Raw genomic sequence first — 72,089 nt, forward strand, 5'->3', positions numbered from 1 at the left:
TGGTTCTTAATTGTGATCACATTACAAGAACAAGGCGACATTGTCCCGCTATCAAATCTGCCAAACGTGGACAAAACAGAAAAGTGTTAGCACTCGGTAGATGCTTATGTTTATGACTGATGTGAAGTACAGGCAGGCCTACATTTTAATCTCCAGTGGAAATGTTGAAAGAAACGAGTACGACAAATAAAATGTGAACATCGTCATCAGCTATATGAATAAGAGGTCTAGAAGTAGCGACTTAAGGAAAAAAGGAATTTAAAACAACGTTTAAATATACCCAAATATTCCAAGCGGAATTTTCTGTATTCATATGGTAATTTTCTTAGAAACTGTGTCTCTTGAGTTACACAGGGTACGCAAAAAATTCCTTGATATTTTGTGTATGTAGCCTTTTCAAGAGGGCGTACAACATCAACTTTACTGAATGTGTGGCTTTCAGAGCAATGGTTAGATATGTTTCAGGTGTAAGTGTAAAACAGCAAGACTTATGGAGATGGATAATTGTCCTAAAAAGAAATACCGACTTAATCGATCGCTCTCAAGTAGAAATTTTCTTAATTTTCATTTATTTCTATAAACGCTGAATGCTGACGGCTCTTAGAGAGAAGGCCTTACCTAATGACATAAACAGTCCAACAAACAAAATGTGTACAGCGTCATACATAATCCTGATAATCTGACATAGCAAAATGACAGTCACAGTAGATCAAGAGGAGGTTTTCTGTATTCTGTATGCATTATGACCCTTTTCTTAAATGATGTATACACTTTTCTGAGAGAATTAGTGCTTATCTTTAGGTCTGTATAGGGGGAAAGCATGGAAATAAGTTTTATTCTATATCTACTCTATGTCTATGTGAGTACATACTACTACTACTACTACTACTACTACTACTACCACTATTACTAATAATAATAAACAGTTGAAACAAGCTCGACTGATACATCTCTTTCATGTTGGATGGTGAAAAATCTGGTTGGTGTCTGCTAAAGTCATGAACTCTCTCTTCAAAGACCAGCATACAAAGCAGATACATCATATATTGTAATTTTCTACATATATATATTTTTTTCAGTATAGATAACCAATAGTATATTGATAGTATATGATATTTATCATGCTGATAAAGGTCGGTTCAGAAAAGGCTGATAAAATAAACTAAGCACAAGTTTCCTTTTAAAATGATAAACTAAGATTTGAACAGGTACTGTTGAATAAAAATCATAATTTAGGTTAAATTTGCAAACAGATAAGTAAAATATTTTATTTAAAACCTTTAAGATTTTGTCTAAACAATCTTTTAATTTTGAAAGATCTTATTTACACTCTTAAGATTATACTTTAATAATAATAATAATACATTTTTAAGATGAAGACGCACGCTCTGGAAAAGGGGTAGCAGAATAACTGCACATGAGCTGTTATGGACCGCAGAGACTCCTCCCCGTCTCTGAGTGGGCCTTGAAGCATTCAATCCGTTTCACTATGATGTTCAGCCCTGGGAGGATCTCTGAGTTTTGTTTGTATTTAATAAGGTTTATAACTCAAACTTGTTTGTTGTATTTTATTGGAAACATTTCATTCACGGAATGGACATCATTGCGTAAAAATCTAGCCTACCTCTTAGCACTCTGAAAAATGTAAGGTGTTTTTATATTGTCATCTAAAACTATAGTAAATGTTTATTTTATACAGTGTGTTATATATAATCACAGTTTATTTATTAACATCTCTAAAATAAGCGAATGGTGTGTTTTATAAGGTCAATAAACTTAAATAAATGCATGTTTAAAATGTATGATGAATGATTTGCTTTTGTAACATGCTGTCATATATAATTATATATTTTATTACCATAGTCTTTAAAATAGAGATAATCTCGCTTTAGCTTGAAATGTTTATCTATGCACGTGCTTGTTTATATGACTTATCATGATACAAAATTAATGACATAGGTATTACACTGATATAAGAACATAAATGCGATTTATGAAGATATTTCTTGAGTTATCATAATTAAGATCACTTGCAAACAATATTTATTAATTTATAATCACACATAATTTTTGTGTGATGGGTAGGTATACGATTTGTACAGTACAACATCATTACGACTATGGAACATCCCCAGAAAACATAAAAACCAACATGTGCATGTGTGTGTGTGTGTGTGTGTGCGTGTGCGTGTGTGTGTTTATCAGCACGGAATTTTTGGCGATTCTGTGATGCCACCACAGATTCGGAGGTTAATTAAGTCTGTGAACATTACACAGAATTCTGTGAGATCAGGTTGTTAATATATTTTAAAATGTAATGTTATATGATGGCAAAGCTGAACATTCAGCAGTCATTCAGTCCTTCAAAAAATATTATTATTATTATTATTATTATTGAAAACAGTTGTGCCATTTAATATGTGAGTGTGTGTGTGTTTGACCTCTCTGATAGGCAGATGGGGGAAGCAGTGAGGAAGCAGCTCGCAGATGGCCTGGCCAGGATCAATCAGAGCCAGCTCCCCGATAAGTATAAAGTGTGGAGTTACCAGTTCATACTGTATCCAAGGGTGATGTGGCCTCTGAAGATGAGCGGAGTCTCCTCCTCGGTGGCAGACAAGATGGATGGGCTGGCAAACTCATTCATCAGGAAGTGGCTGGGTCTGCCGAGATGCCTATCAGATGTAGGCCTCTTCGGCAGGAAAATGCTGCAGCTGCCGCTGCGATCCATTGGCCTATACAAGCAGGAGAAGGCTCGGATGGTGCTGGAGCTGAGGGAATCCACTGGCCAACTGGTGAGAGCAGCTGGCCCCAACATAAAATCAGGGAGGAAGTGGAAAGCCCAGGAAGAGGTCGACATGGCAATTAGCAGGCTGAAGCATCGTGAAATAGTTGGCAGAGTCCAGGAGGGTCGAGCAGGCCTTGGGAGGAGCGAGACCCCCCTCTTCTGGTCAAAGGCCTCCAAGGAAGAGCGGAGAGCCATGGTGGTGGCAGAAGAGACAAGGACCGAGCAGGAGGGCCTTAACATCAAGGCGGTGTCTCAGAGCCAGCAGGGAGGTCGGATGTCATAGGAAAGTGTCCCAGACAGGCATTTGTCATGGTCTAATCTGTGGAAGATCCCCCAAGCCAGGCTCAGCTTCCTGATCAGATCCACCTATGACACCTTACCTTGTCCCAGAAACCTCCACCAGTGGTTCGGCACTGAAGAACTCTGCCCCCTTTGCAGTACCAGCAATGCAAGCCTCCAGCATATCCTGTCGGGCTTCAAAACAGCATTGTCCTAAGGCCGCTATAGGTGGCAACACGATCTGGTGTTGAGGAAGCTAGCAGAGGTGGCAGAGTCATGTAGACAGGAGGCTAATAGTAGACCTTCCGTGCCAACGAGACATCCCATCCTGTTTGCAAGGGCTGGAGAAAACATCAACCACCCTCACCAGAGAACAACAGCTAGAGTCCTCTCATCTGGCAGCGAGTGGAGCATGAGGGTTGCCCTGGGGAGGCAGCTCCTATTCCCCAGGGAGATCATAGAAACTTCGCTCCGGCCAGACCTGATCATGTGGTCATGCAAGACCATCTTGTTGGTGGAGCTCACTGTCCCATGGGAGGCTGCCAACGAGCAGAAATGTGCCAAGTATGCAGACCTGGCAGAAGACTGCAGGGAGGCTGGCTCGAAAGCCATCACATGTCCCTTCGAAGTGGGATGTAGGGGCTTCGTTGGGTCCTCAACGGTTCGCCTGCTCCGCGATATGGGATGTACAGGAGCAGGGTGTCGAAAAACCATTAAAGAACTGGCAGAGGAGGCAGAGAAGGGCAGCTTTTGGCTGTGGCTAAGGAGGAAGCATAGGGGGTGGGGGCCAAATAACACGGAGAGTGATCCCTGCCATCGCTCCCCCACCAGGAGATGTACTGGGGTTAAAGGTTAAAACATCCATGACTGGTGGTTCCCAGCTGATGATCCGTTTATGCCCGGAGAGGTGTTCAGAGGAGCACACCTGCATAAAAGGCACCGATGGAGGTTCGTCAGGCAGCAATGCCCAGCAGGTTGACCATCAGCCTGTATTTCTATAAGTATATACATAATATACAGTAGTTGACAGTATATATAGTAACTGACGTATCAATGTGTCCTATGGTGTGATGGAAAAATGTAAAAAAATAAATAAATAAATAACCCCTAACATTGAATATAAACCTCTCTCATGCTGTTTGTAACTCTAAGAATGAAGATACATTTTTCTTATATATATTTTCTTAATACACCCTCTATGGCAAGCCGTTTTAACTTTTATTCATTCTCAGGATATGACTTCTTGATATCAACAATTCAATTTTCACTAGTTAAAATGTTAATTCTTGATATCAGGAATTAGATTTCCACTAGTAACAATGGTTATTTTTGATATCAGCAATTACATTTCCACTAGTAACAATGTTAATTCTTGATATCAACAATTACATTTTCACTAGTTAAAATGCTAATTGTTGATATCAAGAATTAAATTGTTGATATCAAGAATTAAATTGTTGATATCTGTAATTGTATTTTCACTAGTTAAATGTCACCATAGGCTGCCATTCAAAATCAATTGTTGATATCAAGAATTAATTTCTTACTAGTAACAATTTCATTCTTGATATCAGAAATACAATTCTTACTAGTAAAAATGTCTATTCTTGATATCAAGAATTTAATTGTTGATATCAAGAATTTAATTATTGATATCAAGAATTTAATTATTGATATCAAGAATTTAATTGTTGATATCAAGAATTTAATTTCTGATATCAACAATTTAATTCTTGATATCAATAATTAAATTGTTGATATCAAGAATTAAATTCTTGATATCAAAATTACCCTCCCAATTCTTGATATCAACAATTAAATTGTTGATATCAAGAATTAAATTGTTGATATCAAGAATTATATTGTTGATATCAAGAATTTAATTCTTGATATCAACAATTTAATTGTTGATATCAAGAATAGACATTTTTACTAGTAAGAATTGTATTTCTGATATCAAGAATTAAATTGTTACTAGTAAGAAATTAATTCTTGATATCAACAATTGATTTTGAATGGCAGCCTATGGTGACATTTAACTAGTGAAAATACAATTACAGATATCAACAATTTAATTCTTGATATCAAGAATTAACATTGTTACTATTGGAAATGTAATTGCTGATATCAAGAATTAACATTGTTACTAGTGGAAATGTAATTGCTGATATCAAAAATAACCATTGTTACTAGTGGAAATCTAATTCCTGATATCAAGAATGAACATTTTAACTAGTGAAAATTGAATTGTTGATATCAAGAAGTCATATCCTGAGAATGAATAAAAGTTAAAACGGCTTGCCATACACCCTCAGGTATTTGTATTTGTATTTATTAAGCATCGGTAAACACAACAAAAAGTTTAAAAAGCCAAGGTAAGAAAATAAGATTTCACTTTAGTTTTAAACTCATAGACATTTATATATATGTGTGTGTGTGTGTGTGTGTGATATACAATGCAAAAATGTGATTATTGTTCGTATATATATATATATATATATATATATATATATATATATATATATATACACACACACTCACATTGTATGTTAAGGTTTTTATTTTTTTTATTTTTGCTATGTCACACCATAGGACACAGTCCAATTTTCATTTCTCAACTACCCATATACCCCCCCCCACACACACACACACATTTCTTGCACTTCATGATCTTATAGTGCATAGTTCTGTTGAAAATTTTCCATTAAAAGCTTGTCTTCATAATCTTCATTATCTTAATCTTTATTATCATTACTTTTCAGATGATGTCACAGATTGTTCACTCTTTTCAAAAATCTGACTCCATTCTATACCACTATACATTTATACCACTCAGTTTTGAGTTCTGATTAATAAAATCCAAAAAGCTCACAAAGTCTATATGACTTCAGCACTGCTGAATATTCCAAGTTTTCTGAAGCCATTACCAAATTTGTGTAAAGAGACTGGCACCAAGTGTGAATATGCAGAGAGAGTGAATGAGATTCCAAGAACATTCAGCCTTTATAAATAAGACAGCAACACAAATCTTTTCTCCAAACCAAATTCTGCCAGATTGTGTTATCTGCTCATGTCTATGTTTGTCTATTCTAAGCCTATTGGATAAAGAAACACCTCAGCAAGCTTAACAGATACAGTCAGCTCACAGGCGCCACTGCACACAGGTCATTTCATCAGTATTGCAGAGCTGACCTGTGGCACTTCTCTCGGAGGAAGCAGTCCCTGACCTTTATTACTGCTGAGTTACACACCTTATTGCCAGGAAAACTGTAAATTTTTATCACGGGGACATTGCACACAGCAGGCAAAGGTCAGGCAATATACTGCTCCTTAGTCCGGTGTCCTCCTTTTCTCTCAAACTACATGCAAAGTGTCCTTCAAATGCACCTCAATCAAATCTTTCCCCCTGCACCGTTATGAGCACCTCTGTCCTGTCTGATTATCTCTTTTATGGCATAGATTTATGGGTTCTGGGGTTGGAGAGCACCTCCAGAGATGCACGTCAGCTGCCGGTGTGTGGGAATGTCATTGATCTCTTTTGCCCCAAAATGTATTTTTCTGTTTTCATGCAACTCGTCATCAACAATATGTTTAGACATCATATTTTTCTCCCTCTGACAGTAAACATTTACTGTGAAAAATTCAAACAAATATGAAATTCTTGAAAATTGTAAGTAAATCATTAGTCAAATAATCTTACCACAGCTACATAAAATATTCAAAAAGATTATACCATCGTTACATAAGCTTTGGGAAAGAAGAAAGACTTCTTAAAGAGACATTTTGCTCATGTATTGTTAATTATTGTTATAATTTTGTTAATTATTTTCTTTTCCAAATATTGTTTTGAGGAGGCACTGACTGCCTGCTACAGGCTCCGAATTTTATATATTTATTATGGCATTATTTTATATATATTTATTATTTTTTTTATCTTTAAAAACAAAGTTTTATGAAAATTACCAACCACTGAGTTGTTGATGTTAAAACATCAATAAACAAGGTGACATTTTATGTTGGGTCTGTATCACTTTTGATATAATATGCAAATTTGTGCATGTTTTGTAAGATGATGCCTGATTTGCATATTAAAAGATTTAAAAATATTTAAAAGTCAATATACAAAACACTTTTTTGTATTTAATTTGGCAGTGTTTCATTTTGATTAAAGCAAAGAAAACTCAGCCTACTCTAGAACCTTCAGTTAAAAAAAAAAAAAAAAAATGAAGTAGACTGTGCATCAGAAAGACAATGAGAGAGAAAGAGTGAGATGAAAACGTAAGGTCATATTTGAATAATGTAGCAGAGTTTCTCACAAGTGTGTGCGCAGAAGAGCTTTACTAGACTTTGACCTGATTATTTCAAGTGCCAATGAAATTCACAAAATTTCTAATTCACCCTCTTCCCTCCTGCTACATGTTTCTTTTGATGACCTTTAGAAGTGAGAGACTGTAGATATTCACTTCCAGAGACTGACGAATGGTGACCTGGGATAGATCAGACAGATCTGGTCTTGAGTCGTCCACAGACGGTTGGTGTTAGAAGTTTCTATCTCAAAAATGTATCTTAACTTCACAGGATTTTAGATTTTTTTTAGTTTCATTGGTGTTAATGAGAAAAAAATAAAAAAATTAAAAATCTGAATCTTATCACATTATGTTTCCAGTGTTGCTTTCATGTATAAAAATTCAAATTTATCAGAAAATGTAATTATCATTTTGATTATATTTATTTGTTGTTTTCAATGAATAATTTTTTTTTATTTACGTTATATGAAAAAGTATGAAAGCCCACTTCCACTGTATAAAAAAAATATATATAATAATTTCTAACTTTTTAATCTCACAATTATGAATTTTTCTTGCAATTGCGTGTTTACATATCTCCATTCTGAGTTTTTTCTTAGAATTGCATGACACATACTCACAATAACTTTTTTTTTTTTTACATCACAATTCTGACTTTTTTCCCCCTTGCAATTCTGAAAAAAAAAAAAAAAAAACTATTTATTTCTCATAATTGCAAGATCACAGTTATGAGACGTAAACTCAAAATTCTGAGAAAATAAAATAGATAAATTCAGAATTGTGAGATACAAAAAGACAGCAAGTTTATATCTCACTATTCTGATTTTATTTTCTCAGAATTGTGAGATATAAACTCAAATTCACAATTGCCTTTTTTACCCTGTAGCAGAAACAAGCTTCCATAAAAATGTGCTCTATTAATTAATACTATTAATATTCATAATTATTTAAACTATCATCCTTAGAGTTAATTCCAAATAGTAATCTTTTCGAGATGTGTTGATATATTGGAAAATATATCTGGCAAATCAGAATTAGTTCATTCCATTTTAAGAGAGTGATGCATTGAAACCAATCAATAGTGAATCCAGTTGGCTACTTTAGCAAAGCTGCCACATCCTCACTTTCCAAAGTCTTTCCATTAATATAAGTGTGTGGTATTTGAGACGCTGACCACATATCTGTCCTTCATTAAGCTAAAAACTATGAAAACCTTTGGCCTAAAAATGATAAATAACTCCTGTCTCGGGATCCCGTTGGTGGGATTGTGTGTGCATGTTTGTGCCTCATTAGTCTTTGATCCGTTGGAACAGATAACCACTCAAATATTACTGCTGCATGGACCACTGGGCACCAGAATGATGCAGAATCTGTCACCCTTTTTTCACTGTCTCTCGCCCCAAACTTCTCCATCTCCCCTCTTTTCTATCTCATTAAGTCCAAGTGCTAAAGATCCGCCACACTTCCACACATCTGAGGCCTCACGGCGCCCGTACAGTCGGGTCTCCAGTGCTTCAGCCGCTATGAGTGATACATCTTATCTGCGTGACTTTGATACTGTAATAATTCATCTCAGCCCAGCCGGCTATTGCTGTGTAACAAACACAGGGAATAATGATAATTCATGAGTAAAATTCACTGCTCAGATCGGTAGCTCTTTTTAGCACCGACTTTGTCAACAAGACTATAAAATCTCCGTATTATAAATGGAAAAGCTCTTTTCTGGGCTTTACTCGTGACAAATGTATGGTTTAATAAATTCGGCAGGGCGTTCATGAAATATGGAAAGGGGAAATCATATTTTATGCAGTTAATAATAAGCAACATGGGAAATAATGTGTTGCTCTTTGCTGCAATGTTTTTTCCATGTCATTAATTTTGGAATTCAGAATCACTACGCTTGGCATCTCATGACAAACCATGAACGAAGACACCTAATAATGTATATAACATCAAATACCATCCAACCTTAGTTTAAATATCATATGAAGTGTTTAATTTTATAATGGCTGTAACGACACATGTGCCATCAGACATTGCTGCAGGCCGCCATTCTCTCCTCTCGTTTCCAAAGTGAGTTTCTCTGAGGGCAAATGTTGGAAATGGGTCAGCTTTACAAAAACAGCCATTTTGTGTTGATACACCATGAATATTTGATGATGGCTAACTTCTCTGTGGGGAAAGGCAGATATCAATAAAAAAGGCCATCCAGACAGCGATAAAGCCCCCATGAAGGCAGTCTGTCCAAGCAGAGACTGGGTTTAAATAATAATTGCTTGTAGAAGCTCTAACTAGATGGTAAACTAGATTTGCATTTCCCAAAGGAAATACCAGTGCTTACAAGAATATTGTAAAAGTTTTAGGCAAGCAGTTTGGCTTTAGTTCTATGTAAATGAAATGCCGCATCTGGGTATTCAGTAGTCTTAAGTGAGACTCCAAAGTGTAGGGGATGAATATGGTTCATTCATTTCGAAGGGCACTGCTCAGGTAACAAGTGTACATCGATATTTAACTTCATAGGAACTAAACAAAGTTTAGCTAAAATGAAACAGGTGTATGAGTATATAGCAAATAAGCTACCTGGTCTCATGGCATAAACTTTTTAGTGAGACGCGAAATACGTGCCAATAAGTACATATCACTGCAGTTTCCAAAAGAAATGAACACTAGAGGCAGTAAAACTCCGACACCTTTTATTCAAATTTACAGAGTTTCAATTAATAAAGCATACTTTTCACACAATTACTTGAAGAATATCATGTTATGACTTTAAAACAATATTAATATGCTGGGAAATTTGAAAACTGATGCTTTTGAACGTTAGCATCACACATATCCAGCTTCATATTAATGGGTTTTCAAAGAAGGTAGGTTTGTTCGGTAGCTCACAGAGTACGGAGAAGTACTTGAGAGATGAGGAGCTCCGGTTTGAATCTCGTGTAACTACGGATCGATAAAACAGTTCAAATCTGCACAGTTGCATCAACAAATACATTTTATATCAGTTTTGCATTTGTCAACACTATCGGGTAAGTTTAGGGTTGGGTTTGGTGTAGGGCATATTTCCAACATGATAGAGCATTAATATTTCCTTTATCGACAAAAGCAACTTGTCAGAGACAGAGGATAAGGAATATTAACATTGTTGCTGTTTAATTACATGACGAATCCATCATGGCGGAGAAAATTAATCGTAGATGGAGGTTTTAATTGCAGGTTGGAATTCTAATCCCCGATTTGTTAATCTAAATTTAAAATTAAGTGGTGCAACACAACTCGATTTAAAATAAAACCCAGATCAACAAATCCTTGATTAGCTCTAAACTTTACTTAATTTAATCCTTGTTGGTGCAACCCACCCTAAATGTTTAATACAATAAATCTCAAAATCTATGTCTAATTACATGACATTACATAAATGTGTCATTACTTAAAAACATTTGTTAATGTTATTTGCTAATATATATGTTTTTGTAGTTGCAAATTTAAATAGCTATTTTATACAACCTGTCACGGATCGGCCAGGCCCGACCTTCCACCAATCACAACGCTCCACCTCACCTGAGTACTGATCACGTCCACCTGCACCTCATCAACTCATCACCAGCACTCAAGATATAAACACCATCTCCACACACACACTCACCGTCCGATCTCGTCGACACGACCTGGACTCCTCTTCAGCTACCTGTTGAGACAAAGAACAATATCCTTTAAATTCTACCTACCTCGAAAGTCTTACCTTCTGTGTCTGCTCCTTGTGTTCCTCTCATCCTCCTAGATCGTTCTCCCCTGGATCCGTCTGTCTGTCAAGCCCCGGTCTCCGCTCCTGGAACAAGATATAGTGTGTGTGGATTCAAGATCATCTCTACCTCCTTGCCTTTTCCTCTAAAACTCATTGTGTCTAATAAATCTATATTTTATATACTCATCCGTGTCCGACCCATACTGTGACAGAAGATCGGACCAACACAGCTTCACAGACAAGATGAGTGCACGGATCCCTTCCAGGAGCTGGTGGATTCCCTCAAGAGAGTCTTGCTGCAATCACCCAAACCACCAGTGCCATCAGCTCCACCATCATCACCCACTCGCACCACCTCTGACACTTCTTCTCCGATTGTCTTCGCCAGTCCCATGGCCAGGCCAGCGCCCTTCTCTGGTGCGGCGGAGGAATGCAATGGCTTTCTCTTACAATGTAACCTCACCATGGACTTGATCAGTCCAAGATAGCCTTCATAGTCACCTCCCTAACTGGACCGGCACTTCGTTGGGCTGAGACCATTTTGCACCAGGCGGGACCCGCTACGCAAACGTTCCAGAACTTCCTGCACCACTTCAGAGAGGTGTTCAGCAGCTCCCCTGGAGACTCGACTGTGGGTGAGCAATTATATCGATTACGTCAGAGTACAACACCCATTCATGCATATGCTCTCCAATTTCGCACACTCGCAGCAGCCAGCGGATGGAACGAGCCTCTCTCTAACCGCTTTTCGACAAGGGCTTAATCCCTCTCTGCGCTTGCACCTCTCGGCATATGACGACACCTATGGCCTGGAAAAATTTATCCAACTGGCTATTCGATGCTCTAATCGCATTCAATCCTGCAGTAATGAGACCGCCTATGCCATTGCATCTCCTCCTCCGCAACCGCCAGAAACCAGTGACCCTCCAGAACCGATGCAAACTGACTCAACTCGTCTATCGATGAGAGAGACAGAGGAGAATCACTCAAGGGTTATGCCTGTATTGTGGCGAGAGCGGGCACAGGATCCTGGAGTGCCCACTTCGACCCCCACGAGCCGTGGTGAGTACCATCCGTCCTCACATACCTAAACTGAATCCTCTATCCACAATCGTACAACTTACTGCCGGCTCCTGTATAATTTCAGTATCCGCCTCCTCGACTCCGGCTCAGCGGGAATTTCATCTCCGGATCCCTCGTCCATCAGCTCGGGCTCTCGACCTCGACTACGGAGAACGCCTATGAGGTCCAATCAATAACTGGACAACCGCTAACAAGGCGTTGCGTCCGTCAGAGTGTTGGCCCAATTGGTCTACAAATTGGTCAGTTGCATCATGAAGAAATACATCTGTTGGTTCTGGAGGGCTCCACTGCGGACGTCATCCTTGGGCGCCCGTGGCTGGTGCAGCACAACCCTCATCTATCTTGGAGGACAGGAGAAGTCTTAAAGTGGGGTGAGAGTTGCTTCCCTCACTGTTTCCCCAGACGTCCATCACCAGTTTCCGACGACCCAATTCACATTCCAGTTCACTCAACATCCATCGAGAGCCCGATAGAGAAGCAATCCGTGGACATCCCGCTTGCTACTCCCACTTTAATGACGTCTTCTGTCCGAAAGCTGCCCAGCTACCACCACACCGGCCATGGGACTGCGCCATCGACCTCCTACCGGGTGAACCAGTACCACGGGAGAATCTATCCACTTTCACCTCCCGAGCACAAGGCCATGGAGGAGTACATTGAGGAGGCGTTGAAACAAGGTTACATAGTCCCATCAACCTCCCTGCTGCTTCCAGTTTCTTCTTCGTGGCCAAAAAAGATGGCGGCCTCCGGCCATGCATCGACTACCGGAAACTAAATGAGATCACAGTTAAATTCCGATATCCTCTTCCCCTTGTCCCCACAGCGTTGGAACAACTCCGCGGTGCCACCATCTTCACTAAATTGGACCTCCATGGCGCCTACAACCTCATTCGCATCAGAAAAGGAGATGAATGGAAGACCGCATTTGTCACTCCTACTGGACATTATGAATATAGGGTCATGCCGTATGGGCTGGTCAATGCTCCTTCAGTCTTCCAAGGCTTCATGCATGAGGTGCTCCGGGAGTTCCTTCATCGTTTTGTGGTTGTGTATATTGACGACATCCTCATTTACTCCCGGAGCCTGGCCGAACATCGCCAACACGTTGCGGAGGTCCTACAGCGCCTCCGCCAGTACCATCTCTTCCTCAAAGCTGAGAAATGCACTTTCCATCAGTCTACCGTCCATTTCCTCGGATACATCATCAGCAGTGGTGGCACTCGCATGGACAAGGGAAGGTGGAAGCCATCACCTCTTGGCCCCGACCCAACACCATTAAAGAACTCCAAAGGTTCCTAGGATTCTCCAACTTTTATCGCCGGTTTATCTCAAACTACAGTACCATCACCAGTCCCTCACCGATCTCCTAAAGGTAACCCCAGAACACTATCATGGAACTCTAATGCCCAGAAAGCCTTGACACCTTGAAAATAGCATTCACCAACGCACCACTCCTGGTCCACCCTAATCCCAACATACCCTTCACAGTCGAAGTCGATGCATCCACCACCGGGTCGGGGCCATCCTATCACAGCAGCAGGGGCGCCTCCCAAACTCCATCCATGCGCCTACTTTTCCCGGAAACTCAGCCCGGCGGAAAGAAATTATGATATCGGCAACAGGGAACTTCTAGCCATCAAACTTGCCCTAGAAGAGTGGAGGCACTGGTTGGAGGGGGCTGCTCATCCATTCCTGGTATTAACTGACCACAAAAACCTCCAGTATCTTCGTGACGCCAAAAGGTTGAACCCCAGGCAAGCCCGTTGGGCTTTATTCTTCACTAGATTCAATTTCAAGATCTCCTACCGTCCAGGACCCAAGAATGTAAAAGCAGGCGCCCTATCCGCCTACACAACCCGAAGAAGACCCAGAATCACCAGAAACCATTCTACCCACAGAAATAATCAGCAGCCCCATCCAATGGACCTCTCCTCCAGTCGCCTCCACCAATCCTCCTCCCAATCCGCCGGGCTGCCCACCTGACCACCAATACGTTCCACGACTCCAACGAATCCCTCTCATTCACACTACTCACACCTCCCTAGGTACTGGTCACCCAGGGGCCAACGCCACCCTCTCGCTGCTACAAGACCGCTTCTGGTGGCCCAACATGGCCAGGGACGTGAGAAGGTTCGTACGGGGCTGCCCGGATTGCGCCATCTCAAAAAGCACCCGTCATCTTCCAACCGGCAAACTCCTCCCACTACCTATACCACACCGTCCTTGGTCACACCTAGGAGTAGACTTCATTACAGATCTCCCCATCTCCGACGGTAACACCTGCATCTTCGTCATTGTCGACCGATTCTCAAAGTTCTGTCACCTCATACCTCTCCCAGGCCTTCCCACTGCGTTACAGACAGCAGAGATGTTATTTAATCAGATCTTCCGGTATTACGGCATTCCAGAAGATATAGTATCCGACAGAGGACCACAGTTCATCTCCCGAGTATGGAAGGCATTCTTCTCTCTCCTAGGTGTGACCGTCAGCCTCTCATCTGGGTACCATCCGCAATCCAACGGGCAAACCGAACGTAAGATACAGGAAATAGGCGTTTTCTCGAACCTTCTGCCATGGCCGCCAGAACTCTTGGAACCAGTTCCTGGGCTGGGCCGAGTACGCCCAAAATTCCTTGCGTCAAGGCTCCACTGGACTCACGCCCTTCCAGTGCGTACTCGGTTTCCAGCCTCCCTGTTTCCCTGGTCAGGAGAACCATCTGAGGTACCCACCATCGACTACTGGTTCCGAGAGAGCGAGAGGGTCTGGGACGCAGCACACCACCAACTCCAGCAGGCAGTGCGCAGACAACGAATGGCTGCGGACGTCCAAGAACCGCCAATCCCTCTTACCAACCGGGACAAAAGGTCTGGCTCTCCACCAGGGACATCAGACTGCGCCTGCCTAGCCGGAAACTCAGTCCCAGATTCGTTGGCCCCTTCACCATCTTGGAGCAAATCAACCCAGTCACCTACAAATTACAACTGCCACCACAATACAAAATTCACCCAACCTTCCACGTATCACTCCTAAAACCCTTCTCTCCTCCTCTCTCCCCAGGGCCTGGCCAAGCGGAGGAACCCCCTCTCCCTCTCATCGTGGAAGACGGAACCATCTACAAGGTGAAGGAAATCCTGAATTCTCGGCGCCGTGGTGGTAAGCTAGAATATCTTGTGGACTGGGAGGGCTACGGTCCGGAAGAACGCTCATGGGTGCCAAGAGAAGACATTCTCGATCCCACACTCCTGGAGGAATTCCACCTAGCACACCCGGATCAGCCAGCACCCGGGCCGGGCAGACCACCACGACGCCGAGGCGGCCCTCAGGAGCGGGCCGTGGAGGGGGTACTGTCACGGATCGGCCAGGCCCGACCTTCCACCAATCACAACGCTCCACCTCACCTGAGTACTGATCACGTCCACCTGCACCTCATCAACTCATCACCAGCACTCAAGATATAAACACCATCTCCACACACACACTCACCGTCCGATCTCGTCGACACGACCTGGACTCCTCTTCAGCTACCTGTTGAGACAAAGAACAATATCCTTTAAATTCTACCTACCTCGAAAGTCTTACCTTCTGTGTCTGCTCCTTGTGTTCCTCTCATCCTCCTAGATCGTTCTCCCTGGATCCGTCTGTCTGTCAAGCCCGGTCTCCGCTCCTGGAACAAGATATAGTGTGTGTGGATTCAAGATCATCTCTACCTCCTTGCCTTTTCCTCTAAAACTCATTGTCTAATAAATCTATATTTTTATATACTCATCCCGTGTCCGACCCATACTGTGACACAACCTATACTCCAAATAATAATAATTGATGTGAACTACTGATTTTGAGTAAAGACTACTAATGTAAACCTGATTTGTCTACTGCATCAACTTAAGGTTCCATGTTAATACAACTTAACCGGTTTAGTTTCACCCTGTGTAAAAACTAAAATGGTTTAGTGCAACAGGTTTCCACGCGATTTTCTAGTAAAGTCAACTAATTTGGGTTAAGAGTGTATATTGTCATTTTCATATACAGACACAATTCTCTATTTAGTTGCAAATTAGTAGATTATTGAGGCAAAAGTCAAAGTTAATGGTTTGTTAATACAGAGAATTGTACTTTAAAATAAAGTGTGACCCTCATTTTTAATATATTTCAAAATATTCAAAAAAATGTCCAAAATATTTTAACAACATACATTAATATATATCTATATGCTGGACAGCAACCAATCTGGCTTCAGAAGTGGACATTCGACCGAAACTGCCTTGCTCTCAGTTGTTGAAGCCCTAAGACTTGCAAGAGCGGCTTCCAAGTCTTCATTACTTATCTTGCTGGATTTGTCTGCTGTTTTTGATACGGTCAACCACCAGATCCTCCTGTCAACCCTATTGAGAAAGGTCATCTCAGGAACCACACTCCAGTGGTTTGAGTCTTACCTCTCAGATAGGTCCTTCAAGGTATCTTGGAGAGGTGAGGTATCCAAGTTGCAACATCTAGCTACTGGGGTGCCTCAGGGCTCAGTTCTTGGACCACTTCTCTTCTCTGTCTACATGGCATCACTACATTTACATTACATTTACATTTAATCATTTAGCAGACACTTTTATCCAAAGCGACATACAAATGAGAACAATAGAAGCAATCAGACCACCGAGAGTGCAGCAGTATACAAGTGCCATGACAAGTCTCAGTTAGGCCAGCACAGTACACGTAGCTAGTTTTTTTTTTTTTTTTTTTTTTAAATAGATAGAATAGGTAGGTGTTAGTATTAGTTGGTCAGGTGCTGGCGAAAAAGATGTGTCTTTAGATGATTTTTGAAAGTGGCTAAAGACTCAGCTGTTCGAATTGAGATCGGGAGATCATTCCACCAGCTGGGCACAGTCCAGGAAAAGGTCCGTGAGAGAGATTTGGTACCTCTTTGATGGCACCACAAGGCATCGTTCACTTGCAGAATGCAAGCTTCTGGAGGATGCATAGGTTTGAACTAGTGAGTTTAGATATATTGGTGCAGCGTTAGTTGTTGTCTTGTAGGCAAACATCAGTACCTTGAATTTGATACGAGCGGCTATTGGTAGCCAGTGTAACCTGATGAAGAGAGGGGTAACGTGAGCTTTCTTTGGTTCATTAAAGACCACTCTGGCTGCTGCATTCTGGATCAGTTGCAGAGGCTTGATAGTACTTGTGGGAAGGCCTGCCAAGAGCACATTACAATAGTCCAGTCAGGAGAGAACAAGAGCTTGGACAAGGAGTTGTGCGGCTTGCTCTGACAGGAAGGGTCTAATCTTCCTAATGTTGTATAAGGCAAATCTGCAGGACCGGGCAGTTGTAGCAATATGGTCTGTGAAGGTGAACTGATCATCGATCACAACTCCAAGGTTCCTGGCTGTCCTGGAAGGAGTTATGGTTGACGAACCCAGCTTTATAAGTTGTGGTGAAATTATTGATTGGCTGAGGCCACGAGCAGTTCTGTCTTGGCAATGCTGAGCTGAAGGTGATGGTCTTTCATCCAGCTAGAAATGTCACTCAGACAGGCTGCAATGCGAGCAGCTACCGTTGGATCATCTGGTTGGAATGAGAAGTAGAGTTGAGTATCATCAGCATAGCAGTGATAAGAAAAGCCATGCTTCTGAATGACCGATCCTAATGACGACATGTAGATGGAGAAGAGAAGTGGTCCAAGCACCGAGCCTTGAGGAACCCCAGTAGCAAGAAGTTGTGACTTTGAAACCTCACTCCTCCAAGACACCCTGAAGGACCTATCGGAGTGCGCGGTTCCTGAGATGCCCATCTTTCTGAGAGTGTACAGGAGGATCTGATGGTTAACTGTATCAAAAGCAGCAGACAGTTCCAGTAAGATGAGTACAGAGAATTTGGAAGCCGCTCTTGCCAGTCTCAGGGCCTCTGTAACCGACAGTAGGGCAGTCTCAGTAAAGTGGCCGCTTCTGAAGCCAGATTGGTTGTTGTCCAGAAGATTGTTCTGTGCAAGAAACAAAGAGAGTTGGTTGAACACAACTCGCTTAAGTGTCTTTGCAATGAATGGAAGTAGGGATACTGGTCTGTAGTGTTCTAAAAGTGCTGGATTTAGAGAGGGTTTTTTAAGCAGTGGGGTTACCCGGGCCTGCTTAAATGCTGTGAGAAATGTACCAGTGCGAAGACAGGTGTTGATAATGTGAGTAAGTGCAGGTATGACTGAAGAAGAAATGGCCTGAAGGAGGTGAGTGGGAATAGGATCTAGTGGACAAGTAGTGGGATGATCGGAAAGGATGAGTTTGGAAACTTCCGTCTCCGAGAGAGAAGAGAAGGAGGTGAGAGAGTGTGTATTTGTCGGTATAAAGTTATCAGTTTGTGGTGTGAGGAATTGGTCACTGATGGTTCTTGTTTTATTTGTGAGGAAAATTGCAAAGTCATCAGCTGTAAGAGTTGATGAAGGAGGAGGGGGAGGAGGACAGAGAAGAGAAGAGAAAGTTTTAAAAAGTGTGCGAGAGTCAGAGCAGTTGTTGATTTTGTTGTGATATTTACATTTACATCTATGCATTTAGCAGAGCTTTTATCCAAAGCGACTTACATTGCATTCAAGTTACAGTTTTTACATTTTATCAGCTCTTGCTTTCCCTGGAAATCGAACCCATGATCTTGGCGTTGCTAGCGCCATGCTCTACTATTTGAGCTACAGGAAAGCCTGTATGACAGTGATAGTGTGTGATAGTGTGATAGTGATAGTATGTTGTTTTAGCAGTGGAGACATTTGCAGAGAAGGAAGAGAGGAGTGACTGATACGCACTAAGGTCAGTAGAGTTTTTTGATTTGTGCCACTTCCTCTCTGCAGCCCTTAGTTTATTGCGATGTTCACGGAGAACATCAGACAGCCAGGCGACAGAGGGGGTAGTGCGTGCTGGTCTGGATGAAAGGTGGGCAAAAGTCACTAGGTTCTGTAATTCAGAAACATGGCTTTTCATATCACTGCTATGCTGATGACACTCAACTCTATCTCTCATTCCATCCTGATGATCCGATGATAGCTACTCTCCTCTCAGCATATCTAACAGACATTTCTTTCTGGATGAAGGACCATCACCTTCAACTCAACCTACCTAAGACAGAACTGCTTGTAGTTTCAGCAAACCCATCACTTCATCACAATTTCACCTTCCAGTTAGGCTCATCAACCATAACTCCTTCAAAAACAGCCAGAAACCTTGGAGTTGTGATTGATGATAAGCTGAATTTCTCAGATCACATTGCTAAAACTGCCTGGTCTTGCAGATTTGCTTTATACAATATTAGGAAGATCAGGCCCTTTCTTTCGGAACATGCAATACAACTCCTTGTTCAAGCTCTTGTTCTGTCCAGACTTGACTATTGCAATGCCCTCTTGGCAGGTCTTCCAGCCAATTCCATCAAACCTCTACAATTAATCCAAAATCTCACTGCAAAATTAATCTTTAATGAGCCGAAAAGAATGCATGTCACACCTCTGTTCATCAATTTGCACTGGCTACAAATAGCTGCTCACATAAAATTCAAGGCATTAATGTTTGCCTACAAAATCACCTCTGGCTCTGCACCCTTTTACCTAAATTCAGTACTTCAGACCTATGCGCCCTCTAGAAGCTTGCACTCTGCAGTTGAACGACGCATTATTGTGCCATCCCTAAGAGGCGCAAAACCACTTTCACTGACTTTCTCATTAACTGTTCCCATCTGGTGGAATGACCTGCTCAACTCAATCCGAGCAGCTGAATCCTTAGCCATCTTCAAGAAACGGCTAAAAACACATCTCTTCCGTCTTTATTTGACCCTCTAACTCTCTATTCTAATTCTATTTTATCTATCTGTCTTCCTAAAAAAACACACTTGACCCTCTATTAATTGCATATTTATTTTACGTGTACTGCATTAGATTAACCAAGACTTGTCATAGCACTTGCATGTTGTTGCTCTTTTGTTGGTTTTGATTGCTTCTGTTGTCCTCATTTGTAAGTTGCTTTGGATAAAAGAGTCTGCTAAATGACTGAATTTAAATGTTAATATATTTACTGTGTATTGTGTAGTACATTATCCTCAAAACTACACTACAATATTTTAATGTGCAAAAATATGATCCCTCATGGAACTGGGCATGAACAAATCAGTTTAAATGAATGATACTGTAAAACAGCCCAGAGATGTGTTGTAATATTGAGATCTGGTTGCTACAAAACACAATTTTGGATACATGAGAATAATGAACTGTCATGATCCATTGACAGACAAAGGAATTTCGAATGTGATGGTAAAAGCCAATCAGCTTTACTTGATTAATGCCATTCATTAGATTGGTGTCTTGATTACCTCAGAGAGGCCAGGTCTTCTTCATCATGTGGAAATCAATGCATGGAGCTGCTAATGACGTAGTAAAACTGAGTTCTGTCCCTCCCTCTCTCTCTCTAGATAGAAAAAAAGAAGCTTTACTGCCACAATAAACAAGGTTTTTACATTGGAAAAGCATTAATAAATATTACACAAATGTGCAAACTCTCTCTCTGTAGCCTTTCAGGAATCTGCAGAGCTGAAATATCCCTATTGGCGTTTAATAACAGCATATGGATTGATAGATAAATTATGTAATTGTTCTGCATGGACGCGTATCGATTTCTCCCCGTGTTCGTGGGTTTTCTCCAGGTGATTTGTCACACAGCCGTGTGTTTGTGTCTTCAATGAGAGCTAATGTGGTTTGGGAGGGAGGACTGAATTCAGGTCCAACACAATCGACTTTTGTAGCAAGACAATAGAGAAAGCGAGAAAGAGAGAGAGAGAGAGAGAGAAAGCTGAATAAATAGCTGGAGGGTAAATATGTGTGTCTGCTGGTGAATATATGATATTTACAATAGGTATACAATCAATAATTCATAAATGACAAGTTGAATTATAAGAGGTGCTTAAATGCCCTTAACAGTTTATTTGATGTTATTCCTAGTGCATCCTCTAGCTGTTATGACTACTTTTCAGCTTTTAAAAAAAAAAAAAAATAATGTTTTTTTTTTTTTTTTTTCATACAATTGTAATACTGTATTTCCTGTGCACTGCACACAATCTAATGGGCCCTATGTTAATGATCTAAGCGCATGGTCTAAAGCGCACGGCGCAAGTGCACTCAAGGCATGTCCAAACCCACATAGCAAGCACACTCGGGCCGATTCTGGCTGAAATGCGGCACTGTCGGTTCAGTCACGACGTCGGTGAGAAGATAATGGGCCAGAGCCGCGCCGACTCTACAAAACACCTCTGGCTGACAGACGCTTTTTCTTTCTGGGCCGATCTCGGCTGAAAGCTGTTGTATGTGCGGCAGGTCCGCACTCGGTGTAGTTGTGTGAATTTACCTTCGGCCCGAGTTGGTTTTGTCTCCGGCGGCCGCTGCTAGAATGAAGGAACTCAGCCGCTGAGAGAGAGATTTGGCGGTTAATCCTGAGGAGATTTCGGCGGGCACAGTTCTCAAGAGGAATACTTCAGCTGCAAAAAGGTAAGTTAAGTTATTTAATGATCAATCTAGTGTTGTTTGATATTTAAATGCCACGAAGAGTATAGTTTTTAGATGGTTTCTGTTAGGTCTGCGATGATAACAGCGTTAAAAACCGCTCGGTCCCGGATATATTGAGTGTTGATGAGTAACGTTAGGCCTAACTGTCAGGCGCGGTCTCTTTAGGAAAACAATATGTAATTTTTTTAATATGAAAAACCGATGAGCTGTATCCAGTGCACGATCATGTTAGGTAATTAAATTTTAATGAGTTAAATTCTATTTTGTTTGCTAGAATTCATTCGATTCGTCTTTTTCAACGAGTGATTGCTATTGAATCATAGGAGTCGGACTGCGCTGGTGGCGCCATAAACATCATACGAGTGACTCTCTGATTCGATTCACTTAACCATTCAAATGAGTCATTTGTTTGTGAATCAAACTGAGCACGCTGTTGTAGCATTACACCTGCTAAGATAATTCAATATGTGCAATCTGAATTTAATAATAATATTTATTTTGTGGTAACACTGCCGTGTGGAAAGCTCTGACAGAGCTAAAAACACTACAGATACGTAAGAGGGAGCCGTAAAATGTAAGTGCATCATCTTTTGTTCCTGAATGGAGGCCTAATCTGTCTGCTGCACTTGAGCAAGTTCAGTTTTTAGAGTGAATGAAAACTTTTGAAGCATAGATATGCCGTATGTTGTGATTTAAAAATCATACTTATTTTACTCTGGTGGGGATTATTATGAGCAAACAAACTTAAAAGTTTAATCTGAACACTATATATATGTAATCTGACATTTATTCATTTAATTTTTTTACAGAAATTCTGAGCTGCTGCATGAACATTCATCAAACATATAAGGTGCAAATTCTGGGTCTGGTCCTAATGATTGTAAAAAGCTGTAATGCTTAAGATTAAATAATTACCTTACAATATATATTTGTACATATTTCAAGGCTGCAATTTGGAAAACTTTCAAGCTAATGCTGCTGAAATGGAGGTCAAGGGGACTGAAGAGGTGGCTCCAGCTGATCAAAAGGGTGGACTTCAGGAGGCAGACACACTCTGTGAGTTTAAAAGACCCATCTCTTTAACCTTCCATACACATGACACACAATCACATTTCTATAATTCAAATCTCTTAAAGGATTTGTATGCTGCACCAATTAGGGTAAGCAGCAACACTTCCTATAATTTCTAATGTACATGTTAATTTTTAAGAAGAATGACATCATTGCTTATATTAGTTGCTTATATACTGTCTCACCCTTATCCCTAGGTTACAGTAATCAGCTGATCCAGCCGTATCCAGACCAGACGGTGGACCTGCACCCAGGAACGACCACAACACATCCCTGAATGTCAGCGGAGACCATGTCAGCTAGATGACAGATCCCTGTGAAGACCTCATTGATGGCCCCAGCACAGATCCTCAGCAAAGACTACGAGAACCAGACAAGCCCTCTTGCACAGACCCTTTTTACCGGATTCACCTGCTAGCGTGATATTACTTCATGCAGAAGAAGTTGGATGAAATATTCTGAATGATATCAATCCACAATCTGACTTGTGATGCAGCCTGAAATAATCACACCACGTTCATTCGTTTGGCCAGACGAGACTGTTTCCTGACTGAGCCTGGTCTTGTTTGGGTTTGGGTTCCTTGTCACTGTTGCCTTTTGTCTTGCTTGGTTGAAGACACCTAATATTCAGCAATATTATTGACTTGTCTGTACTGACACCATTTGATAAGAATTGAACTGAATTATGACACACAATGTTTTATATATGAATAGTTTATTTGCAAAAACAGATAACTTTTAAATATTTTTAAAAATCATGTTTTTGTTTTGTGTTAGTTAGCTAGTATTTATTAGTTATTCTTTACTTAATCAAAATAACCTGAATGCAGTTTGATTGAGATTAATTGGAATACACAATGAAAAAACATGATTTTTTAAAATTGTTAAAAACGAAGTTATCTGTTTCTGCAAATGAACTCTTCATATATATATAAAATATGCAGTAAATATAATTTACTTGTTACTTTGTGGTTTAAAAAGTGTGAATGTTTATACTGTATTGCATTTGTTCATATATATTTAAAGTATTTGGTAATTTTATAATTAAAGCCTTTTTAATGTTTTTAAATGGTTGTATTTGTGTTTTACTGCTGAATTACATTTAGCAGTTTCTGGGCCACATTCGGCCCGGGGACCAAGCCGAATCTGAGCCAGATCTGGCTTAAAGTGTCTGGGCCAGACCTGGGCCACATAAAATAGAAGTCACTCTAGTATGCGGGCCAGAGGAAATTGTTTGAGTCGGTTTTCAGTGTGTGTGCCAGTTTTGGGCCGGGGACCCAGCCAGAACTGAAGCAAGGTTGTGGCCCAGAGGTGGGCCAGACAAATTTTGCTATCTGGGAATCCACTTTTGCTAGTTTAACAACGGGGAAAACGGTCTGAGCACCCGGGAGCATGGTCTAAACGGGTTGTCCCTATTCTCTTAATGAGTAATGGGTGTTTTTTTGGGCGTAACGTGCAATAAACCAATCAGAGTCTCATCTCCCATTCCCTTTAAGAGCGAGCTGTGCTCGCGCCATGGCGGATTCGCTATTTAAACGGCGGAATTTTAAAACGCACCAACCTGATCTCACAGAATTCCATGTAATGACCACGGACTCTTAACCCCCGAATCTGTGGTGGCATCACGGAATCGCCGAAAATTCCGTGATGGGCTCACAGAAGTGATACCAATGTAAGTCAGTGACAGGCATCAGCGGATTCACTGGTTACACCAGCACTGCATCGGACCACGTAAAAAGAGTGACTCCGATGCAGTTATATTTGTATATAAATGTATACTTTCACTGGAGCATCTAACCCCACCCCCTACCCTAAACCTACCCACTTCTGAACAATATAAAACACACACAGGCAAATATAAGTGCAGTCACGGGTATTTATTGCAAAAATTGTCCATAAACAAGCAGTATAAAAGCATTACAAACAAGTCGTGTTGCATCCCAAGTCTTCTGAAGCCATATGAAGTCTTTATGCGAAGAAGAGAGTAAAACACAAGGTTTTAACCGCTGAAAACGATCCCGCTCCGTTAACGCGCTCACATCTCATTCAAAAAGATACTCCATGAGGCAATCGGTCACGAGACATACAAGAGCCAATAGCCTGTCACAACAGCATGACGCAATCGATCACGAGACACGCAAGAGCCAATGGTATTTCACAACTAAAGCTGACGTAAAGCTTCTTCTGGCGGTATTTTTTGAATTTACGCACAAAGACTGCAGCACATAGCGGACGGAGACGGCGATCGCGTCTATTCCTCTCACAAATCAATCGTTTTGCCTCGGAAGACTTGGAATATTAATACTTTTTGAATAAATTATGATGGTAGTTGTGTCTGGCTGTTATATCTTGTGTTTTATTTACAAATGGTAGGTTTAGGGGCAGGGGTTGTGTTACGTGCTCATAAATGTGTAAATAATGTAATATAAATACAACTGTTTTGACTGTTTACATTGAAAAATCACACCCCAACATATATGCAATAATGGCAATGTTATTACCCTATAATTTGCAACCTGGTCTCACAGAATTCCGTGTAATGGATCCGTGCGTGGTTCACGGCTGATGCCTGTCACTGACTTACAATGATATCACTTCTGTGAGCCCATCCCGGAATTTTCGGCGATTCCGTGATGCCACCACAGATTCGGAGTTAAGGGTCCCTGGTCATTACACGGAATTCTGTGAGATCAGGTTGGACTCACAGACATGGCTGGTCTCCAGAGAGCTAACGGATCTGCTCATGCGCTAGCAAATATGTAGGCTAATTCTGATACACGCAATGGCTATCCAGTATGACATTTTTATATTTATGTAGCCTATACAATAATATTATTTTACACTGTAATCCTTTAATTTTTAATATTTGGCATGTTTGTGTGCTGCTGCGCGTCCCTGTGTGTAATAAGCAAAGTGAAAGCGCCTTTTGGACCTGCCCAGAGGTGCATTTTCTACTAACGCGCTCTTTAAATAATAAATATATATATATATATATATTATATATTATATATTTTAAAGTCAATGGCGCAATATATATATATGACTTTAGACCAGGGTTGGTCTATGGCGCAGTCTATTTTCAGTTCCTCAAAATAGCAACGCGCCAACGATGTGCCTGAACACACCCCTTTTTTAGACCAGCACGCCCATGGGCTTACAAATGGGCACAAATGCATTTGCTATTTAAACAACGCGGCGCTGGACGAGAAAATGAGAACTGACTGGCTGAAACTAACAAAAACATTTGCGCAGCGCCTTGCACCGCATTGCGCCGGGTGTATGATAGGGCCCAATGTCTTGATTCTTGGTACAAACTTTTTATTCGGTCTACACAAGAATTCCTTTCAGTTAATTATATATATTTTTTAAATATGGTATTATAAAATAACATTATTTACATAATTTTATGTGAATTAATTTGGGGTCCCAAAATACAACATATCACAATAACAACATAACAACAAAAAACAAAACACTAATTAACAATACATCTGTAAACAACACTAAACACACACGTCAAAAAAGGCAATCTATTCATTCATACATGTTTCCACCAAGGCTGCATTTATTTGATAAAAAAATAAATAATAAATGCTCAAGAAACATTGTTATTATTACATATATCTTCTTCAACTGACAAGTTTTCATTTTTCAAGCTTAGAGCTGATTGGTTTGTTAGCACCTTTCAGAGCAAGTATTTAATATGGTAAACCATTTTGCTTGATCATCTTTTATTTATTTCTCCCTGCTGTATAAAGTGAATTCCAGAGGTTGGAGAAAAAAGAAACAGGAGTTGAAAATGGAGTGACTGTTCCTCCCCGTGGGGCTGCCGTCGGTTGGGTTGGTTTGGACAGATAGGCAGCAGCTGCAGGGGAATGATAGCATGGTTAGCCGTTGCAGTCGACTGCAATAATCTCAGTCCTGGCTGAACCAGAGAAAGGGAGCCGTGCTCTAACAGTGGGGCTTCTGCCATAGCTCAAGTATCATCATGAACAGCTGTTCTCAGGCCTGTGGGTGAGACGGGGCAAGTGGAGGAGCCATGGGACACTTGAGAGACGTCTTCAGCTGACACACTGACTGGCCTGCTAGCAGATGAGGGAAAAGATATGGGTTAAGAAAATGATCAATATCAGATGTTTATTATGTCAAAGACCTTGGCTGTGGTTAAATGCTGATGACTGAATAATGAAGACCCTGTTGTTCATTTACTGCACTCATGTATAACATATAAAGGAAAGACATGATTATTATAGCGCCGCATAGTGTTGACTGGATGTGCACACATACACCTGTGTGGATGGTGGGCTTTGGAGTCATTCTAATTTGTTAGGGGTCTCTTTGATTTACTGTCTCTGACAAGCAAACTGCTTTAGGCAAGGGAATGGATGGATGAATGAATGAATGAATGAATGAATGAAAAGAAAAGAAAAGAAAAGAAAACCAGAGCAAAAACAACAGGGTTTCAGCACTTTTGGTGCTAAGACCTCCAATTAATACAAAGTGTTGCAGTATTTTCCTTCTTTAGATTTAATTAGACTGCTGAGCTTTCAAACTGCTTTAGTGTGAAATAATGAAAATTACAGTAAAAACAGCAATAATGTGAAATATTATTACAATTTAAAAATAACTGTTATCTATTGTAATACATTTTCAAATATAATTTATTCCTGTGATGCAAAGCTGAATTTTCAGCATCATTACACTCATCTTCAGTGTCAGAAATAATTCTAATGTTCTGGAAGATATTCAAGTAAGGTGCATTACAATTTTTAGATATTTGTAATGTTACACAAATAACAATTCGGTTTTATTTATTTATTTAAATAAACAAGCAAACAAACAAAGCCATTTATTTAAACTTTGATAACACTATGAGTCATCATTAATAATTGAACACCATATCTGCATAATAGAATTATTTCTCAAGGATCATATGTAGACTATATAAAGGAATCTAAAAATTCACCATATATACACAGTTTGTATTCATTGTGGTATTGTCATTGTTTGTTTAGCGTGGCCGTAGTAATGAATACAGGCTTGTTGAATTCATTGTTCTTTTCACTCCTTACAGCTGGTGCTATTTATCTTTTGTCATTTCCTTCAGAGTGTTTTATTCTGATTGTTTGCGTTAATGTATTCTTGTCATGGAGAACGTCACCACCGCTAAACTGAAAATAAAGTCACTCTCGTCGGGAATTGCTATTTCAAAACAAGCATGTGTTCAATTAATCATAGTCTCAGCTGAATAAAAAATCCTCCACATCATTCCCTCGCCGTCCCAAACTCTCAAATACAAAGCCGTCATTTTGACCGCATCCAATCCCTGGACTCTTGGACGCTTCTAAACAGCCGCTTCTTGTCTTTTTATGATTTGGTTTCTTGTTTACCAGCCGGGTCTCTCTTAGAAAATATAATTGAATTACTCTGGGATGGCACTTTGTTTATTAGACGCAGTTGTTTATGGTTTTTAGACGCAGCTGAGCTTCATGTGGCATTGCCCGGCCCACTCCGGAGCATGGTTTCGTCAGATTAAATAAAGATTACAAAACTGTGGAACAGATGATGATGATGGCCCTGGGGTATCTTGCAGAGATATGAGAGGAGATAAAACAATCAAACCCACCTCGCTAGCAAACTGACCCCCAGCGCTCCCGAATCAAGGCCCCTGCCCTGGAGGCACTATGATTTTTATATCAAAGGTTCGAAAGAAGAATTGTTCCTCCGAAAGCTCTAAATTAGAACGTTCATGCAATATTGATAGCCATTTATTTAATACAGCCACTCTAACTTTGAAGTAAGAGAGACTTTGGACAACTGATGAGCTCAGACAACGCAGGGTTTTTTGTTAACGGCCAAATGCGAAAGCGTCTCATCGCTGCGATGCTTATGCCACGGTGATGGCTCTTTGTGGTTTTCAGTGTCTGCCATGCAGCAAAATGGGGGTCAGGGGAGAAATAGGCCTATTAATATTTCACGATGAAAGAGCTTCATCCCGGTCTATTTCAGCCAGTGGCCACGAGTAGCCTACTTCCTGCGGCTCTGCTCCCATTTATCAATTAGGGGACCTTTTTTTTTTTTTTTTTTTTGGGGGCATAACATTAAACCTAAAAGGAGCTTATCTCATCTGTGACAAAGTGTTTTCCCTGTCTGTACTCACGGCTGTAGCTGGAAAGAGCCTATAATGGTAAGTGGCACATTTGAACATGGAAAATGGGGCTTTACTGTCAATTAATATCTCATGTCAGAATGTTTTATGAGTTTTTAAATAAGCAAGAGTGACCTTACATATCATGGATATTTATGCAAATCCTATCAGAGTTTTTTTTTTTTTTTTTCACTGAAACATGATTTTAAGAATTTCATAAAACACTCATCTATAAATTAGGGTAGTCTTGTGTGGGACTTCCATCCTGCTCCACCAAAACATTGCTCTCATGACGTTCTCAGCAATCTTTAAGTGTTTCTGAATGATGCAAAACATTCAACACCAATACTTTATTATATTTACATTGCTTATGAAATAATATATATCATATTATGTAATGTTCACTCAAAGCGGAAGCTGTAGCATCACTCTCAATGGGTTTATTTGGCAAAAACAGCCGTCTGGATGTACATTGTCATGCTTGTTATATGACCACTTGCCACATAAATATATAATTAGACATTACATATTTTGAGTTTATGATAATATTTTATTAGATAATATACTTAAAGATTCCTTAAAGAAAAACAATTCCTTGCAGGTGAAGTAAAGGGACAGTCTTCTCAATTAAGTCTTACCAAATAAAACATGTGAACATGAAATACTGATTTGAGTTTAAACTGTTTTAATCTTACCTGTATTATCTTACAATCCATTAAATGTACAGAACCGTCGACCTGGCAACAAGATAATATTGCAGTATTATTAATACTGAAGTTCTCTGATTTCTTTTTTTTAATAGAATCATTAACTGAGACACTACATGGTGGCATTTGCATTAGCACAACAAGAGAGCGAGTTTGCAGTGTGACACGAGAGACTGAAAGTGCCGGCTTTAAATACTCAGATATAAGCTGTCAGTTATGATGTGCTTGGCCAATCAGAAACAAGTATTCCATTAAGCCATGTAATAAAAATAAATAAATGTATAACTTAAACTTAAAGTTGATTACTTGTCGTATGGCTTTAGAAGTGTTTGAATGTGAGTAAAATTAATTAGTTTATGGTGTTTTTGCAACCCGATCTCATGAAAGTGTATATAAATAGTACGCCAAATAAAAACAAAAACTCTTGGTATTGATTCGCAAAAATGGACTTTGGCGTGTATATTTTACGCGATGGGTAAGATTAGGGTTTTGGAGTACATGCGTATTATATGTACGCGAAAACTGCGTATCATATGCACGCCAACAAATGTCGTATCATATGCACGTAAAAACTGCGTATCATATGAACGCCAAAGTCCATTTTTGCCTATCAATACCACGAGTTTTCGGTTTTATTTGGCGTACTATTTACACGCATTTTCATGAGACCGGGCTCAAATAATAATATTATCTTCCTTGAAAATTTAGTTTGGGATAAAGTAATAGCATTCCCCAAAATGAGCTGAACACAGCCAGGAGTGACATTTACTTTTGAGTGTGTGTTAATGTGAGATCAGTGAAGTCAGATCGAGACAAATAAGTCCATGTACTGCATTCAGACTCACTTCTGAAGTCATACTCTCACAAACACACTTTTTTAAAGCGCTTAGCGCAGAAGCATCATGCTAATCCGTCCTCCTTCCGAATTAAACATAGATCTTAATAAGACAACGCTTGAAGGTTATTTAAAGTTACCTAAGTAAACATGTTTCGAGTTTCTGGGAGTTTAAGCTCAGGGAAGATCTGTGGCTGTAGAGTCACGCCAAATGGATTAAATTCTTCGGGTTTAAGTAGAAAACTGACAGGTCATGTAACAGACTCGGGGAGGGAAATGAGCAGAGTGAAATTCATAAAAAAAACGAAACAAAAAAACAATACTTAGTGATGCAAAATGAAACAATATAGCAAGCATATAACGCTCATTTAAACATTATTCAATCTGCTAGTGAATCATTTCCACAGTTTGTTTTATTCAAATATACTTATACACAGTCCCTGACATCTTACATTTACTGAAACATCACAATAAAGCTATAGTCACACTCAATGCCATTATCACATATTGTCTATTAAGTTTTTTTTAATGTATTTTTTTTTTTTATTGAAATATGTTTTAGTTCAGTTTGCTACATGATTTAGCTCACAAAAGCAATACAGTACATTAACAAGACTGAAATTCAATTAATCTCTTAGCTGAAAAAAAAATTATATGCTAGTAGAATATGTTAGCATAATATATTATATGCAAATAAATAAATAAATAAATTTCAGTGAAGTGGCTACAAAATAAATTATTAAAAAATAAATAAACAAATAATAATAATAATAATAATAATAATTTATAATATTAAAAGTTTGGGGAGGCTTTAACCAAAAGGCACCACGAAAATCATCATGCACATTTTGGATAAAAGTTGCTTTTTCATTTATGAAACTGCCCGGTACAAAACATTTTAAATGGGGAAAAATGAATGATTTAGCTCATAAAACTGCTTCCAAAAAGAGAGAAAATAAATTACATGAGAAGAAGAGAAACAAAGAACAGAGAGCAATGCCAAAATGTGTTGTACTTTTGACTGCAACACTTTCTCTGAAAAAGTATTTGGGGTTTTTACCACTGCCATCTCACTGGAGCCTGAAATTCAATTTCATTTCAAATTCAACACAGGAAATATTTGGTTGGACACACCAATCATTTAACAATCAGTATTGTCAGAGGGGATGTTTGAGTGTGTGTGTTCAGGATAGGCAGAGCATGACTGCATCTATCTGAAAAAGCATGAAATTATTCAATCAGTGGAAAGCTTTCAAATCTTCCACCTGCTTTCTGTAAATGACATCAGAGCCACTTGTACTGACGTTACATGTAATGCATCTTAACTTCAATCAACACTCAGTCTTGCAAAGACTAATAATAACGTTTTTGTACAATTTTTTTCAACTAATGTCGTCCTTGTGGAGTCAGAACTGTTAAGAAATGAAACAAAGAAACAGTGCTTGATAAAACTTGGTCTGTTTTTAGACCACTCAGATCTGCTGTGTACAAAGGAAATTTGCTTCAGCATTTAAAAGGGGAACCGGGGCTAGTTGTCACTCCATTAACTCCATGCAGTATGTATCGTTTAAATGATGCAAACTTTAAACATAATAAAAGACACCCACTTATATATACACATGTATATTTGCTATTTGCACAGTGTAAATCAAATGCTATCTGATGCAAACAGTATCCTTCATGATTTACACTCATTGTAAATTGTAGCTGCCATTTAAAAATACATAATCTGTTTTAGTATGTGACTATTTTCTGTTGAAAACCATGTAAATTAAACTTGTGTTTTTAAGCTTCAGCAGGGAGTAATAATCCTTTGATAGACTCCACAAATTAAAAATAATGTGAGACATGAAGCTCATTTCACCAGTTTCTCTATATCATATCCATATCTGTCTGGCTTCATTCCGCTATTATTTTAATCCCAGTAGGTTTTTATATCCGTGTTCATCTAGCATCATTAAAAGATAAGTTTCAGTATCAACTCTACAGCTTTGCATTTATTAACAGGTTTAACTTTCAGTGGCCAGAGCTGCAGACCAATTCAATGTGATCTTATTTGCAGACAATTTTCAGAACTGTTGAACCATTTTACGTATACAAATTTAGAGAAATTATAAAGGCGCATAATGAATTAATGGAACTCAATGGTTGATTTTATTGCATTTCTATTAACTGAGATCAATTAAATGTTTGATGTCACCACATTTTAATACAGTTTTAAAGGAATAGTTCACTTAATAATGAAAATGTACTCACCTTCAGGTTAACCAAGATGTAGATGACTGTGTTTCTTCATGGGAACAGAACTGAATAAATGTAGCATTATATCACTTGCTCACCAGTGGATCCTCTGCGGTGAATGGGTGCCATCAAAATGAGAGTCCAAACAGCTGATAAAAAACATCACAATAATCCACAAGTAATCTACACAACTCCAGTCCATCAATTAACATCTCATGAAGCCAAAACCTGCATGTTTATAAGAAACAAATGAACATTTTGGATAAAAGTTGAATGATCTAGCTCATAAAACTGCTTCCAGAAAGAGAGCAAATAAATTAATTGAGAGGAAGAGAAACAAAGAACAGAGAGCAATGCCAAAACACTTACTTTCTCTGAATAATGAATTCATAGAATTTGATGGTTAATTTTATTGTATTTCTAAAAACTGAGATCGATTAAATATCTTTGACATCAGCACATTTTAACACAGTTAAAGGAATAGTTCATCTTATAATGAAAATGTACTCACCCTTAGTTTGTTTCTTCATGGGAACAGATTTGGAGAAATGTAGCATTCCATCACTTGCTCACCAATGGATGCTCTGCAGTGAATGAGTGCCATCAGAATGAGAGTCCAAAAGCTGATAAAAACATCACAATAAACCACAAGTAATCCACATGACTCCAGTCCATCAATTAATATCTTGTGAAGCCAAAAGCTGTGTGTTTATAAGAAACAAATACATCATTAAGGCATTTCAGTCATCACTTCTGGCCAAAATGAGATTCTGTAAACAAAGGTCTCTACATCTTGGATCTTTTCATTTTTGTATTAACTATTCCTTTAACACATTGTATCATGCGATTTGACATTGTACAAGTATTATTATGTTTACTGCTTTTTCTAAAGACTAAATTAATTACAAATTTATTTCTTGGACCAAGCTTCACCATTATTCACTGAAAAACAAGAGAAGTTGGGTCAGTATGTAGATACTACCTTCCATACATAAAATGTGCACACTTTACAGATACACAGAAATACTAATAAGATCATCCACCAGCTGCATGAGGACAGAAGGGCTGTGAATTATCACTGTGAATCAATAATCAGATAAGACAAAAATACTCATTTGAACTCTGGACCATTGTGTGTGTGTGATTCTTGACCCGTCTGACACATCACACACATAGGACCTGAGCTCTGGTCATGGGAATTAGAGGTCTACTTCACTGTGAGCTAATCTTAGCCAGTCTTAGAAACATGACATTTCCTCTCAGTCTCTTAATGAGAAGAGCAAATGTCTGGGCGAGCACACCTCTGCCAACAAAGTGTTAATCATGAATTGATCCGGTTCGGTGTTCTTTTGTAATTTGTCACTCTCTGCTTCCTTCAGGATTTAGTTTTTCCAACCAAAATAGCATTTAATTAAAACATCATTATACAACAAAGTTCGATCTTTAAGATTTGTCTGTTTCGTAGCGATTTTATTAACAGACAATCAAAAGGCATTTAGCTTTTATATGGCCAAAGAACAAAAAAACAAGAACATAATACTGTTGCTGAACTTTAGAAATCTGAAAAATAATTCAGTATCTGCCCACCAATCTTATTTATTTAGTTATTAGAAATAACACATTTTTGGCCAAATGAAATGCCATTTTTTTAATGTTCCTTGCATATTAAAATGATTTCTGAAGGATTAAGTGACACAGCAGACTGAAAATTCAGCTTTGACATCACAGGAATAAATTATGTGTGAAAATACAGGTATAATCAAATAGAAAACAGTTTTATTTTGCAATGTTACTGTTTTTACTGTATTTTTGATTAAATCAATGCAGCCTTGGTGAGCATTAGAAACAAACAATCAAACAAACAAACAATCTTACTTTTTAAAGTTGAAAGTTACTATAAATGAAACTCAAATTCAGTGTGGTCTGCTTGTTGAGCACTGCTGTGCAAGTTGCAAATTCAGTTTTGCATAGCACTTTTCACAATAAATATTATTTCAAAGCATGAATAATCCAAAAAAAAAAAAATATATATATATTTTTGGTTTTCAAGGATGTTGAAGGTTGTTATAGACCTCCAAGTGTCGTAATCTCATAAGATTTAAAATGAGTTTCTCTGAGTCACAGGTGTGGATCTAGGTGGCCAATGTTGAAACCAAACCTACGACACAGATTTCACAGTATATTGTTTCAGACTTTAACATTGTCATGTCTAATGCCATTTTTTGAGTTGACATTCTGTATGTGAAGTTCTGAGCTATTAGTTGAGTACTTCAGTGAACTCAACATGTTAACTTGTGTGTCAAATTGATAATTATACCCTCAAATAAATATTGGATAGAGGAAAAGGATTCACAACAATGACAGTGCTTTTATTCCATTAAGGTGTTATTCGCCACTCTGTTGATCATCGCAGGATTGCTACATTGATTTCTTTTTTTTTTTTCAAAATAGGTAAAAGCGTTGTTGAAGTCCTCAGAGAGCTGCTTGTTATTCTAAGCCTCACATGAGAGACACACATAGAAACACACACACTTGGAATAGTGGAATAGTTCTTTATCCACCTCACACTTTTTGCTCTAATATACACTTCACAAAACCATTCAGTAATGTAGTCCTTACAAGAGTGGTCGGTCTTGACATGTGACATTGGAAAAGTAACTTTAATTCTCATTAGAGAGGAACAAGCTTGCTTATGTCACTTTAAATGGCTGATAGAACCAGAGTTCTTACTACTATTGCAATTACTCTTGGCAAATGTCATTTTTCTTCCTTCGTATAATGGTGAAATATATGTTAATGGATTAGGAATTCAATACTACTTGTGTTGTATAATTTATTTAGAGTCTCATTCCTCTAACCATTGATTCCTGAGGATGTTTTTGTGTGTAAACATGCATTAAGGAACAATGTGCAGTCAGACAGTCATTGTCACAAAAGAAACCCCAGCAGGGTGATCAGGACCTGTTACAAAGTGAAAAGCTTGTGTATCACTGCAGAGGGGTTTATTATAGTGGATTTACCAGATTGGAAAGTGAATTCTGAAGGCTAAAAACCCTAAAACATGGTGAAGTCACTGAAGTTAGTTTCTTTATAATGTCTTATTGCTTATACAAAGCTGCAGCAGCTGAAATATGATAAAATACACCGATCTTCAATATTCAGTTATCAATATTTATAATCAGAATGAACAATTCTGCAACCAAGTAATATCCATCATGTTTATCTAACTGTAGAAAGTTTATAGTTGCCAAGCAACTCCAGCATTTTTATATAGAGGTGCATTAATATACTGTAGGATGCCTAATCCAAGAAGTTAGTATTTGAACAGTTGTATAATGTCCGATACTGACCGTCTAACTATACATCCATATATATAAATTTAGTTAATTATGTTAAGGTTAGGCTGTGGAGAGACTTTCAACTAGTATAACAACAACAACAACAAAAAACCTGATTGTAAAAAAAAAAAAAAAAAAACATTACAAAGCCTACACTTAATCAAATCTAATTTGATGTGATCTCATTTCTTTAAATTCATCATTCATGTGATCATGTGACACTGAAGACTGGAGTAATGATGCTGAAAATTCAGATTTGACACCACAGGGATAAACTACATATATATATATATATATATATATATATATATATATATATATATATATATATATATATATATATATATATATATATATATATATATATGTATATATATATATATATATATATATATATATATATATATATATATATGTATATATATATATATATATATGTATATATATATATATATATATATATATGTATATATATATATATATATATATATATATATATATATATATATATATATATACACACACACAATTAAAATTTACTTTAGAATATAATTTACGTGTAAAATATAATCAAACAGAAAAAAGTTATTTTATTTCACAATAGTACTGTTTTTACTGTATTTTTAATTAAATCATATACAATTATTTACAGTGATTGCCTTCAAAACTTCACCAGTCAGAACAATCTTTTTTTTTTTTTTTTCTGTATTTTTCTACCACTTGAATTACTCAAGGAATAATAAAAATTAAACAATGACACAAACATACCAAAAAAAAAAAAAAAAAATCATGGCCCAGTAGCTCTTTAGTGTCACTCCACCACAGGGACCTGGAGACATCAATCAGCTCTTTAAACGTGCCAAAAATGTGCTTGATGTCTGGATATTTTCCTGGTTTTAATTGTTTTCTCCATTATTTAATCGTCATTTATCAATAACTGCTACCATGATCAATTTACAGATTAAAAAAAAAATCACAAATGCCTCTTTTTACCACCTGCCTTCCCTGAATATTACCACGTTAATTGCGGCAGGAAAATAGCGCTGACTTCCACGAATACAACACCATCTATATTAGCAGAGATAGCGGTTAATAAATAAAATGCATGCTCTTGTACTAAAACATGACACACAAATGTATTTTCTGTGTGTGTGTGAAACAGCAAGAGATATATAGAGAGAAAGAAACAAAGACACGATGAGAGTCTGCAGCAAATGGCTCGAGCTGAGAGAGATAGAAAAATACGCAAGACGAGGGTGAGAGAGGAGGATTTGAGGCAGACCACGGCTGCACAGAGGGGGCTCAGGGATGGGCCCTTTAAAAGAGCCTTTGATGAATGAAGCTGAGTGATTTCTGGGGACCAAGGTTGGCCTCTCCAGGGTAAAAGAGGTGCTGGGGCACCGTCACCTTGTAATCTGTTTCATATCCCCTCTTAGTTGTACTGCAAGTACACTACACAGGCTTTTCTCTTTCTCAAGGTCTCGGAGCAGTTTTGTAAGCCCTGCTATTCTCTCTCTCGCTCACTTGCTCGCTCTCTCTCTGTCCCCATCTTTCCTTTGTCTTCAACCTTCCGTTGAGAGAAGCAGAAAAGCCACGCTGTAAAAAGAGAGCATCTGTCCTGTGTCATCTAAAATGAGCAAGGGATCAAAATCACAAAGACGCCTTGCATAAAAAGACAAAAGCTGGAATTTTTACGGCATTTGTGATGAGTTGCTTAAAAAGAAAGCATTATCTTGTCAAATAGAGCATCGCAAGATATCATTCAAATGTCTTAGGGGATACGCGAGTATAAAAGAAGATAAATACATCAGCGCGTGAAGGCATATTATGAACAGCAGTCAAAAATAGCACCTTTTAAAGAAGACGAAGAACAAATAGAACCGCTTTTTCTCGACTACTCTTTCTTTCCATTAGACCAGAGTTTCTTGTCCTTATTGATCTGTTTGGTCAGCTGACTGGTGTTATGTGAACAGTGACTGTAGCGCTCCTGTCCTCTGACCTCTCGGCCCCATGTCGATTTATCCTCTGCACTGCCTATTATTTTCAAGCATCCTTCTTTGAGCTAAAACACATTATCGAGACACACAACATGTATGTACACAGAGATCTTCCAGCACAATCACCTTTCATGTTTCTGCTTTACCGCTGGAGGACACAACCTCTGTCATACATCTGCCTCCACATAACTGACCCGTTTGATCACGTGACCTCGTCTTTCATAAATTTTCTTTGTTGTTTTGTAAAGTGCACGATACTTTAATCTTAAAATCAATGTGTGTTTGCATCATTTCCTTCTAAAATCAGTCAAGTTTCACACTTGGGGAATCTTAACTTCAGTAAATAGGGTGAAATGCTTTGTTTCATTCATTTAAGCGAATAAGCACAGGCCATCGATGGTACTACTGACATTTTGCTCTATGAATATTTAGCTGCCAAATATTTGGTGGTGAATAAGTCGCGTGATTTGTTGTGCGTTATTGTGAACGAGTCCGTGCATTTGTATGTGTGTGAGAGAGAGAGAGACAGAGTTTGCAGTCAAAGGTCTGGAGCTCAACTTCACTTCATTAATGCAAAACACCGCAATATGAGAGCAGATTTACATACTGTCGACCGAAAACCAAAACAACAATGATGAACTGCTATTTCCTCTTAGGATGGGCTGCTTTGATGCCTCTCTAAAGGAAAAAAAAACGAGTCTTTTTCTGCCTGGAGGTGGGGTGATGAATACTCAGTGAGCCAACAGGTGACGTGTACACGGTTTGAACTACTGTAAAAGGAAAACACGTGCTTTAAAGTGATGGCGCGTTTGATTTCTCCATGCAACATGCCACTCTGTTGATTCTCTGCTATTGTGGTTTATTTCCTGGGACTGAGCAATTAGAGATTGATTGTTTTCTTGATTTCAACACCCGTAATGAGCAAATTAAATGAACAACTGCCTTCTCGGATATTAAGCCCATTATTTTAAATACAGACACTCTTAAATGATCCGCTATATTACAAGTCTTATATATATATATATATATAATTTGCTTAGCAAGCAACGCAGTAAATATCTGTTAGGCTGCTGTCATTGTTTGCAATCAGTTTTGCAATTTAGTTTTTAATGACATTTGCGTTCAGTGATTTCAAGATTTTGTTTGTAATTGTTTGATGCGTTTAGTTTAAAGAATCATTAGTGCTGTCACATTTTTTTTTTTTTTTCGCTCTAGATAATATTTCTCAGGGTGGGATTATTCTTGGAAGTCAATTTCTGTATAGACACAAACCTTGAAGTCTTGGCAACAAAAGCATTTCTGCTACTGAGCAGAAAGCAAAATACAGTTGATTTAACAATTCATATTCCTATGTCAGAATATAATATATAAGTTGCTTTTGGATAACATTGAAATTCATTTATTTCATGAATACTGCATTTAAAAGCCAAAGTGACAGCTAGAGAAAAAAAATCCTCTATAAATATGTCAGTGTCTTTATATATATATATATATATATATATATATATATTGTTTTATGTTTTTGAAATAAGTTTTTTTTATGCTCACCAAAGCTGCATTTATTTGATCAAAAACACAGTGAAAAAGTTAATACTGTTAAATATTATTACAATTAATTATAACGTTTTCTATTTGAATACATGTAAAAATTTAATTTATATGTGTGATGCAAAGCTGAATTTTCAACATCATTACTCCAGTCTTTAATGACACATCCTTCAGAAATCATTCTAATATGCTGAACTGCTGCTCGAGTCATTTCATCTTATTATTATCAATTTTCAAAACATTTGGGATGCTTTATAGATGCTTTAGTTGTTGGTTGTCGATCACCACTGCTCTCTTGGAAGCTACACTGAGGTGGTGCTTCACTGCTGAGTAGTTCAGCACCTTGGACAGCAACCCATAACACACTACATAAAGAGTTCAGCACCCGGAACAGCGTGTTTGCAATGCTGAACCCAGAACTGTGACACAACTGCAGCTCCACAGAGCAGAGTCAGAAGAGACTTCCTCTACCGGATCAGCGCTCTTGCTCTTAGAGCTGAACAGAATGACAGACAACTCAGCTGCAGGGCTGCAGGCTTACATCTCCTGAAGACTGACACAACTGTACCAAAAGTATTACCCATTTATTCTACAAATAACCCAACAGGTTAATCACAAATACACCTACACTGTAAAAAATAAAAATAAAATGTACACCTATTTCAAGTTCAGTTGCTCCCTTAAATTTAAAACTTTTAAGTTATTGTAATTTAAATTACATTAAACTGAGTAAAAACTCAAGCTGAACTTCAGATGACCTATAAAATTGCTCAATATATTTTGAGTTTAAGTATAGTAAAAACTTAAGCTGCAGTCATTTACTAAACATGCATGCATGTATGTATGTACAGTATGTGTATATATATATATATATATATATATATATATATATATATATATAAACAGTTGATACTTCTAATCCTCACAGCCTAATTTTCTTAAACCAATTAAATGTGACATCTACCCAGGCTAAGCAGGCTTGATAACATCAGCAGGAATGTTATTTTAAAAATGATTATATATGTAATATGTTTTTATATATTTTATGTTTGTATAATGTGATAATTACAATATAATGATGATAAAACTATATATAATGTTACTGTAATTATATTATATTATATTATATTTTTACACTTTATATATTCAATATAATTTTTTTAAGATCATTCAGTTCATATATTGATTGCACTGAATGAATTAATTAATTTATTTATTTTTTCATCCAATGAAATACTTGTAAACACTCTTTATGGTGCAGTCATTGACAGATGTAAGTAGAGGCTGTGAAGTTGTATTTATCCTGTTTGTATAAGAGAAGCTCATACCACTAACACTGACATCATGCTCCGCTGGCATTTTCCAAAAGAGTCGTTCAAGGCCTGGATCAAACTGCTCCCTCTCCTAAGTCCACATTAAAGCAGCTCTATATTACAGTAGTAACAGTCCTATAATCTCTCTGAGACTCCACTCCTTCTTTCTGCTTGGTCAAGCACTGGGAGGCCACGTCGAGGGGCTGGAAAGGTCTGGATCAGTCAGCCTCTCTGCAATGCGATATTCACGGTTGCCGTTAAACCACAGAGAGGATTGTGGGTGTAAAGTTTAGTCAGCAGGATTTAACTCTTGCATAAGACACAACGTGCATTCCTGTTAAAAATACATGACACTTCTGGGTCTTAAAAACTAGGTTTTGAAGTTAACATTTGAAGGATTTAGTGTTCACTCAAGCAATTGGTTTTTCTACAGTTAAGGAAAACAAAGAAGAACCTTGCGTTAACTTATTTCCATGTTTTATTTCTGATCTATTTACAGTTTTAACATAGTTTAGCTTAAGGGGGTCAATAACTGCTTTTTTTTAAATTAGTTTGTACTCTTCTCTGAGGTCCACTTGTAATGATTTATTTTTTATTTTTTTCCTAGCAATTCTGAGAAGAAAATCTGAATTGTGAGATATAAACCCGCAACTGTAAGAAAAAAATGTCAGAAATATGAGATAAAAGTTGCTTTATTGATTTTGTGGCGAAAAAAAAATGAATTGTGAAAAAAAGGGCAGAATTGCAATATAAAAACTCAGAACTCAATGAAGTCATATCTTGCAATTATTTCATATTATGTTAAAATGATTTAGTGTGAAAATATAAATTTTTCTAAAGTTTACTAACATCTTTAAAAGTTATATTCAATTTTACAACTTAGTTGCAACAACACAATGACTTAAAGCTAAAATGTTTGTAAGAATGACATAAGAACTTTAAAGCTCACATAATATATATATATATATATATATATATATATATATATAAAGTTTTAACAAAATAATATAATTAAGTGCTTTTATAAAAATTGCACGATTGCATTTTCCAAATCGTCTAAGAATTGATCCCATTCACTTTCATTGTAAAGTGCCTCTGTGTAACCTTGACTGTGCTGTTAAGAAAATTATGGACCATCAGGAGTGGTTTTATGTGTTTAATTCAGAAATAAAAGTTCTCAATTTACTGATGTATTTTGATTTCTGCATGAAAGAGTTTGGTGTGAATGAGATTCATTGTGCATATCAGTTTCTATATAAACCACTCTTCTCCACAAATACCTTTGAATGCTAATGGGATCACACTGGATTTGATCAAAGGTGGTAGTTGGCCTGAAAAAATTGAGAAGCACTGAATTAGACCGTCAAAAATACGAGCACTTCACAAACTGACACTTTAGACAAAAGCGGGAGCTGTTTTCATCAGCTCAGGATAAAAGATTAGTGTGTTTACCTTTACATGCTCTTCAGACACACATAGACAAAAGCCTTGCCATGTAATATTAATGTCCGACAAGTCTGGTTTCACACCGGAGGTTTTGTTGACGTGATATCCTTTAATCTTCTCCACAATAGCACTTAAAAAATGCTGCTAATTTGCAAATGGGATTAAAAAATGTGTAGATAAATAATGCATTACAAACACCCGTGTGCCTCTGAACCGCCGGTGAATACTAAACCCAAGGGTGTGTTTTTATTTATTTAGACACTTTGGTCTCGCACACCTTCAAAGAGCCACAGTGCTTGTTTGTCTTTCATTAGTCTGGAAGCACAGCCTGTGCTCCGAACCCTCGGCAGAAACTCAATATTCTGTCTTCTCACCTTAGAACGACACAATGGCCCGCGGTTTCGCTCGCAAACAGGAGGAAGTTCAGGCATACAGCATTTGTCTTCGCTCAGACCCAGAGACATTGTAGTCCCTAACATCCCACTCTCGTCCCAGTCCCAGATGAGCACTTGGACTGTAGTCGGGTTAATAAGGTTATAATCTCACCATTAAAGCACATCATTTTCGTCTCTCATGGCACTCTTTGCAGAGTAATCCTGTTAAAGTTGGGCTCATTTATGTCAGACCATAAACATCAGATGGATGTGTCCTCCTTCACTTTGACGTAGTCCGCTCTATTTGGGTGAAACTAAAGGAATAGAGACAGGAATAGAGAGACTCTCTGGGACGGACAAAAGCTGCACTTCAAAGTTTGCTAGAAGAGAAAGAGAGTAACCTCTAGAGTTCACTGAAGGGGAGACAACAGAATAATGCAGACATTATTAGAAGTGCATTATATATGAGACAATAATATTATTTCTAGAAACTGGAAAAAAAAAGAAGAAAAATAAATTATTAGATTTTAACCAATAATTTGTTATGGAATATTTGCAGAGGCGTTTAAGCATGCATGGATGGATGGATGGATATATTTATTTATTTGCTAATGTGCACAAAAACCTAATCTATCAAATGTAAATGAGTGAAATAAGTTCAGGCATGATCTGGAAAAATCCTTTAACAAAGTTACCGGGTTTTTTTTACAGCATCTCACGCTTGAGTTGTGTCAGTTAAAAGTAGTTCAGCTTTGAAAAACAAATCTTAAGACCCAGTTCTATGCTGGAACCACACCTGCAGTATGTATGAAGTGAAAGTGACATGTGGCCAAATATGGTTATGTGAACACACACGCACACGCACACCATGAACACTGCTGCGGCACCCAGGGAGCAGTTGGGGGTTTTCAATGTTCAGTTGTGGAATTGAGGGTGGAGAGAGCACTGTACATTCACTGACTCCCACCACCTACAATACCTACCGGATCTGAAACTTGAACCTGCAACCTTTGGGTTAGAAGTCCGACTCTCTAACCATTAGGCCACAACTTCCCCATACCTATGAATACTAATGAGATCACAAGGCAATGCTAAAAGAGCTGAAAACCTGCTGTTTGCATTCTTGCCATTTTTGGATTGTGCATTAATGTGTCTATCAATAAATCCTAAGAGATCCAAAATGATAGATTATTTACAATGTTAAATTACACCGTTGGTTGTCATTTTAGCATAAATAGATGCCTGTTACTGTAGATGCATTTGTGTGAGTCTGTATCCCTTTTGGCGATGAAAGTGGCTCTAAATTTTAGAACAAGGATTCTAACTCAACTATTTATTTCGCTGCTCCCAAAACACTCATTTGAGAGGAGCGGTCTCCATAACAGCACATGTAACTTACAATGCTTAATAAAAGTAGCAGAAGGGGGGAGAATTTCTAACAATCTTCAATTGTTCTAATTGGCATCATTAATTTTCTCTATGGGCCTCAAGATAATTACATGACATTAGTGTCATGTATAATGCATGAGCAATTTTCACCCCCCCCACATTCTATGGCCCAGTGTTGGTGTGTGTGTGTGTGTGTTATATTTTAATATTCATCTTGAAAACAGCATGTGTTTAAATTCACAGTGAGCATGCATGCATTTGGTCTGATATGGAGTTGTGTTGGTTATATAATATATTCACGGACATCAAATTGTCTCGGCATACTAGTGACATCTACGACTCAATAGTAAATGCAGAGTTTTACGGTATATTAACATTGCTTTTCAGGCTTGACTGGTATGCATATATGCATTGCTTTGCTAAAAAAAATACAGTATTGGTTTAACAATAATAAACTGGTTTACAAGACACATCAAAAATGGAGACAGACTAAGAATACGGAGACTGTTAATTTAAAAAGGCCTTCATTGAACATATCATAAAAATGACCATGTCCAGTATTGCGAAATAAACCCTGACAATGGACAATTGAACTTCTGTTCTTACCTTATGATTATAAATACATATCTTAATTTGAAAATCATTTTATTATTTCACTAATGAAAACAAGAGTTGTTATTGATATTGATTTAATATAAATTTGAAATAGCACCTCAAAACACAACATCAACTAGTTAAAAAAATCTAAATTAAACAGTTTAATAAATGTAATACCTATGATATGTCATCTAACTGAATAAAAACATTAAGATGTCAAACATTAAAATAACAGCTTTTCTTTAATTCATCACATAATTTCACAGCCTCTCCTTCCTCTGAATTTTGACCCTGGATTTACTTTAACAACTGCTTTTTGTATATTTTCAAAATGCTTTTTTTTTTTCTTTTTTTCCCTTTTTTTTAACATTGAGAACAGCACCGACAATATATGAATGAATATACATTCTTTTAATTTGAATTAACCATTTTGTTTCCCATTTTTGCACACTTATTAGACCTTGCTTCATGCCTAACCTGGGAAAACAAAAGGAGTAATGTAAAGTAAAGTAAAGTAAAAAAAAAATAAATACATGCATACACACACACACACACACACACACACAGAGAGAGAGAGAGAGAAAACATAAATAAATAAATAAATAAAAGCATAGGCAGCACACAAAACTACAAAACATGCAAAGATTTGTTTTTCTTTCATATTTCTCTGAACTTAACTAACTACATGAAGTATGGTTTACATTGCGACTTTATCCATCAATTTGCATTAAATGTGAGTTTTTCAGCTGCAAATAAGATTACTGAAGATTTCATGCCACAGAAGTGTAACTCTGTATGGCAATAAACCTTTTATTGTCACTGTCCTTAGCTTGCAATATGATCAAAACACAGTGTGGTTATGAGTATAGGCCATTAATATTTTATAATTGACTAAAGTGGCTACATGATTGCTGACCAGCAGCAATACAGAAATCCAGTGTCAGAAAGAAATAACAGATTAAGAGGAATAGAATAAATAATGATTTAAAAGAACAGATAAAACATCCACGCCATTACACAACAGCCATAAAAAAATAAAATAAATAAATAAATAAATGTCTAAATAAAATTTGTCTTTTTTTTTTCTTTCTTTTTTTTTTTATTCTTTTTTTCTTTTGGCTTTTGTATCAATTACATTTAGTAGTGAAGGTGTTACATATAAATAAAAAATAAATAAAAAAAGTAAAATACGCTATGGTTTCAGCCTACACCTTTTTTGGTTAATATGTAAAATTATGTACAATTATTATGAAATTGTGGATTCTAGTCACTAATAATCCAAATAATGTTCATCAGATAGCCAGTTGATTTCATGTTGCAGTAAGGTGTTTACAAAAGTAGGTAGCAATACTGTGGTTAATTTATTATATCAGTCACATGAATGAGAGATTTCACCCATTCAACATGAAGTATTATAGCATTTGGTGTGTGTGTTTGTATGGAAGCAGCGGTGTCTTGGAGGTGCTTGTTCTTTGCGTCGTGTACTGTGGTTGTGAACGTGTTCTTCCCTGTTCCATATGTAGCAGCTGACCTCTATTAGCTCCTTGCCCACTTAGGTGCTGTAAACCTGATTGAGTTTGTCGACTGAGGCCAGAGTATTAATTTGAGGAAAACACACACCGACACACGCTCATTTCCACCGTGCAGACACAAGCGCACACGCACGCCACAACACCCACAGAGCGTGAATTGCGTTTCATAATTCATAAACTTCAAAGACAAGGCGGACGTCAAGCAAAACAGTTGCCAAACGCTTTTGGTTCTTGTTTGCTGATGCCAGCTCGGAGCTTTTGATTAGTGTGGGTGGGTTAAAGATAGGTTCCTAAAAAGGATAATTGAACGCGCTAAATACGGCAATCAGTCTCTGCCTTAATCAACAGCTCTTAATTGTTAATGACATTACAGGATGGCTAATATACTGCGTTAATATTACACATTCATATTTGACATTAAATCCCTTTCTTGGAGGAAAAAAGCCACTCGTTTGGCTCGACAAAAGGACGCTAATCATCGAGACGTGAGATAAAGTAAGACACGTTGTGCATGGTTAGCTCAGCGCTAACGCGTGCAATGATATCCAACATCAAGATGAGGGCAAAACACCCTTGTAATCAGATGGAAAGACTTCACCCCATTACCATCTAAAAAGCAAATTAAGGCTCTAATGAACATAAGCAGAGAGAGCAGACAGCAGCTAATTAGTTATAGACCAAAAATAGAGAAAGATCAAAGAGACATTCATGCGTCCATCTTATCTCACTGCTCGAGAAAACTCAATGAACTACATTTAAAAAGCACACAAAGTCAGCTGGGAGTTTGCTTGCTTATTTTCAACTTTAGAGAGGGTAAATAGAGTCAAAATTAGTTGCTGGCCGCTCATTTAAATAGGTATTTAAATATCACATATGACAATAAAATGCATTCAATGTAGTGTTTCTCAACTGGTGTGGTTTTGCGACCCGAATAATGAGCTGCAAGTCTGTTCTGCAGGTGAAAAAAACTGTATTTTTCTTCCTGGACAAAAACTTTAATGAATTCAAGGCATGTGACTATTCAGAAATTAACATTCAAAAATGTACCTCTTAGAAATATATTCAAAAGTGTGACAACCTGCCCCAGTCTCCATCTAAAACAATTCTGGGCTGGATTTTCTGCAAAAATACCTATATTATGAAACGCACATTGCAGTGATGCACAATTACTAAAGGGTTAGTTCATCCAAAATGTATCCAATATGTAGATGAGTTTGTTTCTTCTTGGGAAAAGATTTGGAGAAATTTAGCATTACATCACTTGCTCACCAATGAATCCTCTGCAATGAATGGGTGCCGTCAGAATGAGAGTCCAAACAGCTGATTTAAAAAAAAACAAAAAAACATCACAATAATCCACAAGTAATCCATACCACTCCAGACCATATGCTGACATCTTGTGAAGTGAAAAGCAGCATGTTTGTAAGAAACAAATCCATCATCACTAAGGTATTTTAACTTTAAACATTTGCTTCTGGCATCAATAATCCATAATGACACTTCCTCCAGTGAAAAAAGTCCATCATGCACTACTTACAACTTTTTAAAACTGTTTTCACAGTGTCTGATTTGTGCATATTTCTCTCTTGATTCAGACGAGACAAATTTTTCACCTGAGAAAGGAATGTTTTTTATAAAGGATTTCATCCAGAAGCAACGGTTTGTAGTTAAAACGTCTTGCTGATGGATTTATTTATTACAAATACGGGGCTTGGGGCTTTATTACTTGTATTGTTTTTATCAGCTGTTTGGATTCTCATTCTGACGGCACCCATTCACTGCAGAGGATCCATTGGTGAGCAAGTGATGTAATGCTACATTTCTCCAGACCTGTTTTGATGAACGAATAAACTCATCTACATCTTGAATGGCCTGAGGATGTTTAGTACAGTTTCGGCAAATTTTCATTTTTGGGTGAACTATTCCGTTAATACAGAGATGTGAAAATTGTGGCTCTCCTGTAAAGACCTTCTCTAAAGACTTTCTCTTTGTTAATTTATCTTTCCCCTTCCACTATCAAAACAGATTATTAATTTACTCAAGTCTCGTTACAGGTCTATGGAAGAGCGCTTGGGGCGTATCACTCTGATTGTTTCTGAGTAGAAAAAAAAAAAAAAGCTTTTGAAAGAGAAACTGTAAGCAGGGAGGTTTTGAAAGTGTGAATTTTATAATTAAGCCTCCTTCCATTTCTCTGAATGGGGGAGTTTAAATCACCTTTTATTGCAGTCTCTTCCTACAGGCAGTTTTGAATAGACACACATTAATTTGTCTTAGAGAACACTCTCATTTTTAGGCCAGACTCTGTTGGTTCAGAGGAGAAAAGGTTCTTAATTCAGTCGGTGCATTAAAATTATATCCATCCTGTTGCTGAGATAAAGCTGGCTCTTCCCCATTGCAGACACAAACAGCTTGGCTCAAGTGCTGAGTTTGTATTGTCGCAAATGTGGAGTCATTATGAAGAGAGGGAGAGACTAAACTTAAAACAAATATTATCAGAGACGAGAAAATGAGACTCCTGCCAAAGTGCCGTTGCCTTAGGGAGAGCGGCTTGCCTTTATTCAGCGGGAACAGAGTGCTACCATGTCGCTTCACACTCCAGAGCACATATTGCTGGAGCCTGGAAGCTCATCCAAAAAATATCTGCACAGTAATCAAGACGAGCACTTAAGCCTCTGAAGATTTCTCAATTTATTTATTTATATATTTAATTTTATTTGTTTACTTTGTTCTCCCATAGGGAAGACGTTGATTTGATGCATATGCAGTTTTCCTAAAATGGCCTTGTAAACATCTCACAGTTGGTAGTTGGTACAGTTGGACATTGTGCTGGAGAGGCAGTTGGCAGAGTCAAATGAAAGTACTAAAAATGTGAATGTTTACACAAGTTTTAGCCTCTTTGGAAATAGTGGCGGCTTGTTGGTTAAGGATCTGGGCCATAAACACAAAGATTGGATGTCTGAGGTCATGTAGGCTGTTTTGTGCCAAGTATCTAGTACCAATTATCACACGCAAGCCAAAGATATTTTACAAGACAGTTCATACAAAAACATATGACTTTTACTCCCACAGACACAAACTGACACCATTTCAAAATCAATAGAACACAGGAATTAATATTGATTTTAAGAAAAGGACATTTGCCAATGTCACTAATTCAATGAAATGTTGTACCAAATATATTTATATAATACAAATTACAAGTGTATGTCAATAACCTGTATTATACATGCTCTCTTTACTCTCTCCACAACATATCAGCTTAATTGCAATATTTATTATTTGTTTATTTAAATTCTGTGATATTTTACTTACTCTACCCTTACTGAAAGAAAATATATTTTATTATATATGAATGGTCAATATATTAAAGAATTTTCAGTATATTGGTAATTATATAGAATAATACATTGTGGTAATATATTACAATATACTGAATAATACATAAGGAATTGCCGCTATCCATATATTGGGGAATATATGTCAACATACTGTATATGGTGCTCATATAGTCACATTTATATGGAAATATGTATTAGCAATATATGAACAATTCAAGGTAAATATTTATTTTAATATATTTTCATATATGGAATTATATATTTGTAAATATATAAATATTGGCTACACATATAATTTAACATATATGCAGTATAATGTCATATATATATATATATATATATATATATATGAACATGTATCCAAAATATATGTATCCAAATATGAGCAAATTTATTGTCATGTATGTGTGAATATATATATATATATATATACAGTCATGGCCAAAAATATCGGCACCCTTGGTAAATATGATCAAAGAAGGCTGTGAAAATTAATCTGCATCCTTTTGATCTTTTATTTAAAAAAAAAAAAAAAATCGAACCTTTCATTGGATAATAAGAATTTAAAATAGGGGGAAATATCATTATGAAATAAATGTTTTTCTCTAATACACATTGGCCACAATTAACGGCACCCTTTTATTCAGTACTTTTTGAAACCTCCATTTGCCAGTTTAACAGCTCTAAATTTTCTCCTATGATGCCTGATGAGGTTAGAGACACCTGACAAGAGATCAAGAGACCATTCCTTCATCTAGAATCACTCCAGACCCTTTAGATTCCCAGCTCCATGTTGGTGCTTCTTCTCTTCAGTTCACCCACTCATTTTCTATAGGGTTCAGGTCAGAGGACTGGAATGGCCATAGCGGAAGCTTGGCTTTGTGCTCAGTGACCCATTTTTGTGTTGTTTTTGAGGTTTGTGTTTGGATTATTGCACGGTTGGAAGATCCAAACATGGCCCGTTATAAGAGAGTCAGTCACTTATCGATTTGTTATCTGTTGTCCAAACAAGATGTCCAGGACCTCCAATAGAAATATAGGCCAACAACATAAAAAATACAGCAGTATATTTCATTGTACACATGGGGTACTTTTTATCCCTGTGTTCACCAATCCCATCTTGAGTGTTTGCTGCTAAAAAGCTAATTTTTTAGTTTAATCTGACCATAGAAGCCAGTCCCATTTGAAGTTAGTTGTGTCTGATAACTGAATATGCTGGAGTTTGCTTTTGGATGAGCTAGGAGATTTTTTTTTGAAACCCTCCCAAACAATTTTCTGCAATTCTCCAGCTGTGGTCATTGGAGAGTCTTTTGCCACTCAAACTCTCCTTCTCACCATGCATTAGGACGATATAGACACACGTCCTCTTCCAGGCAGTTTCGTAACATTTTATGTTGATTAGAAATTCTTAATTAATGCTCTGATGGTGGAAATGGGAATTTTCTCTTTTCTTAAAGCCACTTCACTAATTTGTGAAGCTCAATTATATTTTGCTGCACATCAGAAATATATTCTTTGTTTTTTCTCATTGTGATGGATGATTAAGGGAATTTGGCCTTTGTTTTCCCTCCTGTTTATATTTCTGTGAAACAGGAAGCCATGGCTGGATAATATCATGCTCATAATCACCCTGGAGTGCTCAAAATTGTGAATATGAATGGGAATAAACTTCAGAGATATTTTAGTCATAAGAATTTCTAGGGGTGCCAATAATTGTGTCCAACGTGTATTTGAAAAAAATAAATAAATAAATAAAATAATAATGATCCAATGATATCCAATGAAAGGTTAGATTTGTGTGAATTATTTTAATTAAAAGATCAAAAGGATTAACAATGCAGATTAATTTTCACAGCCTTCTTTGCCAATAGTTTTGGTCATGACTGTATATATATAATTTTTGCATGCTAAACAAATATCTCAAAAATATCTCAAAATTCTCAAAAAACAAAAATCTCATATTGCGATATCAATGATATAGCGACTTGATGATGTATTTACTAGGGATGCACCAATTGTTAAATTATTCAACCGAAAATAGCAAAAAATAATTAAAAAAAAAAATCTTTTGGTAGTCGGCCGAATAAGCAAAGAGACCGAATAAATTCTACCGAACAATGGCGTGATGCGATCAAATAGAGGCGCACACAAACGCAGCAAACATGACGGCAGTGTTGAAGCATTTATAACTGTCCGAGAAAGATGCAAAAATCATTACAAGCACCGACAGCGAGAGACTGTTTAGTACTGCATCGCATGTCTTCCATGAGAAGAGGAAGAGGTGGTTGTTGCTGGTTACTGTATGATGATTAAAATCGCGAAATGGCCTTAAACAATTAAATACACTGCAGAACGTTATGTTTTCTAATACACGGATGCATTGCATTCAAACAACGCTGCAGGAGCTCCCGACGCTCTCTCCTTAGCCAGGGTTCAAAGTCCAAACTGTGAGGAACATTTGCGCTGAAACTGTTACTAGTCAGTTGCTCAGTAACACTTTTCTGAATTTTTACAAGGCATGTGACAATGTGATACCTGCATCTTCCCAAATTAGTAATGAGAATATTTTATAAATCTGCTGCTATCAACAAAAAGAAGCACTGAGGACTTCCTGCGGGTTTCCGTCAAAATAAAAGCTCCATCAACATTCATAAATGTTAGTATTGTAAATTTACTGTTAACCACACATAGTGTTCAAATTGGGATCTGTAATATGTTCTAATGTTTTAAAAGAATTCCCTTCTGCTCAGCAAGGCTGCATTTATTTGCAAGCCTGATTCAAGAAGGGGGTCTCAAAAATGGCCAGAAAATATTATTTTACTATCTTATTAATTTTAAGTTAAATTGTGCGTTTGACAGGAATCAGTCACCAGGGATTCATGAACGAGGTGTTCCGGGAGTTCCTCTATCGCTCCGTGATTGTGTACATTGACGACATGCTAATCTACTCCCGGAACCAGGCCGAACATCGCCAACACGTCAAGCAGGTCCTCCAGAAGCTCCGAGAACACCATCTCTTCCTGAAGCTGGAGAAATGCGAATTCCATTGCAGGGGATTCAAATGGACCAGGGGAAGGTAGATGCTGTGAGGAATTGGCCTCGTCCCCAGACCATTAAAGAGCTCCAACAGTTCCTGGGATTTGCCAACTTTTACTGTTGCTTTATCAAGAAATTCAGCACTCACACAGCCCCTTTAACATCCCTACTCCGAGGAAAACCGAAGCCTTCCAGAAACTGCAGACAGCCTTCAGCACGGCCCCCATCCTACACCACCCAGATCCTTCAGTTCCTTTTGTTGTGGAAGTCGACGCCTCCACCACCGGCATCGGGGCCGTGCTGTCCCAATACCACGGTGAGCCTCCTAGCCTCCATCCTTGCGCATACTATTCGAAGAAACTGACCTCAGCAGAGCAAAACTATGACATCGGGAACTGGGAGTTATTGGCCATCAAACTTGCCCTGGAAGAGTGGCGGCACTGGCTGGAGGGAGCAAAACACCCGTTCATAGTCATCACCGACCATAAAAACCTCCAATATCTTCGAGATGCAAAAAGACTCAACCCACGTCAAGCCCGCTGGGCTTTGTTCTTCACCAGGTTCCAGTTCACCATAATCTATCGCCCCAGAAGTCGTAACAACAAGGCTGATGCACTCTCCAGAATACATTCTCCCGATACTCCCACAGATCCTGAACCCATTCTCCCTCCAGCCATGGTTGTAAGCCCCATTCAGTGGAACATCGACAAGGAACTCAGAGCAGCCACTCTCACCGAACCTGCTCCGCTGGGAGGCCCAGAAGGGAAGACGTACGTACCGACCACCCAACGACACTCCCTTCAGTGTCTCAATGTACCGGGCTCTGGACATCCAGGCAGCCACAGGACCCTCTCGCTCCTCCAAGCTCGGTACTGGTGGCCTAGTATGACCCAGGATGTCATCAGGTATGTCCACAGTTGCTCAGTCTGCGCCATGTCCAGGACCCCCCAGCATCTTCCAGTAGGCAAGCTAAAACCATTACCAATCCCTCATCGACCCATGGGGGAGGGGGTAATGTCAGGAATCAGTCACCATCACAACAGTCACCACCCAGCACAATCACCCGATCGCAGTCACCTGACTTCTAATTGCACGCACCTGCTGACACCAATCAACACCACTATATACACACACACTGCCATTCCCCACATTGTCTGGTCTACCGTTCACTAGATGGACAGCTCTGGACTCATTCTCCGATCATGACTTACCCCAGTGCTTACCAGCTGGATCCCTCGCCGATTCTCCCTCGAAGCCTTTGATCCCCGATCCGAACCTGCAAACAAAGACAACTTCAACCACAGCTAAGCAATCAGAACTTCACACTAACTTGCTCACTCACCTGCAATCAATCCCGAATCCCCAAATCCCTTCAATAAACCTGTTTGTTCTCACTCACCAGTTGTGTGTACCGTGTTTTGTGACAGCGTTGTTATATAATGTATGTTAGAATGTTAAAAAATGATCAGTGTTAAATAAGTATTTTAAAATTGTTTTTTATTAGTGTACAATGTTTAAAAATAATAATATATTCCATATAGTGTCCATTTCATTCATTTAACATTTAATATTGGAGGCATCCAAGTTATTTGACATATTTGAACATTTTTTTTTTTTTCAAGTAACGCTATAGTTACTTTCCCTGGTAATTGGTTACTTTTATAATGATGTAACTCAGTTACTAGCTCTGTTACTATTTGTGAGTAGTAACTATAACTAATTACTTTTAAAAGGGGTCATCAGATGCCCATTTTGCACAAGATGATATGATTCTTTAGGGTCTTAATTAAAAGTCTATAACATACTTTGGTTATAATTTATCAATGGTAGTGTAAAAAAAACTTTTTTTTTCACCTGTCAAAATCAGCTCTGTTTTCAGCAAACAGTTTTTTAGTCCATTGCTTTAAATGCTAACTAGCTCTGCTGACCCCACCCCTCTCTTCCGTGGGGTGACGAGCAGTACTGTTTACTTTAGCCACGAAACTGAAAGATTCATAAAAAACCCTTATACTCACTTCTTCTGTAGGTGAGGCTGGATCACGAATGATTCGCATGAACATAGATGCATTTAGGTTGATTGGGGATCGGCACATTCACTTTAAAGAGAAAGTAACAGTAATCCTCTGTGTCTTCAGTGGCTCATATGTTGGGAGTAAATGACGACTGCTATATTCATTATTATATCCAACAACAAAGCACCTCAATCACTTAATCTGAGACATCTTGTCTTCCACTGCACTGGAGTCGACAATAAAGGTGGTCGGACTGTTTACAGCTCACTCAGTTCAGTTCAGGGCGGGTCTAAGGTAAAACGGCCTTGTCAATCAACTATCGTGGGAGCGGCCTGTACAGAACTACGTCATTCTGACAGGAATCTCAGAACAGCCTGATTTGAGAAAGGGGATTTTAAAATAGAGATTAAAAAAAAAAAAAAAAAACACTGGGTGGATTTTTATAATTGTAGGATGGATGAGTACACACACTTCCAACACATTTATGTCCAAACAACTTGAAAAGTGAAGTTTGCATCCGACGACCCCTTTAAAGTAACTTGCCAAACACTGGTCACTACTATTGCACTATAATGCTGCTTCTGCTACCTTATGACAATAGATTTACACTTCGAATTAGGTAGTCTGTCATCAATGTCAGTAGGTTATTGAATATATTATATTAAATGATGGAAAATGCCCTTCATTGTGTTTGCACTAATAAATGCTGCTGCCTGCCAGCTGCAATCACCAATAAAACATTGTTCCATATTTATTTTATTTTTTTATTTTTTGTATTTCATCATGAATATCAATATCGCAAATATTCTTGAAATATTGTGATATAATTTTGTGGCTATATCTCCCACCCCTACTATATATTAACATTTATATGGGAATATGTATGTTACGTATATTTGTAACCAAATCTGGCAAATATATTTTGTAATATATATCCATATATGTATGTTACATATATATAACCAAATCTGACAAATATATGTTGTAATATAAATATCCATATATGTATGTATATATCCTGCAATGTATGACTATACATGTGTGTGTATATATTAATATATAGTAAACATAATATTGTTAATATCTACTAAATGTATGTGAAAATACATTTCTACTATATATATATAGTAGAAATGCGTTAGGCTATCCGAGACTTGTCACAGCACTTAAATATTATTGCTCTTTTGTTGATTTGATTGCTATTGTCCTTATTTAAGTTGCTTTAGATAAAAATGTCTGCTGAATGATTAAATGTGGACGTTAATTTGCCTGAATCTGTATAGAATTGGGGACCTTTTCCCATATTGGGAATTTATTTTTGAGACATCTAATTTTGTATGTAAACCTATGTGTTAATAAAAAGGAATGAGTGTTTCAATAAAGCTATGTAGTACTGTATTGTTTCTGTCTTATTGCTAAATATACAGTATATTTTAAATGTATCAACATATGTCTATACATGGTTCATGCATATATTGCAGAATATTGAAAAATATAAGCTCTAGAGTCCCATATATCAAAATATATTATTTCATATATCACATTATATCTTCCAATATATTCACATATATTTTTGTTTCATAAGGGTAAAGTCCAAGCCCTATACATTTTTGCCATTATTTTCATATCAGTGAATTGGAACTGAGGCTGTCAGCAACAACAACAACAAAAGTTCCATGCAGTTTGCATGTTATAAGTTTTCTGAAGCAATATCATTCAAATTTTGCATGTTCCACTGTGGTACGTTGACAAATGAATATAAATAAAAATTGCGTGCATGCATCAAATAAATCACGGTGGACTAAACAGATCAAATAAATAAATGAATAAATAAATAATAATAATAAAAAATAAAAATACAACAATAAATAAATACAACAACAACTACTACTACTAGTTCTGCTACTACTACTAATAATGATTAAAATTCAGGTCAGGTTTAGAGTAAACCATACATTTTCCCACTTTACAAATCATTTTGAATTCAGATTGAGATCAAATAGGTACAGATAGATACATTTTGACAACATGATCTATATATTTTTTATTTTTTTTAAATACATTTGAAAGATGATAACCTTGATCTGTAGCTCATCGGTGGACATGCACTGGCCATACAGATTTAAACTGCTGCTGTTTTTGCTATATTTTATATCATCGTGGTTACAGTACAGTTTGCTCTCTCTCTCTCCTACTCTCTCTGGATCAAAGCATCCACGATTGGAGGATCAAAGAATCCATGTCTATGAAATGGGAGCCTGGACTAGAGGGTGGTCAGGTTCACCCATCATACTGGACTCCCAACCCACGAGTCATGCCCTCCGATGCCATCTTCTGATGCCATGTTCTGTGTGAACATAAGCTCATGCAGCAGTGAGAGATGCACTGCGCTTCTTCTGAAGAAAGTGTACGCTGCGTAAATTGGAGAGATAACTAACTGTATCCCACGTGAGAATACTGTGGGGGAGAAGCCTTTTAATTGGGTTTCTGTTTCATTGTGTTGTTACATTCGTTAGTGAGCCAGATTTCAGTGTTTTCCTTTTGTTTCTGTTCTTAACAGTTGGTTTCCTTTAACAGTTACATTTTTTTTTTTTTTTTATATGCTATTTGAGAGCCATGGTGTGTCTAGTAATACAGCCTATCAAATATCATATCTTTCAAGGCCTTTTCCATGAAAATAAGGTCAAGACAATGTAGATTTTGCAGATGCGCCTGGAGAATTGGAGCAGCTGAAAACTAGCCATGGTAAACCTATTTTGTCCAGCGATTTAGTTGATTGCTAATGCCTTTAAGACCGCAGGTCGGCCGAAGTGCACTCTTCCAATGACCTCTATTGATTTCTGCCTGCTTTAGACTTAAGCTGACTCTACTCTGTTAATTTAAATGATTTGGAAGTATGTTGCGATGGACATTTTCTAGTTTTCACATAGATTAGAAGCCCAATACTTCATTTATGGTGCTGAAATTTGGCAGATCCACAATATGGGGTGAACAGATGTACAGATTACATTAAATACTTCAGTCATTTTAGCCTGAAGTCTGAGAAAGAACATTTCAGAATGATTTACAATTGTTTTCAGCTGCACACTAAACCAGTTAAACCTGTAAGAAGTGAGCGCTTAGTCTTATCCAGACGGTCAACAGGGCAACTTTTCCACAATGTTGCCTGGCAACAACACTGGAGGGAGGCGAACAAATGAAACAAAAGATAAATTGTTTATATATTAAGCTTTAGAAGTAAATCTCAGGGTTGCATGCGCTAGTTGCCCAGATTGTCATACTCTCTTATTTCGAGTGCTGTTACTCGGCAACACTGTTTAAAAAGTAGTTTTAAAGACTTTGTTCACTTGAAAACACAATTCTATTGTAATTTAGTCACCTTCATGTTGCTGCTGAACACAAAAGGAGATGTTTTGAAGAATGTTTGAGATGATGGATGATGAATGGAGTTTTTTATTACCACCTTCCAAAACAGCATCATAAAAGTAGATTTCTGAAGCCATACAAAAGCTCTGTGTGAGGAAAAGCCTGAAACTTTTATTTGTTAAAACTTTTTTTTTTTGTTTTATGTCAAATGTAGTTGCCTGGTGACCAGTTGGGAAACCATTATTGAATGTTAAAGATATTACATGATATTTTGGAGCAATACATCACTGTATTATGGAAACCCATTTCTTCCTCTGAATGAAAATAAATAAATAAATACAAATTCTCACAACTTGGACTTTTTTCAACTGCAAGTTTTAAAGTGAGATTCGCAAGATTTAAACTCAGAATTGCAATAATTAACTTGAAATTGTGAGATTATATCTCAAAATTCTGACCTTTTTTTTTCAATTGCAACTTTATAACAATTCAGACTTTTCTAAATTGTGAGTTTTGCAATTCTGCTTTCTTTTCTCAGAATTGTGAGTTATAAAATCAATTCTGAGGGGGGAAAAATACAATTTTCTTACAATTGTGAGTCTCACAATTTTGACTTCATTTCTCAGAAGTGTGACTTTAATTTTTCAGAAGTGCAAGTTTATATCATGCAATTCTAGAAAAAAAAAAGAAGAAGAAAAGTCACAATCACCTTTTTTTCTTTTTATTCAGTGGGGGAAATGAGCTTCCATACTATATTGTCAAACCTCTTATTTTTTCAATAGAAGAAAGTAATTGAAGCTACTAATTTCATTATCCATGTACGTAGTGAATTAGGGTTGGAACTAATGCCTTCATGCTTTAACCATCATTTCCAGGCTAGTTTGTTTCCAATTTATTCCTTGACCTCAGCAAACTTCATAGTCTCTAGCTTACACATAAACTCTGCTGAGTTGTAGACCAAGTAACATTGATTCTCTTCTCAGTGTCATATATGTTTTCTGCCCTATGTCTTTGTTCACCATCTTCTTGTGCACAGCATTTTTTATTTGTTTTGTTTGCTCGGCATGGTGGATTTGAAACTCAGGCGTCATGATATTGGTAATGGAAGAGTGTGGTTCTACTCTCCACTCCAGCAGTGCCACAGGGACGAAATACTGCTCTGGCACAAAAAAACACAAAGGTACAGGAAGCATTAACCTAGTACCAGTCTGCAGAAAATATGCCTTGTAGAGAAGGTTTTGTGTGATTTTGACATTGTCCATTGCTTGAATGCATTGCAATTGCCTACATGAATGAGTAGATGTGTTCAGAATGCAACACTAGATTACTACTTACTGAATAATGTGCAGTATATACACTACATACTGCACACTATTACTTAACAAAGAAATGTGAAACAGAATGCATTGTGCAGCATTTCAACAGTGTTGTCTGTTGTTGTCACATAACCAAATTACATTTCAATCATTGTGTGATATCAAATTATCATCCTAAACACACAATGTTTTTGTGAACTGTGGGGACATTCCATAGGCGTAATGGTTTTTATACTGTATAAATCATATTTTATATCGCCCTACACCAACCCTACACCTAAACCTACCCCTTACAGGAAACTTTGTGCATGTTTACTTTCTCAAAAAATAAAAAAAAATAAAAATTATAATAATTCTGTATTATTTATAAGCCCTTTTAAATATGGGGACATGGAGAAATGTTGTAAAATATTGGCATATTTTACAATCAGACCCAGGTCTTTCCAAAGTGTTTGAACATCCCCATTAATGTCTTTTCGTTAAGCAAGTAGTTTAAAGAGTCATTTAGTGAAGGCCGATGTATGCACAAGTCCCTATAAGCCTCTATCATTTGCAATTCCTCCAGGTAACTACAAATGTGGGAATTGTACTCAATGTCAGTGCACCAGGAGATTGAAATATTTTCCTAGAACAGGCAAAAACATATTTATAAAAAATGTCATCACCTGTAATTCCTTTAATGTATTTATGCTAAATGCTGTCCATGTGGAATGTTGTATGTTGGTGAAACATCAAGATAATTAAAAACTTGTATATGTGAACATCGCAGTGCTATAAGACGTGGGGACATGAGCAATCCAGTAGCATAACATTTTAAAGAATATTGTCACGAATCTGGTCTGCACTTCCATTCACCCTCCACCAGAGGTCACTCGCTCACCACATTGACTCACACCATACATAACACTGGACTCCATTTCCCATCATTCATTGCACTGATTGCACACACGGCTGATTGCACACACAGCTGTAGGCACTGATCACACAGCATCACTATTCACACACTCTATTTAAACCCTGGACTTTGTTTCCCTCTTTGCCGAGTATTGTATGCGTTTACCGCTCCCCTAGCCGTAGCAACTCTACAGAGCCCCTGATAGTTTTTGCGTTTACCGTTCTCCTAGCCGTAGCAACTCTACAGAGCCCCTGATAGTTTTCCTAGTTTTCCCCTGCCTGTTTTGGATTGTGTTTTCCCCTGCCTGTTTTGGATTGTGTTTTCCCCTGCCTGTTTTGGATTGTGTTTTCCCCTGCCTGTTTTGGATTGTGTTTTCCCCTGCCTGGACTATTGCTTCGCTTTCAGATACCTCTCTCGTCAAGCCCCTCCGGATACTGTTCGCTGTCGACCGACCTTTGCTTGCCCTAGGATTACTCTTTGTCTTGTCCCTGCCATACCTGTTTGCCATTGCTCGATCCTGCCTGTATTTATGACCATGCCTGTAAATACCATGCCTTTTTTTTTTTTTACTTTGGTATTGAACAAGTTCATTCAGTAGGTCAGGAAGGTGATATTGTTGTGAAATGTAAATCTAGGAAGACTTTTTGGATTTTTACTTTAGATTTTGATAACGGCCGAAACATCATTTTAATGAATAAAGTTTTGACCTCTTCAAGAGTGAGTGCTGCACCTTTTTCTATTGACATGACATGGGGAAATGTCCTCATTAATCACCTTCTCCTTGTAATACCTATGTCATACCCATGTCATTATAACAATTTGTGTCCTCATGTGTCACAAAAACACGTACACACACACACGTCTGGTTTGCTATTCTTGTGGGTACTCTCCATAGGCGTAATGCTTTTTTCTACTGTACAGACCATATATTCTATTGCCCTACACCAACCCTACACCTAAACCTACCCCTTACAGGAAACTTTCTGCATTTTTAGATTTTCAAAAAACTTAATTCTGTATGATTTATTAGCTTGTTTACCCGTGGGGACCTCAATTTAGGTCCCCACCGTGACACGAGTCCCCATGAGTCTGTGTGTATTCAGGTTTAAGTCCCCACCTGAATAGAAAAACAGGTATACGCACACACACACACACACACACACACACACACACACTTCATTTTGGTCCTTTTTTACTTAAAAATGTCTTAACATTTGGCAATCCAATCAAAATCAATTTCTAAACCTGTTTGACCCCATTTTAAAAGACAAAGTAGGAAGTAGAGAAAGTAGGAGTGGCAATGTAATAAAATAAATTCTGGAAATCATAATTTTAAAATTCCAATATATAAATATAGGTTTTCCACAACCTTGGATCTTCAATAATAATAAAAAAAATGCCACTTGTTTAAGGAACAAATTACAATAAAAAGATGACAGTTTACAACTTGATTTTTAAACTATTTCAGCTTCTTTTAAAGCATGTTGTGTCATTTTAAGCTATATTGTATCCTCCTTGGAAGTGTGTTGAGGCCCCCTAGTATAATAATAATAAATAAATAAATAAAGAATATTAAAGGTCAAGGGAAATAGTATTATGCAGAGTGCCTATTCAGAACAGGATACTATAATATTGGTATTTCTGCAGAATATAATATGTACAGCACAACATTTTTGAAAATTTAATCATGAAACAATCAAGGACACAAGGAGGCCCTCAGTATACCATGTGCACTATCCTACAGTTCACACCTCCAATTACTTTCTCATGTCCTGAGACCTTTAAAGTTCCAGTAAACTCGCTCAGAATAAAGAACAAAGTTGGTTTGTCTTGCCCACTAACATGCGATTAAAGGCAGTTGAGGAACGACCTCCGCTATTGTTGCTGAAGGTCTATGCAGTGAAATGAAATCTGCTTCATCAACCTTTCACAAGGTTAAAGGCTTCCACAAAAGACTCCCCCCTCATCTCCACAAAGCCGGAGAATGGGGCCAACATTGGATTTCACATGATCTTATCTCATTTGACGGTCAAGATAGTATTTTCATTCCCCCCCACCCCCTCGTCCCTGCACAATAATCCATTTCCCTCAATTCTGGGTCTTGAGACCAGCCACAGAGGGCCATTGGATCAATATTTGCCAAGTTTAAACTAGAGGATTATCCGTCGCTCAGAGAGTCTAACAGAAGCCCTCCAAGGTGACATGAATCCTTTTTCTGCTCACCACCATTTTGGAGGTCATCCTCCCCTCAGAAAACAACACATGCATATGCATTGATTTATTATTCCTAATTATAGAAACCTAATATGCTATACTTTTTCTTAATGTGGAATGCACTGCTCCAAAATATCATCTTCTGCTCGCATTAGGAATCAGTCGTTTGTAGACCATGCATATTTGCTGATACTATTCTAACACTCGGCAATGACTTATCAAAACAACATCTCATTAACGAGAAATCCCCGCAAAGCCACTACGTAAACAAACTCAAACCAATGTTCCCTCCGTAGACCAATTAAAACGAGCTACCCGCTGACAGCGCAACTGAAATTTGAGGTTTACAGGCAAACAAAAGAGAGGACATTGACTCAAACAGGTTGGCTCCTCATAAAGTACCTTTAAAAGTTATTTAAAAGTGAACTGTGTCCAAGGTCACCAGATCAACAAGGAATATGATTTCAAGGTCCTCGTTCATTTGGCAGCATGCTACTTGTTTGTCTTCCAACTGTTGAAACTTTCTCATGCCTAATTATGAGGACTGAATAAAAGTCCTTCTGTCACTTACATGCAAAAATCCTTGGTTCAAATTGTCTGAGAAGTGAGCAGTTTCTAAAAAATGATCGCGGCATACTGTATCTACAAAGATGCAGAAAAATTATTTGGAGAAAAAAAAAACCACCAAAAAAAAGAAAACAACATGTTTTCATTCAGTGGTTGCCAATGAGAAGCATGACATGTACTAATTTTGACTATTATTTTGAAGTGTTTTGATTGCTTGACTGCTTGCACTTGCTTGACATTGTCTCAAGGCCTATTCAATGTGCATTTATGTCATTTTTCCCCCATTTTGTGACTGATTTGGCATACTGCTCGTGTGTGCTCTTCTCAGTATTTTAATTAGTTGTCAGACTGTCAAGTTGAGTATAATCAACGGAAGTTGATTTTTAAATGTGTTACAAGACATTATCATTTCTACCGTTCTGTATCTACTGGAATTAAATGCCCATGCAAATACACATTTCCAGACTACTATGATTTTACAAATCATAGTTTGGTAATATGTCAGCCAAGACCATTTCTGGTTGTACAACGTGTAGTGTGTGGCAGCTTGAATGATGGAAGGAACAACATGTAGAAGTTCAATTAGCTTCCAAACATATCTAAATTAAAACTTAACAGAATAATTTGGTAAAGAAAATTCTGTCATTGAGTGTATTTACATGCGCCCTCATAATGCGATTATAATGGGATTTTGGCAATATTGCAATTAAACTTTACCCCATGTAAATGCCATACTTCGATCAAAATAATGCAATATGTAAGTATGTATGCATGTAAACATCTTAATCACATTAACGTATTAATCGCATCAACAATTCATCTCATCTGCTTCACCGTATTCAGCGTATTCGTATTTTGTGTCAGCGGATATTCTCCAAAATAGCACTACGATGACGCAGATGAGACGAATTGTTGAATAAAGTTTAGATGCAATGTAAATTATAGATTAGTTTTGCTGTGAAGAGAGATTCATTTATTCTAATGGAACTTTGTAAGATTCAAGATTCATCACAGCGCTGAATAACCTTCTGTTATGTCTGTAGTCATCTTACTGCTATTACGTCATTATGCTAATATTGGAATTAATCACATTATTGGTGCACATGTAAATGCAGTCAATATTTACTCATCCATTATTGTGCTCATTTTGAGTTTTGACAGCACCTATGTATGGTCATTATTTACTTTCATAAAAAAAAAAAATAATAATAATAATAAATGAAAAAAAACGCCAGGATATTCTACAAAAATTCACTTTTTGAGTTCTGTAGAGGAAAGCAATTCATTCAAGTTTGGAACAACATTATGGTGTGTACAAAATAGCAGATTTTTAATTTTTTTGAAAACCTATTTATTATCCTTTAAAACATGTAATTGTGCCTTTCTTCGGTCCCATGCTTTGTGTCCACAGGGAATGTTTCTGCTCCTTTTCTTTTCTTTTCCTGAATCCGTATAAATCCTCGGTGATCTGGAAGAGAAGCTGAAAGTGCCATGTCACTATAGGAACAAGGCCATTCGCAGCCAGCAGAGCAGTACTGGCAACCAAGCAAGGTTGCTTTGTCCATAAATGTTTAATAAAAGAATACACATAACAATTGAACCTCTCTGGCTCTGCGCAGGGGAAGTGTGTCCCAAGACCTGTTGAGATATTCCATTTATTTGTAATACCCTCCACGGCTCTCCGCAGTCATGTGTACTGCTCCGCTGGGCTATGATACAAATTCATACCCGTTAGCCTCTCAGAATTGGATCAATTTGGGAGATATTACCCCACAAAGTCAATCTCAGGAAAAATAGATAGTGGATGTATACGTTCAGAGCAGATGCTGTGTTGTAGCAAATGCAGTTTTATTCTGTACGCTACTTCTGTGCTCCTGTCAAAATCTCCAATTTCAAGGTTAGCCCTGTGACTTAACTCTCCAGTCAGAGCTATTATCTGTAACATCTTAAAAAAAAAAGAAAAAAAAAAGATTAATCTTGCGAAATGTATGCTATCTGACACGAGAATGTGTTTTGCCTCTGCTGAAAGGTTTTTTCAGGCAACCCACTGATCAACCTGTCTATGCAATGTTATATGCAATCTTTCAACTTAGCTTAAGGCCAACTCTCTCTCTCTCTCTCTCTCTCTCTATATATATATATAATTAAAAAAAAATATTGTCTTTTAAATTTAGTCAGTATTAAATATCATGTCATATGCATTTGGGTTAAGTTTATTCTGAAATAGAATACAAAAAGTCAACAAGTTATATTTTAGTTCACAATAATGTGCAAAATAATGTAGCAATCATTTGTTTCATTGACTGTGCATATGCTGTTATATATATTTTATGTTAGCCAATTAATCTCATATATACTGTATATGTATGGATGCATTTGAGCAAGTTAATTAACCTTGTAGCAAAGAGGTTCAGTTATTTTTTTTCAACATATTTTCAACTACAGCATGTTTTAATTAAACTCATTTAATTATAGTCAAGATGCATCTTGTCGTAATTATTGCTGACAAAATCAACAATACTTTTCATCTGCGATTTCATTGGTTTTGCTTAACACTGGGATGGCCTGTGTGATATTAGATTGATAATAACAGCTGCAACTGTCCACCAAAATCATCCAGATTTCATCCAAAGCTCACCCGAAAGTTGCATTACCCATGACACCTGCCATGTCTATGAATAGACCAGAATGAGTCAAAGCAGCCACGTACAAACAGCCCCCGCCCCGTGCCTGGCCCCTGTCCGTTCACCCAGCCACACTAATGATTCAATCTGTCTGTCTGTTCGGTGAGAGCCCTTCTCTCCTGGGCAGATGCGCCCTCTGAGACAAACCTCAGTGCAGAGTGCTCACCAAGGCTCGGAGTTTCTGACAGGTTTGAGGTATCTCTGGGATTTAAGATGAAATCAAATCCTCAATTTGGCCCCTGATAGTCCTTGAGATGTTGGAGAAATACCAAAGGGTTGTGTGTGTATCTTTGTGGATCATTTTGGAAAAGGCCCCATCCCAAACAAAAATGTGTTTTTGGTAACATTCTCATTGTTAGTTGAAAATGTTATTTCTGTGAACATTCAAAATGTCCTTGGTTATGTGAATATTAAGGAAACATTCCATTTTACAATTTTCCAAACAATATGGGAATGTTACTTTTGAGGTAGTAACGTTTAAAAAATGCTATTCTAAAACAAAAACAAAACAAAACAAAACAAAACAAAAAAACAAAAATAACAACGTACAAATAACGCTGTTAACATTTTCCACAAGTAATCCACACAACTCCAGTCCATCAATTCATGTTTTGTGAAATGAAAAGCTGCGTATTTTTAAGAAACAAATCCATCATTTAGTTATTTTGCTGTTGCTCCAAGTTCAGAATCCATAAAAACAGTTCCTGCTGTGAAAAATGCATCCTGTGTTGAGCTGTCACATCAAAATCCACCAACTGTATACATTTAGAACAGTTTTCGTTCGTAAACAGTGCTTGTTCTGCGCATATTTCTCTCCTGACTCATATGAGATGATTTTTTCAATGAAGAATGGAGTTCAAAATGGATGTTTCTTACAAAACAATTTTTTTTCCTTTTTTTTTTCTTTTTTTTTTCCACAATACTTTAATTGATGTGCTAGAGTGGTCTGGGGTACTTGTGGTTTATTGTGATGTTTTTTTCAGCTGTTTGGACTCTCATTCTGATGGCACCCATTCACTGCAGAGGATCCATTGATGAGCAAGTGATGTAATGCTATATTTCTCCAAATCTGTTCCCATGAAGAAACAAAGTCATCAACATCTTGGATGACCTAAGGGTGAGTACGTATTCGGATAATTGTCATTTCTGGGTTAACGATTCCGGTCCCACTTTATATTAGGTGGTCTTAACTACTGTGTACTTACATTTAAATTAATAATTTGGTACAATGCACTTATTGTGTGCATACATGTATTTTACAGTGTACTTATATTTTAAAAAATACCTATATGCAATTACATCTGTAATTAATTTCTGTAATTACGTTTATAATTACACTGTTGACCCATCCCTTACACCTTAACCCACCCTTAAATCTACCCATACCACCAAACCTGTCCCTAACCTTACCCATATCCCACCTCAATTGCAGCAAAAGTGTTTTGCAATACAGAATGAACAATAAGTACATTGTACTTATTTTTTGATGCAAGTACATAGTAGATAAGGCCACTTAATATAAAGTGTGACCACGATTCCTTTAACATTACTGGAAGAACATCTGTTCAGAATTTTAAGAGAATGTTGCCAGAACATTACCAAATTTCTTGACACACGGAATGCAACACATGAGGAAACCTGGACATTGAAAACACTAAATTCAGATTCATAACAGAACACTGTGTTTTACACACACAAGGAAATGTTGTATTACCACTGCATCATCATTTCAAAATTGTGGACATATACAATCTGGCATCTGTGTGTGTTTTGCGGTAGGTAAGACAGATATAACGCTCAATGATGTAAAACAATCCATTATCCCGTTGAACACCCCTGGCTGTTCCAAGCAGTGTTTGCTTACAATGTATGCGTAATGGATCTCTTTTATTTTCCAGTGTTCTCTTTATCGTTGGTAATAAATAAAGTTGTAATACCCATATGGAGTGTTATATTTGTTTTGCTTCTATTCTGCAATGTCCAAAGAAAAAGAAACAAAACAGCATGCTCAAATGCATCCATGGGAATTGTCTTGGCAGTAAGACCTATTGCCAATATTAAACTTTGGCTTGCTAGACTACGCTAACCACTCGCACGCTGCTAAGCATGAAACATTAATGAAAACGCACAAAACCTCTGCTGTGCCGCAGCACAATGACCAACTCTCTCCAGAGGAGAAGTGATTTCTGTGCTTGTGGATGCATGCAAACAGCATCTTCAACAGTTTAAGCTCTTCTTTTTATTCAATATATTTTTTAATTCTATATTACATTCTGCACGTTCGTTTACAATATTTGCATACAGATGTACATACAAACCTAATTTCATGAGATTTCAGCTTTCTGTGATCCCATACTTAAAAATTAGAGCCGTAACCCTATTAAGCGTACTGTATCTTTGGCTAAAATATTGGCTAAAAACCTAATCTGCAACATACTTTTTGTTATTTGATTGCTAGTTTATACTGTTTTATCAAGGCCTGTTGGTATAACTCTAACAGCGTCCAGCTTAAAGTCATGGTACACATGTCTTTTTGCTGTGAAATAAATTGATTTTTATCAAGTAAATATATTTCAAGTTGCATACTGGACTGAAACAACTCAGGTTTACTTAAGAGTCATCTTACTTTTTGGCCTTATAAATTGCAGCATCTGCACCAGATTGTATATTTTTGCTCAATTTGGACATCTACTGTAAATAACTGAATAACTCTTTTTTTCTTCTATATCATACCATATGATCCATGTGACCCTGGACCACAAAACCAGTCTTAAGTCGCTGGAGTATATTTGTAGCAATAGCCAAAAATACATTGAATTGGTCAAAATGATCTATTTTTCTTTTATGCCAAAAATCATTAGGATATTAAGTAGATATCATGTTCCGTGAAGATATTTTGTAAATTTCCTACCGTAAATATACCAAAACTTAATTTTTGATAAGTAATATGAATTGCTAAGAACTTCATATGGACAACTTTAAAGGCAATTTTCTCAGTATTTTGTTTTTTTTTGCACCCTCAGATTCCAGATATTCCAATAGTTGTATCTCGGCCAAATATTATGTATAATATTATGTATACATCGAAAAATTGACCCTTATGACTGGTTTTGGTCCATGGTCATACACACACACACATACATATATATACACAGTGGGGCAAAAAAGTATTTAGTCAGCCACCAATTCTGCAAGTTCTCCCACTTAAAAAGATGAGAGAGGCCTGCAATTTTCATCATAGGTATACCTCAACTATGAGAGACAAAATGAGAAAAAAATAAATAAATCCAGAAAATCACATTGTAGGATTTTTAAAGAATTTATTTGCAAATTATGGTGGAAAATAAGTATTTGGTCAATAACAAAATTTAATCACAATACTTTGTTATATACCCTTTGTTGGCAATGACAGAGGTCAAACGTTTTCTGTAAGTCTTCACAAGGTTTTCACACACTGTTGCTGGTATTTTGGCCCATTCCTCCATGCAGATCTCCTCTAGAGCAGTAATGTTTTGGGGCTGTTGCTGGGAACACAGACTTTCAACTCCCACCAAAGATTTCCGATGGGGTTGAGATCTGGAGACTGGCTAGGCCACTCCAGGACCTTGAAATGCTTCTTACGAAGCCACTCCTTCGTTGCCCGGGCGGTGTGTTTGGGATCATTGTCATGCTGAAAGACATGAGAGCAAATAAATTCTTTAAAAATCCTACAATCTGATTTTCTGGATTTTTATTTATTGTTTCTCATTTTGTCTCTCATAGTTGAGGTATATCTATGATGAAAATTGCAGGCCTCTCTCATATTTTTAAGTGGGAGAACTTGCAGAATTGGTGGCTGACTAAATACTTTTTTGCCCCACTGTATATATATATGGCAACACTTTATTTTGATGGTCCCTTTTGAACATTTTGTTGACACTAAGTAATGTTGCAACTACATGTCAACAAACTCTCATTAGATTATCAGTAGACTGTCTGCTTCATATCTGCTAACTCTTCAATGTGATGGTCTCTCAACAGACACTCTACTGACTGTAAGTAACTTTGCAACTACATGTCAACTTATTCCAACCCTAACCCTACCAGTCAACTAATACACTACTAACAATCTAATGAGAGTTGGTAGAAATGTAGGTGCAATGTTACTTATAGTCAACAGAATGTGTTAAAGGGACCATCAAAATAAAGTGAAACCATATATATATATTGTACAATTTATATATTGTCTCAAGTTCCAAACCTGTATGATTTTCTTTTATTCTATGGAACACAAACAAATCTATTTTGAAGAATGTTTCAACTGTTTTTGTATATACGCTTATCACTTTATATCAATATATCACTTTAACCCTGTAAAAAAAAACCTGACATATAGAAATGATGAATGTAAATGACATTTTACATTGAAGAATTTGCATATCTCCTTTAAATGAAGTTGACTATCAATGTAAATGTGTGGTCGCAGTTCTACTTAATGGTCAGAAATCATGACATTTCGCTCTTTTGATGGCTATATGACATGATCCTCAGACAATGCCTAAAAATAGTTACATATATTCATTAATGCTTTTTGTTTTTTGGTTTGGTTTCTCTTTTGGTAAGTATGTACGGCATATGCTAAATTTATGATAAGAGCTTATTAAAAAGGTGTCAGCTCATGTTCTCACAAATAATTGAGTCTTTCAAACTGATCAAGAGGATTTCCTGATAGCTTTGAGTGCTGCATTAAAACCCTTGAAGTTTCTTCTCGCACCTTATTGTACCTGTTTGTTGAGCTGTATATAAATGGTACGTTTCAATGAGAACACATTTCACACTCTTTCAGGCAGCTTTCATCTTGGAATTGATTGCCTTGATTTGTCAGAAGAGACCATCTCGTGCCAACATGAAAGAAACAACGCATTTACGGTGGCTAGAACATTACTATCTCCATCTGCCTGTGAGATCTAGAGGCGATATCACAGATCTGCATGTGAACGTGTTCTACAGTACCTGCATTCACACTAAAAGCCACTCCTACAGAAGCATGAATAATCATAGAGCTGAGCCTGAAAAGGAAAAAAAAAATAGAAAAAATGACCATATTCAATATGTCATGATTGATAAAGGTTTCTGAGGAACCCATCGGGCTCCACAAGGACAAGAATAAATATTTGCGACAACAGATGAAACATATTAGTGGACGCGGGCCATATGCAAATGGTGGCTGCAGGACTTGTTGGCTTGGCGCGCCGTAGTGGGCCGATCACGAGCAAACAGCGGGGCGACCCAGCAACAGCCGTGCTGACAGTGATCAAGCTGCTGGGGCTGGAGGTCTTTGGAGACCTGCTGGAATCATTAGTTCTCTGCTCTACTTCTGCCATGAGGTGTTTTCTTAGTGCCAGCTTTGGGACTTCCCAAATACCCCTATTGTTTAAAATGGCTTGCTGGATACAGAGCATTTCCTAAGCAGTCTTTTGTTTGCTCTGCAAAAGAACCAACTTTACTCAGGAAGCGAATAAATGAAGCTTTCCATCACTACCCTTGTGACTTATCACAGTTTTTTTCTTTTCTTTTTTTTTTTTTTTTGCTGTCTGAGTCCGGTTGGCTGTATTTTACTGATTTGCAAAACAAATGGCCCCAGGCTTGTGAGTCCATCAAAGTCTTGAGCTCAGAGAATGGAGTTTTTACATAGAAACAGAGTAAGGATATCTGCTGACAGAATGAGAGACTATGTCGTGAAATAGAAACAGACTAGTGTCATTCTCTGGCTGTAGAGGACTCTCATTAACACATTTTGCTAAATGAGAGGATCTTGTCTGTCTGCTTTAGAGTTTGTTTTCACAGCAGAGATCCACTCACTCTCATTCTACCTGGATGTGTTGCTCTTCTCACTTTACATTGTACTATTAAAAAAAACAACAAAAAAAACATTCTTTCAATCAGTTTTATTTAATCTAGCTGTAGCTTCTTCATACTGTGTGTATGTGAAAAAAGTTTGTACAGTGCTTTGTAGAGAAATCACTGTGTATGTAGTCATATGTGTGTGATATGTAACATATAATCTAAAGGTCATAAAAAACATAAAACATCTGTCATCATTTGATCACCTTCATGTCATTATGCTTAATCTTTAGTGGTACACAAAAGGATAGATTATACAAAAAAAAAAAAAAAAAATCATGGGTTCTATCTCATTAAAATTCAATAAAATAAAATACAAATAATAACATGTGTGATGTGCTAAAACAGATGTCACTGGTGTTGGTTTTAATGGCGGCTGAACACGCACATTTGAGCGGCGTCTTTTCCTTTTACTGGCGGTTGGCAAATCTAACGTAAAATAGGGATCTGGCTTAGGAGAGCCAATACCGATCAGTTAAAAAAATGCTTGATCCTTGAGATCAGCTTTGGCCATCCCTTGGGAAAAAA

The 72,089-nt window shown here is 37.5% G+C and overlaps 2 long non-coding RNA genes across 2 annotated transcripts; one reads left to right on the forward strand and one right to left on the reverse strand.

The window, feature by feature from the left end:
- The first annotated feature begins 21,430 nt into the window (after window positions 1-21,430).
- Window positions 21,431-23,474, forward strand: LOC131542772 (uncharacterized). The gene is made up of 3 exons (XR_009271784.1): window positions 21,431-22,564; window positions 22,660-22,770; window positions 22,983-23,474. It is a non-coding gene; the product is annotated as an uncharacterized LOC131542772 (long non-coding RNA).
- Window positions 23,475-26,339: 2,865 nt separating this feature from the next.
- LOC131542947 (uncharacterized) lies at window positions 26,340-30,742 on the reverse strand. The gene is made up of 3 exons (XR_009271829.1): window positions 30,616-30,742; window positions 29,629-29,670; window positions 26,340-26,870 (listed from the first exon to the last, which is right to left on the reverse strand). It is a non-coding gene; the product is annotated as an uncharacterized LOC131542947 (long non-coding RNA).
- Between the last annotated feature and the right edge of the window lie 41,347 nt (window positions 30,743-72,089).

This window comes from Onychostoma macrolepis, chromosome 06, assembly GCF_012432095.1.
Source record: "Onychostoma macrolepis isolate SWU-2019 chromosome 06, ASM1243209v1, whole genome shotgun sequence".
Classification (NCBI taxonomy): Eukaryota; Metazoa; Chordata; class Actinopteri; order Cypriniformes; family Cyprinidae; genus Onychostoma; species Onychostoma macrolepis.